Raw genomic sequence first — 62,814 nt, forward strand, 5'->3', positions numbered from 1 at the left:
TCACTTGCCTTACAAATGGAGTGCCATTTCTTTTACTGTGTTTTTCATGAATTTCTTATAGAAGCACTTTTGTTATTACATTGACATTCATTTATGCCATCAAAATATACATATTTTTTGAGCATTACAAAGGTAATAGGGTCTTGTCCTGGATTCCAATAACTCACTACAAAAATTATCAAGAAATTTGTGAAAATATCTTTAAATAAGTGTATTTACCCTTAATTTGAGTAGGTAAATAAAAGAAAAATCTCCCAGTTGAAGGAGCATTTTTATCCTTAAAATCAGATTATTTGATATTATGCACTTCAAATAGGAGACTGCATTTTTTTCTTTATTTTAAATGTAAATTTTCTTATTCCATTTGCAAAGTATGTTACTTAGCTGCTCAGTTCAAGAAAAAAATGCACTTATTTTAAGAAAAACTGACTGTTTTTTTTTTTTTTTTGCAATGTACTCTTTTCTTGAAATTTATATGTTTAAAGTCTTTCACTGAATGCCATATAAAGGGTTAAATATATATATATATATATTTGTTAGTAAAGGCTGTAGGAAACTATAGTTAGTCTTTATTTACAAAATATGAATGTTTTGCCCGTTAATTTCCCTGTTGGAACAGTGTAGATTGACCCCAAGGTGTCTGTCCATTTTTGGCCACCCCTCAGTGGACACTGGTTATTGTCTGGGCACCCTAATTTTTCTGGCTACGCCTCTGCTGTGATGCAGCAGTAATCTAATCAGATAGAACTAATGTTTCATTGATGTTTAAATGAATCCTGCTCTCTGTGGAGCTCCTCTTTATGCTGTACCGTTTAGGTTCGGATGTAGAAGATGAGGATGTGTCCTCCTGGTTCCTGCAGCTCCCTGCCCTCCTCTCCTCTCCTCCTTCCAGCAGAGTATTGAGCTCCCAGCTGACCTACTTTCTGCTCTCAGTCATCCCGCTGCTGTTTACAGCCGTTGCAGAGCCGGGATGAGGAGCTCTGTACCGGGGGAAGCGGCGGAGGAACCCCGCTGCTAGTCTGCGGAGCACCGGGAGAGGAGCGGCGGGAACGTTAGCCAGACTTTCTGGGAACATTTGGGAAGAAGGAGGGAAACTAAAGCTCGTTATGCAATCGGAGGCGTTCGGCTCGCTGAGCTCGGCTCAATGTTTTAGTTCAGAGGAGGAAAAAATGACGGACGGCGGTTAAAGTGTTTCTGCCGCACTTCTTCAGGTAGGAAGGCTTCACTTTCAGCCGCGGCTTTCCAATGTTCACCTTTTCACAAGCGGCTTCCTCCGCTTTCAGAGGTGCGAGCGGAACTTCAGGCTGAGAGCCGTTTAAATGTTACCGAGTCTCCTTTTTCCTGACATTTTCAGCGCTCCTGAACGCCTCTCGGGTTGTTGTCAGCGCTCCAGGTGTCCTGGTTTCAAGGTTGATATAACCATTTTTTCAGGTCGTAACCCGCCTGACATCCACAGCAGAAACTAATGGAGCTCAAGGAAAAATGCGAGAAAACTGATGCGTGAATAAATAGTCAGGAGGCCTCGGTGTGATGTTAGCTAACCTGGCAGCTGAAGAGCTCACTTTATTTCTCATGTTTTTCATTCAGCTTTACCACAGACATTTTATTTGCTGGGTTGTTTTTCTGCTTTATTAGCCTTGATCGGAACTTTTTAACACGTTACAGGATCATAAACGGTATGGGGTGAATTTTGTTCCATTATTCTTTAAAATGTTTTAATCAAAAATGGCTTAATGGTGATAAAACCAATTTTGTTGTTTTCTCAGATTTACTTTTTTCCACATAATTAAATTTTTTAAAGGTTTTATAGTTTCATTTCCACAAACTGGCCTCTTTTTTTATTGTTTAATAGATCATCTCTTTGCTTCTGGAGGCTATTGTAACTGTAATGAGGAGTGAAAATGCATTTCTATTGGTAGTAATATCTGTCAATGTGAACATCAACAGTGAGTTTCTCGATTGGGTTTGAAGTGGATCAGATTTGTCAAAAAGAACACGTTTCATAAGCTCAGAGAGTCTGCAGCTCAGAGAGTGCAGTTCGGAGAGTCTGCAGCTCATAGAGTCTGCAGTTCGGAGAGTCTGCGGCTCTGAGAGTCTGCGTTTCGGAGAGTCTGCAGTTCGTAGAGTCTGCAGCTCGGAGAGTCTGCAGCTCGGAGAGTCTGCAGCTCGGAGAGTCTGCAGTTCGGAGAGTCTGCGTTTCGGAGAGTCTGCAGTTCGTAGAGTCTGCAGCTCGGAGAGTCTGCAGCTCGGAGAGTCTGCGGCTCGGAGGGTCTGCGGCTCGGAGGGTCTGCGGCTCGGAGAGTCTGCGTTTCGGAGAGTCTGCAGTTCGGAGAGTCTGCAGTTCGGAGAGTCTGCAGCTCAGAGGTTCTGCAGCTCGGAGAATCTGCAGCTCAGAGGTTCTGCAGCTCAGAGGGTCTGCAGCTCAGAGGTTCTGCAGCTCAGAGGTTCTGCAGCTCAGAGGGTCTGCAGCTCAGAGGTTCTGCAGCTCAGAGGTTCTGCAGCTCAGAGGGTCTGCAGCTCAGAGAGTCTGCAGCTCAGAGAGTCTGCAGCTCAGAGGTTCTGCAGCTCAGAGGTTCTGCAGTTAGGAGAGTCTGCAGTTAGGAGAGTCTGCAGTTAGGAGAGTCTGCAGTTAGGAGAGTCTGCAGTTCGGAGAGTCTGCAGCTCAGACGGTCTGCAGCTCAGAGAGTCTCGGAGGGTCTGCAGCTCGGAGTCTGCAGCTCAGAGAGTCTGCAGCTCAGAGAGTCTGCAGCTCAGAGAGTCTGCAGATCAGAGAGTCTGCAGCTCAGAGAGTCTGCAGCTAAGAGAGTCTGCAGCTCAGAGAGTCTGCAGCTAAGAGTGTCTGCAGCTAAGAGTGTCTGCAGCTCTAAGCTGTTGACTGATTTCTCCTACCTGAGCCGTACATCTATGTAGCTCCCCCAGAGTTCCCACAGGCTGCTCTGCTTGCTTCTGCTGGATCATCTGCTAACCCGCTGCTCTAGATTTTACTATGATATCAGAGTGGCTAGATGCAGTATTCCAAGTATTTTTGTTGTTACTGTTTAAATTAAACAATCTACTTTACTTCTGTTAAATTGCTATTTCTTTATCTGTTTGGAGTAAAATCCCAATGAAACGTAATAATTTGTAATGCTGCTGCTGTCAGGATATTTTATATAAAACAAATTTTCTTTTCCCAACATTTCCAGCAGTGCTTGTTCAGACCTATTCAGTGTTTCTTTCTGAAATGCTTGGGGGAGAGGGAGGAGTGGAGATCCTCTCTACCGTTCCAATATAAGCTCTATACCGTTTATTTCCAAATCTAGTCTTAAAATGGCAGAACAGTAACAACTTAGACAACTTTTATTGTCATTTTCTTTACACAGAGTTTATAGAAAATGACTAAATGTATACACCTCCTCCTTGGACATCTTATGCAAAACATTACCTATAGTCACTCATGTGCAATATTCTTCTTTCTCACTATGCAATAACACATGCCAACTACTGTGTAGCCTGTGTATCTTTTTAAACTTGCTTATAAGGTCAGTACATCTCTGCAGCACAAGTGCAATAATCCAAGTCAACTAATTTTTTAAATGTTTAACTCTTTGTACTCTATCCAAACTACTGGAACCAGAATGTCCCTAAAGGCCTAATCCCAAGGGATAAATAAAGTTGAGTCCAAGTCTAAAAAACAACATTTTGTTTTACAGCTCTCATGACATTTCCATTTCTCTAAGAGCAGCACTGATCAAAAGTAAACTGTGATAGAAAAAAAAAAAAAAAAAAAGCAATGTCATATAGATCTCTATTTAAACCAAAATGGAACCATTATTAACAAACACGACATTAACAATGTAGGGAGCGGCATTACGTGGCTGCTGAACGCACTAATGAATCAGAGACGCATGCAGATACTGGAAAAAAGTCGCCCAAAAACAGCCGCTCTTATGCTCCACCTGTGCTGGAGGGGTTTTTATCTCCAACACTAGAATATATTTGGCATAAAAAAAAAGAATCAACTTGCTGTTACTGTTTGTAGCTTCATACACATAATATTGATTATTACGGAGCAAATGGTTTTTCCTTTGTTGTTGAAAGCAAAGAAAAGAAAGGAAATTAAAATGAAATATCTGGAAATAAAGCTTTGAAAAACTATTTCTATAAAAAGCACCTTTGCTTTTTTCTCTGATTTTCTTTTAGTTTATTTTTCAAATGTTTTTTTTTTCTGTTCTAGTTTTATAAAATGTATAAGTTTTATTTTATTTGTTCTGACAGCCAATAGAAACGCTCCTTCTGACCAATACAATGTTTTTGCTAATGTCCCGCAGACCAATAGAAATGCATCTCCCTGTAAAAATGTATCTGAAATATACTAATTTGAAAAATACATTTTTAAAAAAGGGAAAAAAGTATGAAAAATGTATTCGTAAAAAAGTTTAAATAAAAAAATCTGAGAAACCAGCTTCTGTCTTCTCTTAAACACTTTTTTGTTGAATAAAAGTTTTCAAAGTTTTATTTCTAGATTGCTTTTTTTTGGTTTCTTTTAACATGATACAATAATGGCTCCAACTTCACCCCGTAGATCATGATCTTTCTCTTTGATCACTGACAGACATTCACAGTGTCGCTGAACTGTTTCCATATATTGCTGGTAGTCGGAGTTTCCACTCTGCAGCTGATCTGATGTGTTTAATACAGTAGCTCCTTTTTCACCCATGCTTGAACTTATTGGTTCTTTTTATTGCTTTATTATAAATAAAGATATTAGCTGGGAGCTTAATTTATGGCCCTCCACTCTGCTACTGTGATGCTTTCAGGAAAGCGTTTATTTTTTTCCGCTTATCTCCGGATTGATAATTTGGACAGTTACAGGACAGCTGTTGGAGTCTGGTAATAATTACTGTTATAAGATGATGAATCAATGAGTCTTACATTCCACTATTAACTATTTTCTCTGTCCAATAAAACAAACCGATGTGTTTGTTAATCCCTAGGAGGCGAAGCTTCAACAAGAACTAATTTAAAGGGATGCAACAAAGTCTTTGTTTTAGTTTGTGAGCCGTGGGTCAGATTATCTCCCCCGTCCTCTGCTAATCTGACACAAAAGAACAAAGTTGTTTTTTTTGTTTGTCTCCCAGATAAAGTGCCAGCTCTGAATTACTGCATAAACACCATCTGTGCTGAAGCTTTTCCAGCCGGCATGAGGTTAGAAAACCTGACATTTCTCCCCCCATGCTGCCATGTTTTCAGGCCTTCTTCATCGTGCCTTGAGCCCAGAGTGAAGATGTTGCAGATAAAATCTCTCAAAACCCTGAAAGCTGAGGTGGACCTGCAGGCCCAAATCTCAACGTCACGCAGTTGTTTTGTCTTTGCAGCTCCAGGAAATATCAGCTCCCTCATCTCTCATCTGGATGAATTAGGCTGCATACAGAGTTTACAAACCATCTCCACCAAATCCATTACAACCTGTTAGTGTTTGAGTGCAGATCCATCATGTTTCGCATTAAAACACCGCAGCCGTTCAGCAGTCGGCTCCTACAAGATGGCAGACAACCGAACGACTCTGGATTCCTGCCCGTTTCAACCTCTGGTATATCGGATCCATCAGGGTCCCTCCTCCTCCCATCCCTTACCCAAACAGAAAGCGTTTAGTTCTTTTGGTCATTAATTAATTCCAGGAAATGTTAAACAGTTTTTGTTTGACTGTTTCCACTGATTCTGGTTCTGATCCCAGTTCAGGTCAGTCCTCTGGTAGAAAACATGACGGATTATGAAAACATATCAAACCCAAATCTCCTGGTGGTTAGTAGAGTTTATCAGAGTCATGTGATCAACACAAGACTTCATTATATCCCAGAAACTACAGAGGCTGTCCTGTCAGGCATGAATTATTAGAGTTTTATTTAAAAACTTGAGAAAGTCGGTTATGAAACAAGCAGAACTTTAAACGTAAGAAAAAAGGCAAACAACAGCAGTCTGTTTTATCCGTCTGCAGTACTTCATGAATAATCTGACCTTTTGGAGCGAACAGGCAGATAGAAATAAAAAAAATAAAAAGTAGGTATTAAATAATCGAGAATTAATGCAAAGATGTTTAGTTGGCAAAAAGCGTTTCACTGACTTTATTTAGAAAACACTGTCAGTACCTCATTTTTTTACATAATTGCAGGTTATACACTTTTAAGTTTAAATTACTTAACTACCTGAATAATAAGTAGATAAAACTCGTTAGTGTGGGGGGTCAGCCTCTAGAGCTTATTTGCTATAGAGAAGAGCTTGTCTGTCCTACACTGCTCCTCAGATTATTTACTGCATCGATGACGTTATCTATTTTTAGTGAAGGTGTTTGGTTTCATTTAAGACTGATACAATTAATCGGATTAATCAATTATTGAAATAATACTCAACTAATTTAATAATCAAATAATCGTTAACTGGGGTATAGAGACTCTAAAACATAACCTTAGCTGACAGAGCGACCCACTCACAGCAGTAATTATGACAAGATTATATAAAAATATGCAAATATTTTGGATTTAAGATAAAAATATACTTTTGCCGGTCACTATGTTCTATTCAGAACCCCTCAATTGGAAAAGTTTTATTTTCACCTGGTTTCATTTTATGAAAAGTTTTTCTTTGAGCAACCTTTGGCTATCTGATTATAATTGAAAAAAATTAAAATAAATTAAACATATAAATTGATTTGCAAACAAATCATCAGTTGCAGCCCTAATTTCTGATATAATTGTAACAATAGATGATGAATATACTTTTAATAGGGGTGATATTCAAGTTAATTAACTGTCTTTAAGGAATCATCAGGCCTAAATATTTCTACTCAGGTCTGAACTTTATTAACATCCATTAGATCCCATTAAGTGTAACTCACGGGGTTTTCTGGCCACACCCATTTTGAAAAACCTTTCAATGAGGTCACTCCGATCTGATCTGAGTCTCCAATGCTTTCAAACTCTTAAAGGATGCATCACTGTCCAAACATGTTGGTCTAAATATGTTACCATTTTCATATTATCTTAAAAACTGTTTGTGATGCATAAATACCTTTAATTACTTCAAAAAAAACCTATCCTTTAATATACTTCCCGCATACAGAGGTCGCCATTTTCCCCAGAGGAATGCATGCTGGGTTTATGACTGGCTAACATTAGTAGAGCCATTTTCTTTTATCTAAATTCAAACAATGCCAAGCTGAGACGCTGCCTTAACGTTTTAATGAACCGTTACACATGAGGTATCTGTTGGGGGGAAAAAAACTAATGTGAACATCTTGTGATCTACAGATTACCATCCTAGCTAGACTACCACCATTAGCAGAAGCTAATGTGAAATCAAATGTGTAGATATTGATGGACTGGGGAAGCATCTTTTAAATCATTGTAACACTCGTACTCTTGTTGCACTCATCTCACCGCTTCATCCAGGACCAGACCTTCAGGGCAGTAGGCTCAGCAGAAACTTCCAGTTTCTAATATATCAGAGAAAATGTTTTGATCCTGATGCTAACCGCTAACAGCAACAGTTAGAAACTGGAGCGCTTTCTTTGCTCTCCATCTGGGTTAGCATCTCCTTTATGAGAGTCTGGCTGCAGACCTGCACTGTGAGTTCTCCTGCACTGGGAGATCTCCTGCACTGTGAGTTCTCCTGCACTGTGAGTTCTCCTGCACTGGGAGTTCTCCTGCACTGGGAGTTCTCCTGCACTGTGAGTTCTCCTGCACTGGGAGTTCTCCTGCACTGGGAGTTCTCCTGCACTGGGAGTTCTCCTGCACTGGGAGTTCTCCTGCAGTGGGAGTTCTCCTGCGCTGTGAGTTCTCCTGCGCTGTGAGTTCTCCTGCGCTGGGAGTTCTCCTGCACTGGGAGTTCTCCTGCACTGGGAGATCTCCTGCCCTGTGAGTTCTCCTGCACTGGGAGTTCTCCTGCACTGGGAGTTCTCCTGCACTGTGAGTTCTCCTGCACTGGGAGTTCTCCTGCACTGGGAGTTCTCCTGCACCGTGAGTTCTCCTGCACTGTGAGTTCTCCTGCGCTGTGAGTTCTCCTGCGCTGGGAGATCTCCTGCACTGGGAGTTCTCCTGCACTGGGAGATCTCCTGCCCTGTGAGTTCTCCTGCAATGGGAGATCTCCTGTCCTGTGAGTTCTCCTGCACTGGAAGATCTCATGCCCTGTGAGTTCTCCTGCACTGGGAGATCTCCTGCCCTGTGAGTTCTCCTGCCCTGGGAGATCTCCTGCCCTGTGAGTTCTCCTGCACTGGGAGATCTCCTGCCCTGTGAGTTCTCCTGCCCTGTGAGTTCTCCTGAAATGGGAGTTCTCCTGCATTGGGAGTTCTCCTGCACTGTGAGTTCTCCTGCACTGTGAGTTCTCCTGCACTGGGAGATCTCCTGCCCTGTGAGTTCTCCTGCCCTGGGAGATCTCCTGCCCTGTGAGTTCTCCTGCCCTGTGAGTTCTCCTGCACTGGGAGATCTCCTGCCCTGTGAGTTCTCCTGCACTGTGAGTTCTCCTGCACTGGGAGATCTCCTGCACTGTGAGTTCTCCTGCCCTGTGAGTTCTCCTGCCCTGTGAGTTCTCCTGCCCTGTGAGTTCTCCTGTCCTGTGAGTTCCCCTGCACTGTGAGTTCTCCTGCCCTGTGAGTTCTCCTGCCCTGTGAGTTCTCCTGCCCTGTGAGTTCTCCTGCCCTGTGAGTTCTCCTGCACTGGGAGATCTCCTGCCCTGTGAGTTCTCCTGCACTGGGAGATCTCCTGCACTGGGAGATCTCCTGCCCTGTGAGTTCTCCTGCCCTGTGAGTTCTCCTGCACTGTGAGTTCTCCTGCACTGGGAGATCTCCTGCCCTGTGAGTTCTCCTGCCCTGTGAGTTCTCCTGCACTGGGAGATCTCCTGCCCTGTGAGTTCTCCTGCACTGGGAGATCTCCTGCACTGGGAGATCTCCTGCCCTGTGAGTTCTGCTGCCCTGTGAGTTCTCCTGCACTGTGAGTTCTCCTGCACTGGGAGATCTCCTGCCCTGTGAGTTCTCCTGCCCTGTGAGTTCTCCTGCCCTGTGAGTTCTCCTGCACTGGGAGATCTCCTGCCCTGTGAGTTCTCCTGCACTGGGAGATCTCCTGCACTGTGAGTTCTCCTGCCCTGTGAGTTCTCCTGCCCTGTGAGTTCTCCTGTCCTGTGAGTTCCCCTGCACTGTGAGTTCTCCTGCCCTGTGAGTTCTCCTGCCCTGTGAGTTCTCCTGCACTGGGAGATCTCCTGCCCTGTGAGTTCTCCTGCACTGTGAGTTCTCCTGCACTGGGAGATCTCCTGCACTGGGAGATCTCCTGCCCTGTGAGTTCTCCTGCCCTGTGAGTTCTCCTGCACTGTGAGTTCTCCTGCACTGGGAGATCTCCTGCCCTGTGAGTTCTCCTGCCCTGTGAGTTCTCCTGCCCTGTGAGTTCTCCTGCACTGTGAGTTCTCCTGCACTGGGAGTTCTCCTGCCCTGTGAGTTCTCCTGCCCTGTGAGTTCTCCTGCACTGGGAGATCTCCTGCCCTGTGAGTTCTCCTGCCCTGTGAGTTCTCCTGCACTGGGAGATCTCCTGCCCTGTGAGTTCTCCTGCACTGTGAGTTCTCCTGCACTGGGAGATCTCCTGCACTGTGAGTTCTCCTGCCCTGTGAGTTCTCCTGCCCTGTGAGTTCTCCTGTCCTGTGAGTTCCCCTGCACTGTGAGTTCTCCTGCCCTGTGAGTTCTCCTGCCCTGTGAGTTCTCCTGCACTGGGAGATCTCCTGCCCTGTGAGTTCTCCTGCACTGTGAGTTCTCCTGCACTGGGAGATCTCCTGCACTGGGAGATCTCCTGCCCTGTGAGTTCTCCTGCACTGTGAGTTCTCCTGCACTGGGAGATCTCCTGCACTGGGAGATCTCCTGCCCTGTGAGTTCTCCTGCCCTGTGAGTTCTCCTGCACTGTGAGTTCTCCTGCACTGGGAGATCTCCTGCCCTGTGAGTTCTCCTGCACTGGGAGTTCTCCTGCACTGGGAGATCTCCTGCACTGTCAGAACCGGAAGTTTATTCGAAGCCTTTAAAAAAAAAAGCTAGTATACAGGAAATATTTTACGTTCTCATGTTTATTTCCTGGGTCTTCATAATAGAAGTATTTTTGTCTATTCATGTGTTTAATGATTTAAATAATAATCTCTTTCCAGTTCAACAGGATAAGGTTGAAAAATGCAAGAAAATATCAAAGTAACAAAATCAACTCAGTTCTTTTATAAATGTGTCTTTAATATGTGTTTGCAAGTATTATATTCTATATTCTAATAATCTTGTTTGTGTTGTTCTTCCCTTTGCTGTTGGACCACAAAGATTGTCCGATGGAGGCTGTGTGATTTCTGATTAACTAAGCTTTGCTTATTCACAGTGAATTACTGAATACCTCGATAATGACCATAATAGACAATAAGTTCTGTGTTTTTCCCCACAACACCGGAGAAAACAGTAGACACTAAACACACTTTCAGATGTCCATTTTATTTTCTTGGAAGTGTTTTTATTTTTTATTGTGTTGTTATTTTTAGACTTAGACTACTTTTATTGTCATTTTGTATACACTGAGAACTGTACTAAATTAAATTTCGTTTTTTGTATACACTCTGACAGTAAATGAGCAGCAGCTTAGCAGTGAAAAAGATTTCCCAGCATGACCCAGCATTTAACTTTAAGTTCCAGCAGGAGTCACATTGAAACATACTTCTGTAAGAGAAACATAATGTTGGAAGAAGTTAAAGAAAATCACCAAAAGATTATCTGAGCACATTTAAGTGAGCATTCACTTTAAAAAAAAAATTATGTCTTCTTCTTCAAATAAAATCTGGTAGCTCATACATGCTATGCACTATTCCTGTAGGCCTCTAGTAAAACATTTGGAATAAACTTCCTGTCCTGACTGTGCAGGAAAGTGCATTGTGCACGTCTGCAGCCAGACCCCACTCATCTCCTAGCAGCACCTGCTTCTGTAGATTCATTATGAGTCCATTGATGGAAATATTTCACTTTTTATAAAAACTTTGCTAAAATATCTTGTCATTTTTTTTTATCTAAAGTTCACATCATTTATTGAAAATTATTATGAACAACAGGCTGATGAGTTTTTAAACCAAAAGTTGTTTACTGTGTATTTTTTTACTGTTTTTTTTTAATGTTTGCACTAAACTTGAGAGAGATTTTAACTAAATCTCAGTTTAATGTTAAAATGTTCAGCTCACATTCGAGCCGTCAGTCTTTGGAGTTTGAATAAATGCTGTACAGAGTTTAAAAAAAAATCAAATCAAAAGTCAATATCCCTTTAAATCCCACATTTAGCATCAGTCATTGTTTCCTCTGTGGCTGCAAACCTCTCAGTCCTCCACTCTGGCTTTTCTTTATTCTGCCCTAATTTTCCCCATAAAAGCTGTTTTGAAGCCTTTATGATTCTGCTGTTGTTGATTTTCAGTTTAGTTCAGAGGGGCAGGGCGCCGCCATGTTTAGAATCAATACTGAAAATGTTTACCAGACGTTGCTCCCTGCAGGAATAGTGATAAATCCCCGGACCTGAGCTTCCATTCCATTACAACAGTCAGGGCTCATTAATGTAAAAAAGCTTTAAACTAGAAAATACATTAAAACTTTACATTCCCTTGAGTTTTGAAATGAAATAATAAATTTTTTTTATTTTTATTTAATTTTTAAAATATCTGATTTAACCACCTTCTGGTTCGTAATGTGGAAAAATATGGCGCCTCTGGTTTGCTTTGGTCGTTCTGGCTAAAGGCTGATTCAATATCAGAAACCAGGTCATCTGCGTGTGTGTCGCAGTTAACGCAGATACGCCATCGCCCCTTTAACAAACAATCTGCTGCACCTCTCCAAAATTGTAGGTGACAGCAGACAGGAGGCCTCTGATTGGCCAAATCTACATCCGCTCTACACTATGCGTATTTCCTGTTTGTTACCCTACCGGCTTGTTTTGTTTGTATGAACGCCATTGTGGAAAACGACTCATGAAGATAAACCAGCTAGAAGAGCGAGGTGTGCGAGAACGCTGGGACCCTTTTTCCACCTGGATTATTTTTCGCCCTCATGTCCCCTCATTGTCGGACAAACTTTCCTCTTGTGTTTTTCCACTTCTTCATCGCATCGCTCTAGATCCACAGCTAGTTCATGATTGTCCTTCTTGGTTGTGGCGTGGAATAACATAGCGCAGAACATGCTACAAAATTGTGCATAAATTAAAAAAATATTTGCTTCATACCTGCGACAAGCTCACTGTGACAAACTGCTGCGGGAGTATAACCAGCCCTTAACCCAACAAGGACTCTGGTTTTACTTTCTTTCTACTTCAAAATAAAAGTCCCAAACATATATTGAGGGTCCATCAGGAGCCCAGATAGCTGGAAGGTCCAGTAAGAGCAGCTGGACGGTGGGTCTCTGATGAGAAGCTTTGATACCTCAGTAAACACGGATGGACGACCCAAATCCAGCACAGTAAAGGCGGGTCGCATCCAGTCAGCTTTATTTGCTGAGCAGACGTCAGAACCAAGGGGGGCAGTTAACGGGCTGACTGGACAGCCAGACTGTAGTCAATCTCAGAAGGATCACCAGCATTCTGGACAGAAGAAGCTGGAGTGAAACAGAGAAAGAAGCGTGACTGATGGCAGACAGGTGTAGAACTGACCCGACGGCGAGCGGCAGAACCAGACAGATGTTAGAAGATAAGCTGTAAAAGAATTGATTGAAACCGGGAAACTAAAACAAAGGTTTAAATAATTGCCTTTAAGATGAGGAAAAGCTGGAAGCAGACATGATTCTGTTTTTCTGGAATTTGTGACATTTTCTGCTGTTTACGTTCTGTCCTCTAATAATGTTGCAGCAATAAAGTTGAGATTTTGATGTGTTGAGAAACACAATGTTTGCCTACAAACACAGAGGCCTGAACCCACCGTTTCAGATCTGTGTCAGAGGGGAACTGGATCACATTCCAGAACCATCCTCAGGGAACGCCGCTAGGCTCGGCTCTAAATGCCCGGACCTTTTTCCCAGCAGGACTTCTAGTTTTCTAGGAAAGCAGACTTTGAGTAATGGTGCTGTTCACATGGGGAGTTGATCTTCAGCTCAAACTTCAGCAGCTGCTCAGACTGTAAATGGAAATATGGTTTCACTTAACATGCAGGCTGAAACTCCTGCCGCCAACAGAACCAAATACATCAAGAAAAATGATTCAGTTAAATCTACCAACAGACTGTTTATATGGAAAGTTAGAGAATGAATCTCTAACAATAGTTTTTTTTTTACAGTAAAATGTTTTGGCAGTGAGAGCTCTGCATTGGATCAGTAACAGAACTTCTACGTAACTTAAACTTAGACAACTTTTATTGTCATTTTTTATAAACAGAGTGCATACTAAACGAAATTTAATTTTTTGCCGGTCATTTCATGACATTTCCATTTCTAAAAGTGTAGCAGTGATCAAATGTAAACAGTGTGGGAGAAAAAACATGGTGAAACCTCAACATACCTTTAATTTTGAGTTTATGCATTTATCCACGTTTTAATTGCAACAAATGCAGTTTGTTCAGTTGTCTGTAATTAGAGCAGACTGGCTGGTCTGAACTAAACCTCTTAATGTCACTAAGAGATATCAGATAGTCTGAATGGGGGCAGAAATGTAGCAAATTGGTAGTACATAAAAGGGCTTTAATTCAAACATTTCAAATAAAAATAGATAATGAACCGTTTAATAAACTCATCAAGTTGAATAGCATATAATGGAATAGAATAGAATAGGAACTCCCATTATTGTCCCACAATAGGTAAATTCTTGTGTTTATAGCAGCAAAACGATTATAGAAAAAAATGGTCACACAAATGTGGACCTTAGAAAAAATGAATAAGAATAACATAATAGTGAAGAGATAAAAGATAAACAATAAATTACTGTACTGTAAAGTGTTTTAACAATATAAAAACTGCACCTGAAGAATACATAAACATTATACAGCTAAGGACATTTTTCCAGTGATGGATATTTGAAAATAGCAGCAACATCAGAGATGTGCAAAATGACAGCAGCATGTTATTCAACTGACTAAGGTAGAAACTATGAAAAATCAGCATGAATGTAAAAACTTATTGCAGCTGCTGGGAGGAAAATCTGTGATAACGCTCGCTGGTGCATTTAAGGTGCAGCAGTCTGTCACTGAAGGAGCTCTCCAGTTCTGAAACAGCTTCATGCATGGGGTGGGAAACATTATCCAACAGAGATGTTAATTGGTTCTATTAGAATTATTAGTTATTGAATTGGTTCCAGGGGGAGGGAGAGGGACATTCAAATACATAAATAGCATAAATGACTCATCATAAGGCCGGACATCCACATTATGTTTTCCATCGTTGTACTCAGTTGCAGCTCAAACGGCAGGGTTTAAAAGTTCACAGCTCACGATGTTCTTCCACTGTACAGCCCAATGCTCTGATGCGATTTACCTGCTCAAACTGTACGTCCAGAAACCATGCGAGAGATGGCGCTGGTCAGACTCCTCAATCTGCTAGAAGAAGAAAAAGAACTCCCTGGTTTCACATGCTCAGTGCGTGAGGTTCTGGTAAATCGGCCTGTAGCCCTGCTTCAGCAACGCCTCAGGAGGGCTGACTGAATTTCCAACATGTTTGATTTTCCCCAGAACTTACGATTCCTGATTGGGAGGTGGTCATTAGAGGCTGATCGCCCCTCGTTACCACCTGTATAGTACACGACGCAGGACGCACCATGAGGATGAAACTCGGCCCGATCGAAAAATTCTCGCATGACTGCAGAATCTGCTCGAAAAGGGCAAAAACCCGTACAGCGTATGCCTGTGTATGTATAAACAAGCAGGCTGCTCGGTGGTGTGGTGGGTAGCACCACTGCCTCACAGCAAGAAGGTTCTTGGTTTGAGTCCCCGTGGAACCAGGACCTTTCTGTTTAGTGTCTGAGTGGGTTTTCTCTGGCTTCCTCCCACAGTCCCTAAACCTGCATGTTGGGCTGATTGAACATTCCAAATGATGCTTAGGATACTGTGATAGGCCTCAGTCCCCCCCGCAACGTTTTTAGGGAATTATGTGGTTACGCTACTGGATGGATGGATTTTATAAACAGAAGATGAAAAGCAAAAAAAACATGAGGTCATCAGAAAAACTGGAGATTAACAGGAATGAAGGTCTAAGTCTGTTGATGAACAGATTGGCTCCAACTAGAAACTCAGTTCTTCAAAAGCTTGTTTGGAGCCGTTTTTCATCTATTTACAATTTTTTTTCCCTTTTGTGGTGAAACGTCTAAAAAATAAGAAATTTTCTTCCATTCTATAAATATTATTTCCCACTCCTTTTTCTCCTTACATAAGCACAAAAGCGTCACTTCAGAACATAACAGAAGCTGATCAAAACCTACAGAGAAAAATAATTTTTTTCTTTTCTGGAAGAGTAGTTTGTCAGATTTAAGCTAACTATGGACGAACATCAATCAGTCTTCAGCTTTCCTGAAGATCGAAACCAAATCATACAAACAACAGCTTCAGGAATACCTTCAAATTTGATTTGAAATACGTTTTCATCTTTGTGTCATGAATGCATCATTTCAGGAAAACCTTCTGCTTCGACTGCTAACATGCTAATTAGAATAGAAAATCTCTTTATTGTCCCACAGTTGGGAAACTAGAGAGAAATTATAACTAAAGGATCACACTACTAAAGACATTAGAAAGTGTAAAGTGTTAAAAAGGGTTAGAAATAAATAAATAATGAATCACCAAAATATTTAGCTGTGGACGTTTTTTACAGGAGGTGGATGTAAGAAACAGCCGATGTGCAAACCTGCTTTGCTTGGTGTGGTATTGATTAACATGATGATGATTATGATGGCGGTGAATGGATCCATATAAAGGACATTCTTAGCAGTAATGCAGGTCAGTTTCCCTGCAGCCGATGGATCAGAGCTACGTGGTGGCTCAGTGAAGCCGGTCCGATCGGTTCAGTTTGGCTCCGTCTGTCCTCCGTTACATCAAAGCTCATCTACGTTAGGCTGTGGGAGTGTTGAAGGTTTAAGATAACAGAAAGTATCCAGTTAGAAAGAAAAGACTCCTGTTTCCTAGATATCCTTATTTCCTTGTCAGAATGTATTGCTTCTTTTATTGCAAAAAATAAATAAAACTTTATTATCATTTGCTAATTAGAGCCCAGTCCTTTTAATGGTCCTATTGTCCCTACCTTGTGTTTCTGGTAAACTGTTGGTTCTGTGATAGCGCCTTATTGTTTTATAGAGATTAAAGCAGATATTTATGCTCCTCTCTGGCCTGAAGCGACTCCTAGTTTGAGTGTTTTAATCCAGCTGGAAGCAGCTTTATGCATTTAGACTCTTAGCGCTGTCTACTGGAAGGAACAGAATGTTCTGATGGTTTGGGCCACCGTCCGAACCCAGAACCACCTTCTGTAGATTTGTTCCTGTTTTTGTAACAGAGGCTCCTGCTGTTGTTCTGACCCACCATAAACAAAAAGTGTGCTGAAGGTCTCTGCTGAGTTATTAAAAGATGCTCCAGCTTCTGGCACATTTCTAGGCCAGGAGGGTCCTGCTGTTTACAAACACTCATTTGGATTAGAAGGATGTTTCCTTGCTAGATGTGTTGGATCTGCGATGCTGTTCCCTGAGAACCAGAGCTCCAATTGACTTCAGCTGTGATGCGCAGCGTTCAAGTACCGCTGATATGAATAACGACCCTAACTTCTATTTAAATGACCACAAAGTCAGCAGGAGTGAGAGACGGTGCAAAAAAGCAACATGTATGGAGCTAATTTTGTTCCATTGTTGTTGAAAACTAAGAGCATGTTTTGTATATGGAAAATTAAGAGAAATGCAATCCACAAAAGGAAAGTTATTATTCAATTATTATTAGATTTATTTTTCATATTTTATTGAAAAAACAATACAGATTTTTTTTTTCCAATTAATTTTTTTCAAAAAAATGTTTAAAAGATTTAATATTTCCTAAGATATTGGTATTAACACTGTTCTTGTTTTAGAAAAAGAAAAAAGTGAATTTTGCAAATAAAAAAAAAACAAGAAAAACCAGAAAATGTTTCCAGATTACATCCTCCTATTGGTCCGCTGGACATTAGCAACATTTTCATTGGTCAAGCAGCTGAAGACACTGTGAAACACAATTTGAAAAAAAGTAAATAAATGAATAAATATTCCATAAAATAAACTTTTGAAAAAAAGAAATTCTAATTTGAAAAAAGAAGACTTGAAACTTTTTGAAATTTTACTCTCAAATCCTTTTTTTCAATTAAAACCTTTTTCAGGGTTAGATTTCTGCGTTGTTGTTTTTTTTTTCATTTCCATTTCTTTGCTTAGAATAATAATGGAACAAAATTCTCTCCTTATTTTCTAACTTTATTTCATTTCTATTACTTTAGTTTTTCCTCTGTACAAAGCACAATACTCATAGTTTTATCTGTTGCCATGGCGATGAATGCTCTCTTTTCCAGAGGTTGTTGATTAGCTGTATTATTACATAAAAGGCCTGAAAAAGCTATCTACCTTTTGAGCATCTAGTCTTTTAATGACTTCCTGCCTGAACAAGCTGCTCCACTCCAGATGGACGTGGCATCGGTGCGGCGAGCGGTAAAGGTAGAAGCGGCGTGCGCCACCAGCGGAAACTATAGAGGAAAACCAGAGTATATTTGCAATGAAATAAAGTTAGGAAACCAGACCAAAAAGTTTTGGAAGTTAAATTTTAAGCTTTAAGGATCATGAGATCTCATAAACTTTTGTGTTTAAAAAAAAAAAAAACGGCTCTGATGGTTGATTTTCTAAAAGCCACCACAGTGAGTTTTAGAAATAAAGCCCAAAGTCTGGTAGAAGTAAGGTAAAGCGAGTTAAAAAATGACTTTTTATTTTGGTGCAAATGTTTAGATAATCCTCCGCTTATCGGCTCTTGGCTCTGTGTGGTCTGTCTGCCCTCATTTCCGGGACTGAGTATGAGGAGTTTTCCTTCTTTCTGATGACCACTCGACCTGATCTACTGCCTTTCATTGACCAGGAAAACCTTCTAACCTGTAAAATTAACAAACTCATCCTGACCCACATTGTTTGATAACTGCAATCAAACTGGAAAGAATACCTTTGGGTTTGAGGCCATTAGTAACTGAATCATGTATTTCTATTGATTAAATGATCGCAGTGATTAAAGTGCAACCTTTTATTCAGAAACACAAATGGTCTGTAGACCTCGCAGGCTGTGGCTCTGTGAGGTCGGCCTGCTGGGTGGATTAGGCTGCAAAGTCAATAGCAGGTGAGAGTCTGTGAATTTTATGAATGGTAGCTTGCTTTAGGTGATAGTGGGTTTTTTATAGCCAAGCAAACTGTAGAGTTTGGGAACAAACGGCTGTTTCTCAGGGTGGTAGGGAGAGTTGTGGCGAGGACGCCTTCCAGATGGCGCTGGAAGGGGGAACAGCGTTGCTTTCCCGACCACACGGTGGCCGTCCGGTTCTGCAGGATGATTTACGGAGGGATCAGTTGAACAAAGAAAGGGAGATGAAGTCCATTAACGAAGCTCTTGGTGCACAGTGACGCCAATCAGCATGAACATGCTAATGCCTGTGATGTAATCATTTCCTCTCTTTTCACAGGATTTTTTTCCTTCGGGGGGAACCGAGGAGGAGGTGGGCAGCTGCTCCTTCCTAGGTTTTTTCAATAAAGCGCTGAGGCCAGGTGAGGGCGGATGGGACTTCCCAGACTTCAGAAAAGGCCCGGTTGGCAGAGGGAGTGAGTATGGACAACCTTTCAGACTTCAGCGGGCCGTGTCCATCCACCCTTAGGGAATGGGAGTGAGTATAAACCAAACATCTCTGTGATCCACCTGTAGAACCATATGATCATGACTGAAGGGGTTTAGGTGCAAAGTTTATTTTGGGATTTAATATTTAAGGAAACAAGTTTCCAGAAGTTTTCGTTTGTTTTGGATCAGAACGAAGAACCAGTGAGAATTAAAGTCCCTTTAACTCAGAGCGACTCACTGCTGATTAATTCCCCTTTTGCATGTTTCTATTAGTGACTGTTACCTGGAGCTGATACTGTTTTTTTTTACAGCTGAATCAATTAATCGATTATTGAAATAATCAACTAATTCAGTAATTATTGGATTAATCATTAACTAGAGTATAGAGACTGTAAAACATGCCTTTAGGTTACAGAGCATTTTGCATTTAACATGAAAAAAAATTCATCTGTCAATCTGCTCTATCCAGAACTCCTCAGTGGAAAAGTTTTAGTTTCACCTGATTTAATTTTACAAAAAGAGTTATTTAAGGAACCTTTGGCTATCTGATTATTAATCGATTAATCAAAAAAATAATCGAAAGATTGATAAGAAAAATAATTGTTAGTTGCAGCTCTAATATTTTTAGATCTTTTCTGTTTGTGGTTCAAAGTCGCACCAAAAACATCAGAGACCCACCGATCAGTTAGGGGGCGAAGTCACTATCCACAGCTTATTTTAATTACTGATACCTTCACACATTTAATTGTTTTATGCTGGGCTTATTTTGCATAGAAGCACCATTATAGTGAGCTAGCAGCAGTTTTAGCTTATCTTCATCTCTGTTTTAGCTTCTATTAATTAAACTGAATTGGACTGAACTGATAGATAAATCCCCAATGGAAAGGAGGCATTAAGGTTTGAAAGAGTCCAGGATTCTGCTTAATTCAGAGGGCCCCGCAGCATGACCGATCCTCCATCGTACTAAGCATTGTAACCAAAAGTCCTTACTGTAATGCACTCCTTCCCACGCTGACATCACAGGACGGGCTGAGTTTCAGAGCGTGTGGCGAGGATGGAGGCACGGAAAGCCCTTTAACTGAAGCACAACACTTATCCAAACAAAGAAAACATTTCAGAAATGGAAAATCTGATAAACTGAAATCCAGAAATTAAACCAAAATTACAACATTAATCCAAAAAAAGGTTTTAAGAATTGGGCTGCCATTGTGCAGCAGTGTGGAGTTTGCTCAGTCCATGGGAGTGGGGCGCAAACTCAGAACCTCAGGATTCCAAGTGTAATACCCTGACTACTAGGCCGCCACGCTACATTTCAAATTGTTCTTTTTCCGATTGATTTTTATAAATATAATTATTTTCGAAGAGCGTTTGCCAGATCACACTTCAGGGGGTGGGTTTTATTCTGAGGGTGGAGCAGAGATGCTTTCTATTGGTCGGCTGGATGTTAGCAACATTATTATTGGTCTATAAGGAATGTTTGAATCGGGCTGTAAGTGAAGAAAATGTCATCCATTCAGTTTGCAGTTTAAAAAGAATGGAATTTTTAAAACTAAAAAATAATTTAAAAAAATGTAATATGAAAAGATATCGAATAAAAAAAATATTTGGAAAAATAAAATCTAAGTAAACAGCAAAGCTCTTCTCAAAACCTGCTTTTGATCACAAAGTTTTTCAACGTTTCTTTTTTTTAATTACATTTTTTTCCTCAAATTTCCATTTTTCTTTTGCTATAGTTCGGGTTGAGCTTTTGGTTCGGACGTTTTTTTGGATGGCTGCGCTCTCATCTGACCCCCGTTAGACTTTAGAAAGCTCCACATGTCTGTTGGATTAGGACGCAGCTGTTCTGTCAATGCAGGAGAAATATCTGAATGGCTGCTTTAAAGCTCCTGCTGTGGATGCTATTCAGTCCTAGCGCCACTGATTTTATTCTAGATTATTATTTTCCATCTTGGCACCGATTCATAAAATCCATTGGCTTGTTTTTTTATGCTTTCTGGTGACTTTATGTTGCTGTGATAAATGAAAGATTCATCTCAAACCTTGTTGCTCGTCTTCACCAGGGATTGAAAAAATGTGGAGGGTTACTGAGCAGTTTTTATTCCAGATTACAGTTTGAGATTACAAACAAATTAGCTCTGTTACCAGATCAAGCTAACAGAGAAACTGGAGATTTTACCCTTCTCTCTGACCCTCATTTCACATTTTCTGCATCTTTCATCACTTTTTAAAGAATGATGTTTAATTATATTTATCTGGGTAACATTTTATTCTACTGCTAAATGTTGCTTGTTAAAAGGTCAGATATTCTGTGATACCCATCAGCTTGACACCTTCTTCCTTGTGCTTTCAGTACCAACAGCTGTGTGGAGGACTTAATGGATGAAGATGAGAAGGACAAAGCAAAAAGGTAATCATCCTGCCTTACATTTGCTGTTAAACCTGTTACTCTGGTTCCACTGATCATCCCAGTTTTATGGGAAAATCAACTTCTCAACCTCTGTATTGATCCAACGGCTCTAATATGAGACAATCATCTGCTTAGAGGGACCAGAGGTGGTAACTAAGTCACATTAGGGTTCATTTACTCTTCAGGAAAATAAGAAACGACATTCAGAAAAAAGCAGGATTGTTCTGAGAAGGAAAAGTTACAAATTCCTTCAGATTCCTGAATAAAGCCAAACTGTTGGAGCGTGACGACCGGATAATCTGAAGCAAATTATCTACACAGCTGTTCAAACACATGAAGAAGAAGTTAAACATTAGCACTGAAAGAAAACAAACCTGAAGCTGCCAGAAGCTTTTCACACTCAAAAAAAAAGTACACAGTACCAAGAAAAATATGCAAATTATTTTATTCAAAAAGCCACATTATTAGAAAATATCATAAGAGGAACAATATATTTAAGAAATATTATAATGACTGTGTTTTTTTTATTGATATGTAGAATTGAATAACCTAAAATGAAATGTCTAAGGATTGTTTTTTTTTTTTCATTAGAATTTCCTTGGATATCAGATTATTCTGTGAAACGTTGTTAGAATTAATAGAGCTGAGGAAAGTCAGTTACATCGCTCTTATGCTGCCATTTCTTTCTTGCATCCTCTTTATTCTGCAGAGCATCTCGCAACAAATCTGAAAAGAAAAGAAGAGACCAGTTCAATGTGCTCATCAAGGAGCTGTGCACGATGCTGCAGGGCCAGGGCCATCCGCGCAAGATGGACAAGTCCACCATCCTGCAGAGGACCATTGACTTCCTGCAGAAGCAGAAAGGTCTGCACATTCAGACACCTGTGGATCATTTCAGCCACTTTCTTAAGCTTCATCTCTGACTCTGAGTCGTCCTCCAATCTTTTGCAGACATCACTGCGCAGAACGAAGTCTGTGACGTGAAGCAGGACTGGAAGCCCTCGTTACTCAGTAACGAAGAGTTTACTCAGCTCATGTTGGAGGTAAAGCTTATCAGGATGTTTGAATCTTTACCAATCCGAAATATTATGTTAAATTAACAGGAATGTAACATCGATTTGTTTGCTTCTCACAGGCCCTGGATGGTTTCCTGATTGCATTAACGACGGATGGAAACATCATCTATGTGTCTGACAGCGTGTCCTCTCTAATTGGACATTTACCGGTGAGTCGAAGTAGCCAGTTAGGTTTTAATCACCACTTAATATTATAAATATTGTGTCTGATTCTGTGTCTTGAATAATAAAAAAAAAGATATTTTATTGTTTTCTTGTTCATCCGAAATAGAAAAATGTTTTCCTGCCGAGTATTTTTGGTAATAATGGAGACAAACATATGGTAGACGGAGATAAATTAGTAAGTAATTAGTAATAAACAGAGGAAAACATGTAGGAATGTCATGAGGATAGAGAAGGATTGTGAAACTGGTGGCTTATTATACATTATTACCAGTCATCTGATGCTTTCGCTGAACGCAGAGAGGGGCGTTCAGGACTGAGGCCATATCAGGACTACAAGAGAAAACTCAGCTTTAAAAGAAAAATGACTCTTTTCAGGTAATTGTTAGTCGATGAATAAGATCATCGGCTTTAGATGAATTCATGAAGCCATAACTGGCATCCCAGGCATCATCCACTCAGGGACACAATGTGACTTATCCTGAAGGAGCACAGTGGAAACGAAGCTTTAAAAAAAAGAATGAAGTGACTAAGGAACTCAGAAGTTTGTAGGTGGCTTTTAAAGAAGCCATTTTAATTTAGCCCTTAGAAGGACATCCGTCCTCCTGAAGCCGGCCCTGTCCATCCGCTGCCCTCTGCCCCGCTCCGATGCTCCCGCCTCCTCCTTCTCCTTCTCTCTGTGATCCAGCTTTAGCACCTAGCCTCCCTGAACTGCCAGCGTCTCTGGCGCCATTTCTCAGCCTTTCACATTAAATGCAGCATCGTTACTCGTTCTGTAAAATCCAGGTCCGCCATGTTGAATTGAAACCGGCGTGCAGGAGGTCTAAAAGACCGGCACACCTACCAGGGATTTAAAAGGTGCGTTGTTCGGTCCACCTGATGGAGACGTCATCTCTCAATGTTTACTTGTTAGGTTTAAAGCTGTAAAAACCGTGTGATAAAGTTGGCGTGTCTGAGAGGTTGGAGAAAAGCTAAACCCGTCTTCACTTAAAGCCCCAATGTTTTATGACCCTGAGATCCTGTGGATGAAAGTGTTCAGGCGGCAGTGAAGAGTCCTCACCACTTTATGAGCATCAGCTCATCTTTAACACGCGTTTCCAGAACAATCAGTTCACAGCCGCCAGCAGTGCTCTGCACGGCATGTTTTTCACTCCGCATAGATGATCGATTACAGTCGGACTCCAGGGACAGAGCTGTGTACAAAGCAGAGCTTTCAAATAATTTGAATTCAAAGGAAACAAGCAGAGCGGAACAACCTGACCCCAAGGGAAACGCTAATATTATGCTAACGGCTTGTTTGCTACCCTTGCAGCTGCAGCTCTCATTCAGATAGCTTTAGCTTCATAGCTGTGAGGAGCAGTTTAGCTTCTGTCACATGAGAGGGTTCCTGCTGCAGGAGGGGTTAACATCTTGGTCCAGAACCTTCATCTTCACCGATCAGGAGGTGGAAAACAAATGGACTACATCCACCAAATCAAGGGTACACCGTATGTCCAAAGTATGTGGTCATCACAGCATCACATGCGCACAATGGAGCATTTCAAGGCCAATGTTTGTTAATCGGATCCAAGTGGTTTAAACCTTCTTTCTACAACCTAATGTAATAATTAGCTAAGTTAGACAGAGTCTCATGGCAGCAGAACCTCAGACCAAAACAGGAAGTCACCCAAAAGTCATTTATCTATCCCTCCTGAAATCATCATTTCTATATTCCCTCCCATTATCGAAGATACAGGTTTTTCTTTCCCACAGCACTCTGAGGGGGGGGATCAGTCTGGGTTACATATCAAAGAGTTTTTCAAAACATAGAAGATGGAAGTCTACGCCGTTAATGTGGAGATGATCTGTTATTACAAGCTTTGGTTCCCTATTTATGGAAGGATAAACATATGGAGATAAATGTCCCCATACAGGTTAGAAATATTAAGATATTATTTTTGTCCATCTAGGAGTAGAAGTTATGATTTCTTGAGGTTTGCATCAGCTTTTCTGCAAATGTTTGTTTTTTCTCTGCATTTCCTCCAGAGATTCTTATGAAAAAAATATAAAATCTTCATCATTATTTAGTGTTTTGAATCCTTACTGACTGAAACTCATCGGCCTGTTTTCCTACCAGTCAGATATGGTGGACCAGAGCATCCTGAATTTCCTCCCGGAGCGGGAACACGGGGAGGTTTACAAGCTGCTATCATCCCACATGCTGATGTCTGACCCGGTTGCTGCTGATTTCCTTGACAGTGAGTGTCCTGCTTAGACAGGCCTGGCTGCTCAGTACAAACACAGAACAACAACCGAGACGACTGCTTGGTTCAAGGCTCCTCTGATTAGTCTGCTCTATGATTAGACTTTTAGCTAATAATAGGAGGCAGCTTAGTATCATAGTTAAGACTTTAAATCACTGTTATGTTAACACAGTAATCCCTGGGAGGCCGAAGACGCTGACCTTAATCCTGGGTTTCTGACAGGAAGAGAGAAGAGGAAGTGTCTGCAGCCTTAAAACATTTCTAACAGCCTCCATCCACTCAGTTTTTGGAAAGTCATCCGGGGATGGAAGAGAGTTTTTTTTGTTTTAAAGGATTATGTAGACACCTCAAATTTGGGTTGTCATTTTAGATTCCTGGATTATTTCCACATGGAAGATTAAAAGCTCAGAAAATATTCCCAGATTGTCTCTTATTTTGGTTAATTATTGAGTATTCATTTATACACTCGTTTAATTAGCATCTGTGGTTCTATTGTGAAAACCATTTACCTGTTTTTACTGCTAATAAAAATATTTTTTATGCCTTTTATTTTGATCAGAGGCAGGCCGCACCTAAAAACTTTACTGAAGTAAAAGTACCAATACTTTAACACATACAACATTGGGGGAGTTGTGGCCTGTAGTTACAACATAGAGCTTGGAATCCAGAGGTTCTGAGTTTGAGCCCCACTCCCACAAACTGCCACTCTGGGTTCATGAGCAAGACCTTTAACCCACACTGCTCCCCGGGTGCCGCACAATGGCAGCCCTCTGCTCCCCAAAGGATGGGTTAAATGCAGAGGTAAATTTATCCAATGTGAGATCAATAAAGTTTAATTATTATATAGAAAGTACCTAAAAAAGTAGTTTTTAAAATGGCAGTTCCAGTATGAGTAGCTGTCGGTTCCTGACATCAGATTTAATGTTTAAAATGATTTAATCAGACAGTAAAAAGTGAAATAATAAAATTCTAATTGGGGCAGAAGAAAAGTCTTTTCTAGGTTATGTAAAAAATGAAAAAGCTGGTATGTTAGAAAAGGACATCTGATATTTTCACCTGATCTCTAATCAGCTTACATTACTTGCAGCATTCAGAGGATCCAGAAATTTCAACAAGATTAGCAATATTTTTTATTGAAGTGAAATAAAAAAAAGTAATGTAAAGTACTGCTACTGCTACTGCAAAAAAGTTTTTGTTTTTTTTCTAAAATGTACTCAAGTAAATGTAAGTGGTCTCTAACAACCTGCGTCATATTTTATCCCTGTGGTGTCAAAAATGGTGTCGAGTAAGAAATATTTGCATAATATCAAACTAATATCAAGTTTGGAATTTCAGTAATGTGAAAACCGTAGTTAAATAATAAACTAAAGGCTTGAATAATTTGACCCATTATAGCAAAGATGACACTCTATCTACATTATGGAGCCAGAAAGGCTTGCCTTAACAAGGACTCACTCACTTTGAGCTTTTTCACATTTTGCACTGTTAGAAACACAAACCTGATTATTTATGAAAGGGATTTTATGTGAAAAGTGTTGCTGCATTAGTTTTCATCCTCCCTGAGTCAATAATCTGTAGAAACTTTTTCTGATCCCAAAGGAGCTGAATCTCCAGATCTGAACGAATCCTCAGGTCCTTCAGGCCTTTAATCAGGAAAATGTCTGTTTTTTCAGGTGAGGCACATATTGAATTCTGCTGTCATCTTGCCAGAGGTAACATGGACCCCAAGGAGCCTCCTGTGTACGAATATGTCAAGTTTGTTGGAGATTTCAAGTTTCATAACAATGGTATGAATATTTCCTTAAAAAAAGATTTAACAAAATGCCAAATTTTAACACATTTAGAGAGAAAAGGGGTGACATAAAAAAATATCTGTGCTGCCTGCCACACAGTGCCTACATCTTCTTGTAACGGGCATGAAGTGACGTTACCAAGAAGCCTGCAGTCGTCACTGGAGGAGCAGGTCTGCTTCATAGCCACCGTACGCTTAGTCACTCCACAGTTCCTGAAGGTGAGAACAGTTTGAGGCTCAGAATATACCATTGGTTTCATCTGTCTGTTGTTAAGATAAATAATGAGCCAAGGCCAAGCTTTGATCCTCGCTGATGCCATCAGGTCTGCTCGTTCCTGCTGCTACTTGGTTTGAGGACATTGATCTAATTAATTTATTCTAGGAGGCCCCTGGTGCCAAACTCAAACACAAAATCTGAAATTTAGATCCAAAAAGGATTGCACTAAGTAAAATATGAAGCCTTACGGTTTCCTCGTCCTTACTTAAACTCTGATAGAGTTTAGTCTCCTTTAAGAGACAGGAATAAGATTCAGTCATTCGGTCCTGCAGGTTTAATTACAACCACTTTTTAAAACAATTAGATCTATAGAACTATTAGGTGGGTGATGTGGTAAATGGTGAAAAATTAGAACATCCTAAAATTCTGCTAAGGTTCTCCTTGAATTGTTAATGCCCTGCTAACATCCTCTCGTTCTGCTAGCATTCTGGTAATGCTCTGCTAATGTTCTGCTAACATCCTTCTAGCATTCTGCTTACATTCTGTCATTCTTTGCTAAAGTTCAACTAACATCCTTCTAGCATTCTGCCAACATTCTGCTAATGCTCTGCTAAATTTCTGCCAACATTCTGCTAAAGTTCTGCTAACATTCTGTTAACGTTCTGCTAACATTCTTTTAACGTTTAGTTAAGTTCTACTAACATTCCTCTAGCGTTCTGCTAATATTCTGCTAACGCTCTGCTAAAGTTCTGCTAAAATTCTGTTAACGTTCTGCTAAAGTTCTGCTAATATTCTGTTAATGTTTTGCTAAAGTTCTACTAACATCCCTCTAGCATTCTGCTAATATTCTGCTAACGCTCTGCTAAAGTTCTGCTGACATCGTTCTAGCGTTCTCCTAACATTCTATTAACGTCCTACTAAAGTTCTGCTAACATCCTTCTAGCGTTCTGCTGACATTCTATTAATGTCCTGTTAAAGTTCTGCTAACATCCTTCTAGAGTTCTGCTAACATTCTATTAACGTCCTACTAAAGTTCTGCTAACATCCTTCTAGCGTTCTGGTGACATTCTATTAATGTCCTGTTAAAGTTCTGCTAACATCCTTCTAGAGTTCTGCTAACATTCTATTAACGTCTTGCTAAAGTTAAGTTCTTCTAACATCCTTCTAGCGTTCTGCTGACATTCTATTAATGTCCTGTTAAAGTTCTGCTAACATCCTTCTAGAGTTCTGCTAACATTCTATTAGCGTCCTGCTAAGGTTCTGCTAACATCCTTCTAGCGTTCTGCTAACATTCTGTTAATGTTTTGCTAAAGTTAAGTTCTTCTAACATCCTTCTAGCGTTCTGCTAATATTCTGCTAACGCTCTGCTAAAGTTCTGCCGACATCCCTCTAGCGTTCTGCTAACATTCTATTAAAGTCCTGCTAAAGTTCCGCTAACATCCTTCTAGGGTTCTTCTAACATTCTGTTAATGTTTTGCTAAAGTTCTACTAACATCCCTCTAGCGTTCTGCTAATATTCTGCTAACGCTCTGCTAAAGTTCTGCCGACATCCCTCTAGCGTTCTGCTAACATTCTATTAATGTCCTGCTAAAGTTCTCCTAACATCCTTTTAACGTTCTGCTAACATTCTATTAACGTCCTGCTAAAGTTCTGCTAACATCTTTCTAGCGTTCCGCTGACATTCTATTAATGTCCTGTTAAAGTGCTAACATCCTTCTAGAGTTCTGCTAACATTCTATTAAAGTCCTGCTAAAGTTCTGCTAACATCCTTCTAGCATTCTGCTGACATTCTGTTCATGTTTTGCTAAAGTTCTACTAACATTCCTCTAGCGTTCTGCTAATATTCTGCTAAGGCTCTGCTAAAGTTCTGCCGACATCCCTCTAGCGTTCTGCTAACATTCTATTAACGTCTTGCTAAAGTTAAGTTCTTCTAACATCCTTCTAGCGTTCTGCTGACATTCTATTAATGTCCTGTTAAAGTTCTGCTAACATCCTTCTAGAGTTCTGCTAACATTCTATTAGCGTCCTGCTAAAGTTCTGCTAACATCCTTCTAGCGTTCTGCTAACATTCTGTTAATGTTTTGCTAAAGTTAAGTTCTTCTAACATCCTTCTAGCGTTCTGCTAATATTCTGCTAACGCTCTGCTAAAGTTCTGCCGACATCCCTCTAGCGTTCTGCTAACATTCTATTAAAGTCCTGCTAAAGTTCCGCTAACATACTTCTAGGGTTCTTCTAACATTCTGTTAATGTTTTGCTAAAGTTCTACTAACATCCCTCTAGCGTTCTGCTAATATTCTAACGCTCTGCTAAAGTTCTGCCGACATCCCTCTAGCGTTCTGCTAACATTCTATTAATGTCCTGCTAAAGTTCTCCTAACATCCTTTTAACGTTCTGCTAACATTCTATTAACGTCCTGCTAAAGTTCTGCTAACATCTTTCTAGCGTTCTGCTAACATTCTATTAAAGTCCTGCTAAAGTTCCGCTAACATACTTCTAGGGTTCTTCTAACATTCTGTTAATGTTTTGCTAAAGTTCTACTAACATCCCTCTAGCGTTCTGCTAATATTCTAACGCTCTGCTAAAGTTCTGCCGACATCCCTCTAGCGTTCTGCTAACATTCTATTAATGTCCTGCTAAAGTTCTCCTAACATCCTTTTAACGTTCTGCTAACATTCTATTAACGTCCTGCTAAAGTTCTGCTAACATCTTTCTAGCGTTCCGCTGACATTCTATTAATGTCCTGTTAAAGTGCTAACATCCTTCTAGAGTTCTGCTAACATTCTATTAAAGTCCTGCTAAAGTTCTGCTAACATCCTTCTAGCATTCTGCTGACATTCTGTTCATGTTTTGCTAAAGTTCTACTAACATTCCTCTAGCGTTCTGCTAATATTCTGCTAAAGTTCTGCCGACATCCCTCTAGCGTTCTGCTAACATTCTATTAATGTCCTGCTAAAGTTCTGCTAACATGCTTCTAGCGTTCTGCTAACATTCTATTAACGTCCTGCTAAAGTTCTCTCTGCTAACATTCTTTATTTATATAAAATGAAGCCTAAAAATTTTTTGTTTTTTTATTATATGCCTAACAAACAGTATAGTGTTTGTAAAGGAAGAGTCACTGATTTGTGCGATATTTGGACGCTCATACACGGATGATGTTGTTTTATTTAGACAGTCACTGCCACAAAATAATGTTAATGAAGGAGAAAACGATCATTTAACTCTAAGACTGTTTTGATTCATCCAAATTGAAAGGTTTGCTTTATTTGTTGCATCTGACTCTGTTCTCATGCTCCCAGACCGCACAGCTTAAAGTCTTTCCTTTCAAACTCTTAAACCTTTTGCAGATCCCTCCTTTAACATTCCAGTTCCAAACTGGCCTCAGTTCTTCAGGCAGACTAAATATTCCAGTTCGAGGCCACAGCTGCTTTTAATCCACCAGTGGTGACGCACAGATATGGTCATGCAGTGCTTTAGTGCTGCCAAATGTATGATGCTGGACCAGCTCAGGCTGCCCTTTTTGGTAATAACCTTCATGCAGTGTCAGGAAACCTGCAAAACAAGAAGGTTTTGTGGGGGAAAAAAGTGGAACATCCAGGATGTTTTTGAGTCAGGAAAACGGCAGAGTTAAGGCTTTGCTGAGAAATCTGCAGAAACTGACGCCTCACCCCGTTCCTGTGCTCTCTGCTTCAGGATTTGTGTAACGTGGACGATCCTTGTGACGAATTCACGTCCAGACACAGCCTTGAATGGAAGTTCCTGTTCTTAGATCACAGGTGAGACATTGACATCCTCAGAAATACCAGAGCTCATTTTTATCCAGAACAAATGTCATCAGACTGGTTTCTCTTCCCCTTCTCTATTCCAGAGCGTCGCCGATCATCGGCTATTTACCCTTTGAGGTTCTGGGAACGTCGGGCTACGACTATTATCACGTGGATGACCTGGAGCTGATAGCCCAGTGTCACAAACAATGTAAGCAACCCAGCGCTGCCTCTTTATCACACATCCTCACCTCTTCAGCTCCTACAGGCTGGCTGATAAAACACGGGTCATCTGAACCTTTTGTGTTCCCTCTACTCCCCAGTGATGCAGTTTGGAAAAGGTAAATCCTGCTACTACCGTTTCCTGACCAAAGGCCAGCAGTGGATCTGGCTGCAGACTCATTACTTCATCACGTACCACCAGTGGAACTCCAAACCCGAGTTCATCGTCTGCACTCACACCGTCGTCAGGTGACCCTCATGCTCCTGTGGTCTGCTTCCTTGGTCATCGGAGAGAAAACCTGAATGTTTGTGTTTGTGTTGTTCAGTTACGCCGAGGTGCGAGCCGAGCGGAGGAGAGCGTTTGGTCTGGAGGATCTTTCTCCGCCGGAGATCGCCCCATCCTCCGTGAAGGTGAGAGTTAGGAACTCCTCTGCACAGGCAGCACCTTACACCTGTGTTTATTGCTCTGAGCATTTTGCACATCTTACACCACAAATTGGAGGGAGGTAAACCTGTGGAAGGAGTCTGGTCCTGCAGAACAAAACGAAACGGGCCAGGAGCGAGTTCCGGGCTCCAGTCATCATTCACACCGTCTTTAAGGAACTCTGTGTGACGCCTGCCAAACAGGAAGAGCACGTCAAGTTTAACTGGTGCATACAACCTGCTGTAGTGATCAGCTGGTGGGAGGGGTTAAGGCCATCAGTCGAATCATCCCCAAATTCTGCAGCTATTTTATTTTTGTGAACCGATTTTTGAAGCCAGTTTAGTTTTTTTCTGTCTCCATTCACACGATTAAATGGCTCAGCAATGAAAAATGTTACACAATTCTTAATTTAAACTAAAAAAGGAGCAGCGATGCTGGAGCATTTCATGATCTCAAGGCATAGCTGCTGAACGCACTAATAAATCAGAGAAAGAAGGAGGAGAAGAAGAAAAAAGGCTGATACGTCTAACCTGCTCCTTGAGGGTCAGCCTCCTCTGAAGATGGACAGATAATCAGCCGGACGATATCTATTAGCACGTTCATCCCTCCACCTGATATCTATTGTTAATTGTGTAACATTTGTTATCATTGTGTTATTTTAACATGTAAAGATCAGAGGTGTCAAAAGTATTGATGTTTATTACTCCAGTAGAAGTATAAATCCTACTGTTTAAAAAACTATTTTGTAGAAGTTAGAGGATCAACTTCAGCTTTTTATTCCAGTAAAAGTGTAAAAGTACCATTTTTTAAAACTTCCCCAAGTATAAAAGTAGAAGTAATGCAGGAAAAAATGTTAAGCACAGAATCTTTACTGCATTACCCTATTCAAGGAAAAACTTTTTTTACAATTCTGGATGATAACTTCCTTAGACTTAATTTTCTTAGTTTTATAACTAATGGTAACAGTTTCACATTCAACTTTGCATCATCTTAAAAAACTATTTATTTTGGTATGTGGTGAACAACAAGTTGGGGCAGCACCAACCACAATGAAATTAGTTGTCAGGAAGAAACAAATTATTTTGATGGTTTTTATTTCACCAAACGCTGCGTTGACTATATGCTGATGACAAACAAAAACACAATTTATTACCTTGAAAAGAAAGAACAGAGCGACATGATTGTGGTTGTAAAGATGTGACAAAGATGGAGGAGTATAAACCACTTTAACAGAAAATCAGTTCAGCCTCTGATTGGAGCGTGTTGTTCCCGCCCCTCCCAGGCTCAGGAGCTGTACTTGGACATCTGCTCCACTCTGGACGCCAAGAGGGACAGAAACGGCGGCGCTCGTTCGGTGTCGTCCCACAGCTCCAGGAAATCGTCCCACACCGCCCTCTCGGACTCTCTGTGTGAGTCATCCTCTTCTCTCTGACCCGTCAAGTCACTCGGACACAGATTCTCTTATTCTGATGTTAGTGCTGCTGAAAATTAGCCTAAAAACCATTTCTGATCAGGTGAGGCTGCTTTTAGGTTTTGGTTGCACTGGATCTCAGGAGCGAAGCAGAGGCGTCGCTGCTGCATCTTCATGAAGACGGCTCAGCAGCTGTCTCAGTTTCATAGCAGCATCCATTTCTAAAAGCAAACACAGTGTTGGCTTCCACAGCTTCTCCACTTCCTGGTTTAGGATCCTGGGCCTCAGCTGGTTTCCATAATTAGCTCTGGTTGGTCTGTTTGGATCCTGAATCAGGAGCTGTGATCTGAACAGAGGAGATGTGGTTTTCTAATGTTTTCACTTATGGTTTTTTCCCCACACTGCCCCCTAGAGGCGTCCAGAATATTGGGCAAAGAAGAGAAAAACCCAAAGGAGGATAAAACGTTCTACACGTCTCATTTCTGTGCAGAACGTAAATGAATCAGGGTTAAGGCTCTAGTTACGTATTAGATTATTTTACGGGTAAGGGTGGGCGTGCAGATGCCCGGCCATCTACACTGCAAGCTGCTGGCTTTAGAATAAAGGGAAACGCTCAGCAGTGGTTTGTCCAGTATATTTATAAAAAATAGTAATCCATCCATTGACCTCCTTAGAACGTCAGTAGACATGTTTCCATCATCCATGTTTTATGTCGTTTTAGAGGATCGCATTAGAAGAGCTTGATGGAAACATCAAAATTTAATCAACTTACTTATTTTCATAGCAAGCAGCTTTTTATGCCTGAATGGAGTAATTTGGATAAAATAAAAGGTCATTATGACTTTTATTTAGATATGATAATTCTCTAAGATGAAAGATTTATTTAACAAACAATGAATAGTATAAATCGACTGAGCTGGCATTTGGGGAAGACATTGATTCCTTCCCATTCTTAGCTTTGGTAGTGTTAAGATCAGAGACTGATTATACTTTATTACGATGTTTTTTTGTGTTTGTTCCTTTAGTTTGCAGGTCTAAATCTATGCTTCTCTTTGCAGCAGCAAACTCCTACACAGAGGCCTGCAAGCCATCATGGCCACCGGCCGCCGTCGGAACAGAGAAAACGCCGGGCAGACTCCAGCCTAGCGGCTCGAAGGTCAGCTGAGAACAAACATCTTCATCACATAGTCTGCTTCATTTACCCATGGAGATGAAGACAGTCAGCAGCAGCCTCCTTGGCCTGCTTCATCCTGAGCGTGTTTCTTTTGTCCCCCTGTAGATTTTGGCCCAGAGACAAAATTCCTTTGAAGTCGTTCCTCAAGAGAGCAGCAAGCACTCCGCCACGGTCAGTGTCTGGGCTTCCTCTCGGCTGCTTGTTTACAGGATCTGCCTGTTATGACTGTTGCTACCAGGCTGGTTTATTCCTCAGGCTGCTGATCTTCACTGCCTGCTGTGATTAAGGAGAAGATCTTTGTTTTGATTCTTTATTCCTCTATGGAGAAAACTGTCCCATTATTGTTCCAAGAACACTTTTTCTCAAAGGAAATACTGAGAAATAAAATTGTAAAACTTCTCAATCAAAAAAAAAAAAAAAGTTTAGCTTAACTTTATGGATTTGTTTCCCCAGTTTTTATTCATATTTATTTTTTGTTCAAATAGATATTTTTTTAATTAATACATTTTTTCCTGAATTTATAGTTTGAAATTTTCCTTTTTTAAATAAGACTGTTTCAGTTTTATGAACTTCCTTCTTTTAAAATCATTTCTTGGATCACATTCTCTCCACCTGCTCGCTCTCAACCATTGAACTGCTGTTGCTAAGTTCCAGCAGACCAATAGAAATTCATCTTTTCTCCTCAGTCCAGAAGAAAGCAAGAATGCAATACGCAAAAATCCTAAAAGGAGAAATAAAAGAAAAGTAGTTCCCACTGTGGGAACCTCTGGTCATCCTGATATTCTGATAATGCTACAGATTTTTTTTTTAGGCAGATTTTATCACTAGTATTAACAATAAAAACTGAGACAATAACAAATGTTACAGAAAACCAAAATAAACCTTTATTAACAAATTACCTGCTCCACATTAACAATGCGGAGCAGGTAGAGGGAGCGACATGATGCTAAGTCAGGGCTGCTGGATGAGCTGATTGGTGAGGCGAGGCACGTATCGACCAATGCTGATATAAGAAACAAAATATATCAGCCCCAAAATATCAGTCGTTCCACGTTACATCAGTCTAATTTCATTACATAAAGATGTTCAACTTTGCTGAAATCAAATCACCAGAAGAAGCAGCAGGAATTACTCAAAGTCTTATAGGAACCTAATATGGAGAAGAAAAAAATGCTAACATGACCCTGAAATATCATTGGGCTGATGTGGCGGTCTATCTCTACCCACCGGTACAGTAACTACTGGTTACCGTATTTTCTTCTGACCTCCAGATAACATAGCGATGCTTCATTGAAGTCAAAGGTCACTTTGTGCTCTGCTCTGTCTTGTCTCTGCTGGATGTTTGCATCTTGGGTTCATTAGGTATGCAGGTGAAGATCCAGGTCATAGTCATTCCAAAAAAGTGAAAAACAATCCACTGGACTTTGTCTTTCAAGTTTGAAGACGTTTTGCTTCCCATCCAGGAAGCTCTCTAAATTCAAAATCTCTGCATTAGTATTGAGTTCCACCTTTATAGAGTAGCCCAGCAAAGCCTTGTTATGGCTTAGAAAACATGCAAATCGAACTGGACGAACAGATTGTTTTAACCACCTGCATGGCGATGAAGATTGAGATGATAGCAGGAAGGAATCAACTTCATCAGGTTCATTAGAGATTCTAAGCTGACTGTCTGCCATAAAGTGCACCCTGCCTCTTGCCCCACTGCTTTTCTCACAGTATAACGGTTTTCTCCCCCTTCAGCAGCAGCAGCAGCAGTCTGTGTATCAGCTTCAGCAGCCTCAGCTCGGCGTGATGACCCAGCTGAAGGAGCAGCTGGAGGAGAGGACGCGCATCCTGCAGGCCGACATTAAGACGCAGCAGCAGGAGCTGTATGACATCAAGGAGAAGCTCCATCTCGCTAATCTGCAGGTAGGAAAAGAAATCTTAAACCCAGCCTGTTTGTTTCTGGAGAACCCAAACTGGAAAAAGATTTGACAGAGGACACCAACAGTGATAGATCTATGTTTGATAGATTCTGATTGGAGTAAAATCAGCCTGTTTCTAAATCCTCAGCAGTAATGAGCTTGTCTCCCTCTAGAGGCCAGTTTTGCTACTGCAGCCCAGACCACCATGCTGTTGTTTTAACTTTTAAGCATTTCAATTGACATATACCGGTAGTCTTAATCTAAATCCCGTGTGTCAAACTGAGGGCCTGCAGGCCAAACCCAGCCCCTTACAGCAACGTATGCATCCCTCAAGAGCCAACAAAGGCAACTAGGCAACAAGGACATACCCTGCCATAAAGTAGACAGATGTGTTCTTTTCAAAGTGGCAAGAACTGCTCAATATATGGAGGTATAAAAACACTATTTAGATAAATACATCCATATTTAATCACTTTTCATGTTGGAACCTGATATGGAGAAAAGAACCTGCTAATATGACTCAAACTTATCAGCCTTCCGATGCGTCGGGGTTCCTCTACCATCATCATCAGTAATCATTCGGGATATAGGGCTCATTTAAAAAGCCCTCCTCAGTTTCACTCACATTATGACCGTTTTTGTGTCAGAAAAATATGAAATATAATGTCAATAATGAAAATAATCACTTCTGCTGTTAACGCAAAATAATCCCTATTTTTTATTTTTGTTTTAACATTAAGCTATTTAATGATTTGTCTCTCTTTATTCTGCTTATGAACTGAAAGTGTATTTAGAATAATTACAGAAATGGGCCTGAATGGTTTAGTTTGTATAAAATTTGTAAATTTAACTTTAATTTTTTTTTTTTTTTTTTTTTTAGAAGGACTTATTTTTGATAAATGAGGACATGGAGAAACCAGCTGTTCCTGATGTTTGTGTTTTAGATGCTGTTACAGCAGCCGATTCACAGTGACTTAGGCCAGGCCCAGCAGCAGCAGCAGCAGAGCCCGGGAAGGCCGGCGCAGCAGAACCAGAACCAGTCTGGTGTCATCAGGCAGCCATCAGGCCAACAGAAAGCGTCAACCTGCGGGGCTCACAGCTCACCTACGCTCCCTCTGAGAGAAAACGCCTCTTCGTCCTCACAGGTTTAGTAAAACCCGCCGGAAAGATGATGATGATGATGTCGTTTTACTATAATAGAGAATATTTCCATTCTTCATTAGCAGCTAATTACGTCTCATTACAAACTCACCAATCATGCTGCGTTCACACCGGACGCAGCAGGCGCAACAGAAGCAGCGAGTTTACATGCAAAGTCAATGGTTGACGCGCGTCAAGGCGCAGCAAAAGGTCCCGCGGCGCGTTTTGAGCAGCAGGCGCAGCACGTCTGAGCAGCTGAAACAGCGCGTCGGGCGCGTTAAAGCATCTGACGTGCGTGACGCGCCGCAAACGCGCTGCTGCTCCAGATGGAAAAATTTAATTTTTGCTGCTCAACGCGCCGCGTCAACCAATCAGAGAAGCTGATCTGGGAGCTGGCAGGGAGAGAGACACAGTGCTGATGATACAGATCGCTATGATCACTCCTCTGAAACAGTTTATTGATGCCTAAATTAACTTAAAATGGAGAAATCTGCCGGCAGAATATGTTCCCTTTTATTATTCTGGTGCCTGCAGTTCGGATTATTTAGATGAAAAACACCTACCAGCTGCCGCGGTGAACCGCGAGGAGGCGACCCGGCCAGAGGCTGCTGTTGAAGGGATTCCTACTGTCGGCGCACCGCTGGTATGTGGGGGTCTGAGCGGCTCCGACAGAAATAATACTGGGAGGCAGGATTGTAATCTGGATGAACTGACTGCATTGATTAAGTTTTCAGGTGGATTTTCTCACTTTAAAACATATTAAAACTACTTTATTCCCACTGATCACAGCAAATATAGCTGCAAGGCAGAGAAAGGATAGTGAAGCTCCGCCAAACGCGCGTCAGACACACTTTTGGACCGTGCAGCCAGAGCAGCAAAGCTGCTTCAGCCGCGCGTCAGAACTAACTGGTACAAGCAGCAAAAATGAAGCAGCAGACGCGATTTTGCTCTTGCTGCGTCCGGTGTGAACGTAGCATCAGACACGCCCTGCCCCATTAAGGCTCTAATTAGCATTCCTATTTATATAAAGAAAGTTACACAAGAACGTTTGTTCTCAACTTTCTGGATATTTTCTAACAATAAGTTTTATCCAGTCCAAGTTATTTTTGTCTCTGATGTGATGAGGATTTCAGATATTGAAGGGGAACACCATTTTTTTTTTTTATTGGACCCTTGATTTTATGTTCTTACGTCATGTTCCACTCACCCATGTTAGTTTTTTGTTATTTGGAGCCGTTCTGAAGATATTCCATTAGGTTATATCCAAGTAACGTCTTCCTATGGGCAACGACTTGAAGGCACAAACTAAACTGTTCATAATTTATTCTTTATGGTACGCCAGCATTCATAACATGTAGGTGAATCACTGTCCCCCAGACATCCGCGGTTATATTTTTTATATTTATATATATTTTTTAAAACAAAGCGGAGTGTGTGTGACGTCATCTACGCGGGGCGGCTATTATTCCTTCATCCTGTCCGCTGAACTGCTGCTAGTTTTACTCACATGCCTGGAAGATGTCTAGTGCTACTACCACAGATGATCTCGCTCTGCAAATTGAATTGAACGAATAGAAGGGGTAGAGCGTAGCCGCCTGTGGCCCGGGCTGCCTGTCACAACTTCAGTCCGGCGCACGGATGACGTCATACACACTTCAGTGAATCGGTGCTTTAGAAACAGTGTATTGGCCAGTAGATTTGCACTGCTGATCTGTGGTGCTTACACTGATGGGAAGAAGGACCATTTAAATGATGATGTTGGTTCTTTTACACCAAACGACTGATTAGGAGACGCTTTTCGCCGTTTGTCCAGCTTACCTCTACCTGGTCTGTGCCTCAGGTTCAGCAGTGGATTGCCCGCAGCAGACCAACCCAGACGGTGAGTCTACCGATGCAGACCAACACCAGCCTGACGACGCCCTTCTACAGCAACCCCATGATGTTCTCCCAGACAAACACCAGGCCTCAGCAGGACCCGAACCAAAGACAGACGGATCAGCTCAGCCATGACGGACAGTTACGGTCAGACGCCTGAAAGATGGTCTCTTTTACCTTGCCGGGTTCTGGTGTCGGTTCTAAAGCGGTTTCTCTCCTGCAGGATGCTCCTCAAGCAGCCCATGCAGACTGTGGTTCCTACAAGCAGCAGCGCCTCCCAGCCTTCCCAGTGCAACATGGGAATCTCCCAAACTCTGTGAGCAGCCAGACCGCAGCTACTGCTTGGTGTCTGTTGGTTCTGCAGCTGAGCTCCTCTCTGCTCTCCTTACAGGTACAGCTTGGACCAGCCCATCACCTCCTTCACCATGCAGCAGGTCAACTGTAACGCCGTGCTCGTCCCCTCCCCCGTCTTCACCTCACCCATCATGATCCCACACAACAGCTTCATCTCGCATCAGGCCCAGTCGGCCTACCACAGCCAGCCGCAGGCCTCCCAGCACTCTGTGCAGCAGCTGCAGGCCCAGCAGTTCTTTCAGGTGAGAACCCCCACAGCTCCTACATGTGATCGATGGCGGCGGCGCCGCAGCAACATAAGAGCCTCCACGTCTGCATGCTAAAATGATATGAAGCATCGGATGTAGCAGCGGATGTGTGCACTTATTCTAATTAGCTGCAGAGTTTATTTTGAAAAACCAACCCACCACCTTCTGTCTTACCATGGAGCTGGTTAGCATATGAAGCTAACTGGTAGCTACAGGTCGCTGCTCTGCTGTGAAGGAAAACTGGAGGGGACAGTCCAGTGATGAAAACTTTGTGACTTTATCGTTTTATATGGAGACTTTTTAGACCCTGTAGTGACTTAAAAAAGGAACCAGAGACAAATCCAGCGACTTTTCACTTTTGTTTTTTGTAAGTTTAGCAGTTCCAGATGAAAGCAGACATCTTTCTACCGCTAAGCTTGGTTTATACTCACCACGTCAGACAGGGCGCGAAGGTGCGCGCCCCAAAAAGTGACGCAAGTCCCCGCCCACAAGCGCAGACCGCGCCAGCCTCGTTCCAAATTGGAGGTTATAAAGTAGTTTGCCTTTACTGACATCAAATGGTGCAGAAGGTCAATGTGGAACAGTTTGGAAAATATAGAGTTCCTGTTTATTCAGTGACTAAAATCAGCGAAAACAGGGGAGAGTTTATCGTCCAGGATGGTGGTAAAAACAAGGATTTAGTTTCTGTTTCCATCACATAGGATATAAAGTCTGAAACAACTATCCATAGTATACAGTGCATTCAGCTTTAATTAGTGAAACAACGCAGTTTTTTAAATATCTGTTATTTTAAAATAACAAAGAGGTACATATGGGCTTCACTGGGATGTTTCCTGGTTTCCCTATCATCACGTCTCTCTGTGTGCAGCAGGTAAACCTACCATTTTATTTCACAGTGTATTTCTGTGTAGCACACCTATCATTCTTCAATCATCATCAGTTCTTAAATGAAGAAAACTGTGTTCGGACATTTTCACTCTGTGTTTTTGGCGAGTACTGCACCTACATCCATGTCAACTATAAAAGGGTACAGCATTTCTATGGTCTCGCGCACAGACCGGCGAGATTACCCAAATGCGCAAGTAGATTTCGGCCATTACTGTCTGACAGGGAGCTCAGAGCTCCTCCTGCGGTCAGAGCAGAGAGCAGACCTGCCCCATTTCCCCTCAGCATATAAAAAACATGAGCAAAGCTACTCAATCTGCCCTGGATTACAAAGCAGGATATAAATATCATGGAAGCAGTTTTTAATCTGGTCTCCTTTTTTCTTTAAAACTATTGGACTAAAAGAGTGACCTGATTCCCACACGACGTGGATCACTCGTCTTGTCAGACTCAATGTCTGTTTGGAAAATCAAAATTACAATACTGATACTCAAACAGAGACATTTAAAGTGTGATGTCAGGATGCAGGACAGATTCAGGCTTCGTCAGCTGGAGCAGATCTGCTCTGTTTCAGGCCCCGTCCACACGAAGTCAAAACGAACACGAAACGCTGATATTTTCCAAAACGTTTGCCGTAAAGACGGAGACGTAAAATAAATGTGAGCGTCCACACGAATGCATGAAAACGCTGTAAAATGTATGCCAGGCCTGTAAGTGGCGCTGTGGTGCCAAAGCAAAAATAAGCGACGAAATGTTGGGCATGCGCACTAATATTTATACATGGTTGCCCTGCGGGTCCATTTTCGTGATTAAGTCAAATTCAGGTGTTGAACTATGTGGTCGATATTGCTCTGTTCTTCCTGGAGATATTCCAGAAGAAGAAGATTCTGTTGTAAGCCCGACAGCAGGGTGAGTAGCATTAGCAGCAACGGCGCCATTGTTGTTGTGATACTGTGTCGCACATGCGTGTTTAGAGGCGACGCTATGACGCATGCGTGTAAAAAAAAAAAATGCGGTTAGAGCGTAAAGATTCAAACGCGAAAACGGCGTTTCGAAATCTTCCCACTCTGAAGCCTGAATAAAAAAAAGATCGTTTACAGACCCCCGAAACGCCGGCTTCGTGTGGATGAGAGGCTGGTTTGGTTAAAAATTTGTGCGTTTAGGCCAGGGTTCGGCTTCGTGTGGACGGGGCCTTAGAGACAGGAGCTGAGAGCTGTGGACGGACCGGTCCGTCCACATTCCAGCCCCTACCTGTGGTCATGAGACACGAGAGCAAAGATCACAGATACAAACCAGTAGGGTGGCTGAGCTCCAGCTGGGAGGGTGGAGGAGGAGCCTAGACGTTCTCTGCTGCTCCTCATGGAGGCAAGACTGCAGGAGCAGGCCCCGCCATTTTTAGTTTTCCTGCAAAACTTCCACTGTTTTACTAGACTTCATTGGAGCTACAGACTATCAAGCAAACAAAGAACAGCGTCAGGGGTCATTTATGTTAACATTTTTGAAATTAAAGTAATCAAAACTTTACCTTAAGTTTTAAAATTTGATAATCAAGTGAAAAGGTTCTGATGCAGATGGACAGCAGGTCTGTTTTAGTTGGACTACGCAGCAATTCAGCAACAATTTCATGGGTCTAACAGGAAGAGAGATGTTTTTACAAAGTAAAACACATCTGCTGCAGCATGCCATCTTTACTGATGGCTTTATGAGATTTTAAAATTCCTTTAGAATCATATTTCATTAAGCGTAGTCTTAAAATGCACATATCATCACCATAATAGTTAAAACTCATAACATTTCCTGTTATAACGTTTTAAATGTTTGAATTTATGCAGAAAATAAACATTGAAAAATACACTCGTGCAAAACAATAACACAGCTTCAGCCTCTTCAGAGGGGCTGTCAACACCGTGGATCTGTGTTTAACTTAATGTTGAACAAATGCTCAACAAATTAAAAGCACTCAAACCGGAAGTTATTTACAACATGAAAGAAAAATGAGCACAAAATCAATGACATAAAATACATTATATTTCGTTGTAATAAAATACAAATATACATCCAATTTGAGGGAAAATGCTAAATAAAATCTGTTAATCGTATTGGAGTCATACAGGAGGCAGGGAAATGAGCAATACATAAAACGCTTTAAAAAACAGAACCTTACCAATGCTAGGAGTTCAGGGGGACAGAAAACGGATATAATAGTGATCCTGTTATAAAAATCATATAAACTGTCCCACCGCCTGTATTGCTGCGTACATCCCATCATTTTTTTTTTTTTTTTTATATCTGCATTGGTTTAACAGCAGGCTGGTCATGAAGTCGGGCTTTGCCTTGTAGCTTTTCCAGCTGATTGGTTTCTTTACTTTTTCTATCCATCCCATCCAGTCAAATGTGGGACATTAGCTGCACCGTTTAAATGCGTAAAATATCCATGATCGGATCTAAATCTCGGTTGATTGGAAGTTCAAAATCTCTGTTTCCATGGAAACTAAATATAATTATCCGATCTCGTGTGTGTATCCATGTTCCAAACGTTTGATCAGATGGAATAATTTGATGCACTGATCTATCTAGTTTTCTTGAAACACCTCAGTAGTAGAAGAGGCCCCTGTGTTGTAAACAAGGACATGCGGGTCCTTTCCTCCTCAGCTTTAGCTCCTCTCTGTGTCTGACCCTCACATTTTACTTTCTTCGGTTCTTCACTCGTCTTCATGTAGATTTTGCCATGATGGACATTGGACACATCTTTGTATCCATCCTTTTGTTTTTGATGGTCATTTTGGCAAAGGGCTCAGCGGCAACTTATGCTAACACTCCTTAGCTATAGTGGTAACTTATGCTAACAGTCCTTAGCTGCAGTGACAACTTATGCTAATGGACATTGGACACATCTATGTATCCATCCTTTTGTTTTTGATGGTCATTTTGGCAAAGGGCTCAGCGGCAACTTATGCTAACACTCCTTAGCTATAGTGGTAACTTATGCTAAAGCTTCTTAGCTGCAGGGGCAACTTATGCTAATGGACATTGGACACATCTTTGTATCCATCCTTTTATTTTTGATGGTCATTTTGGCAAAGGGCTCAGCGGCAAATTATGCTAACACTCTTTGGCTATAGTGGTAACTTATGCTAACGCTTCTTAGCTGCAGCGGTAACTTATGCTAACAGTCCTTAGCTGCAGCGGCAACTTATACTAATGCTCCTTAGCTGCAGCAGTAACTTATGCTAACACTCTTTAGCTATAATGGTAACTTATGCTAACACTCGTTAGCTATAGTGGTAACTTATGCTAACACTTCTTAGCTGCAGCGGTAACTTATGCTAACGCTCCCTATCTACAGCGGTAACTTATGCTAACGCTCCTTAGCTGCAGCGGTAACTTATGCTAACACTCCCTATCTACAGCGGTAACTTATGCTAACGCTTCCTATCTACAGCGGTAACTTATGCTAACGCTCCTTAGCTACAGTGGTAACTTATGCTAATGCTCCCTATCTACAGTGGTAACTTATGCTAATGCTCCCTATCTACAGTGGTAACTTATGCTAACGCTCCCTATCTACAGCAGTAACTTATGCTAACGCTCCCTATCTACAGCGGTAACTTATGCTAACGCTCCTTAGCTATAGTGGTAACTTATGCTAATGCTCCCTATCTACAGCGGTAACTTATGCTAACGCTCCCTATCTACAGCGGTAACTTATGCTAACGCTCCCTATCTACAATGGTAACTTATGCTAACGCTCCCTATCTACAGCGGTAACTTATGCTAACGCTCCCTATCTACAGCAGTAACTTATGCTAACGCTCCCTAGCTAGAGCGGAAACTTATGCTAACGCTCCCTATCTACAGCGGTAACTTATGCTAACGCTCCCTATCTACAGCGGTAACTTATGCTAACACTCCCTATCTACAGCGGTAACTTATGCTAACGCTCCCTATCTACAGCAGTAACTTATACTTAAAGGTACACTATGCAACCGGTGTTGATTTTCCAGCGAGGCCCCCCCCCCAGAGGGCGAAAGTAAAAGTGCACTGTCGTAAATATGCACAGCTGTTCTCCTTGTTTCTCCGTCAAGCCAGGTGCGGTTGTTTTGAGCTTAGCAGACAGGCGAACGCAACGAATGACTAATGCTGCGTTCACACCGGACGCAGCTGGCGCGACAGAAGCAGCGAGTTTGCATGCAAAGTCAATGGTTGATGCGCGTCAAGGCGCAGCAAAAGGTCCCGCGGCGCGTTTTGAGCAGCAGGCGCAGCGTGTCTGAGCAGCTGAAGCAGCGCGTCGGGCGTTTAATCATCTGACGCAGGTAGAGAGACACAGCGCTGATGATCAGAGGCTATGATCACTCCTCTTAAACAGTTTATTGACGCCTAAATTAACTTAAAATGCAGAAATCTGCCAGCAGAATATGTTCGCTTTTATTATCCTGCTGCCTGCAGTTTGGATTATTTAGATGAAAAACACCTACCAGCTGCCGCGGTGAACCACGAGGAGGCGACCCGGCCAGAGGCTGCTGATGAAGGGATTCCTACTGTCGGCGCACCGCTGGTATGTGGGGGTCTGAGCGGCTCCGACAGAAAAAATATTGAAGGCAGGGGGATAATCTGAATGGACTGACGGCACTGATTACGTTTTCAGGTGTATTTTCTCACTTAAACACATATTAAAACTACTTTATTCCCACTGATCACAGCAAATATAGCTGCAAGGCAGAGAAAGGATAGTGAAGCTCCGCCCAACGCGCGTCAGACACACTTTTGCACCGCGCAGCCAGAGCAGCAAAGCTGCTTCAGCCGCGCGTCAGAACTAACTGGTACAAGCAGCAAAAATGAAGCAGCAGACGCGATTTTGCTGTGTCCGGTGTGAACGTAGCATAACTGCACAAAGATCGCCACTGTGCTAGCAACGAACATGCTTTTAACTGGGGCATGTAGCAGTTCTCGCCGTAAAGCAAGACTGACTCTCGCGAGACTTCTGAGCCTGTGGGTGCGGGTCGGTGCTCCTGCAATTGCAAGTGCGGTATTTCCCCCACAGACCACCAGGGCGGCCGAGAATACCTTTGTTCAACCTGAAATGACTCATTTAATCATCCAAAACGTTATGGAACACATTAATTAACTGAAAAATGTTGCATAGTGTGCCTTTTAACGCTCCCTATCTACAGCGGTAACTTATGCTAACGCTCCCTATCTACAGCGGTAAGTTATGCTAACGCTGCAGTAGTACCAGGCAGGATGGCAAGTTCATCCACACATTACATTTAGAGCCACCTCTTCCACCGAGGAGGACCAGGAGCATCAAAGTAAATTGGGGGTCGTTAAACTTTTTAAATGTTTTTCCGTATTAAGGATGAAATCCACCTTTTCTCAATCTATCTGGTAAAATCCCAGTAAATCATGTTTGAATGGTTTCAAAGGTCACTCATCTCCATATATGGTCAAACATCCTCTTTGTTTTCACAGATAAATCAGGGTCTGGTTCACGGCGGTTCTGCTCCAACTTTCCTCCACGCCACCAACATCCCACAGCAAAGCACCATGGGATACATTCAGCAGCCACCACAGCAGCAACGGCAGTACCAACATTCCCAGAACCAGAACCAGCCAGGCAGTGTTTCAGACTTCAGGGACATGCTGACCCGATAGCACTGAGGACTGGATCGCAGCGCCAAGGATCTGCCTCTCTGGCGCCGCTCTGTTGGCGGCGGCCAAAACCTCCTAAATCAGGGGGCGGCATGCCCGACGCCGACCCGGAACCACCCGCAGGATCCGAAGACAATCTGAGGGGTCGGGTCTCTGTTGGGGCCAAAAGGGCTGCAGCGGGTGCACAATCAGAACCGTGACCCGGACCTGTGGAGGTTTCCTTCTAGAAAGTTCTCATTCAGCTGTTTGCACTTTGACCCCAGAAGTAGAATATTTATTTATTTTGGACCTAAGATGATCCGTTTTGCTCTCAAGCTGCTCCCACCTAGAATCTCTCTGTTTAGGGCGGGTCCAGCTCTGCAGAACAGAACTGTTCTGGAACCAGAGGAGCAGCGGAGCTGGACTGGACCTCAGAAACCCGGAGTCCGGACCCGGTGTCAGCCTGCAGAGAGGCGGAGGAATCGTGCCTTCAACCATAAAGACGGCTTTAAAATCCAGCTCAGGTCCGTTTGGATCATCAGAGGTTTATTTTCATAACAGAGAAGATTGTTCTGAAAACAGGAAACGTGTAGATTTTCTCCTGCAGACGTTCTTCCTGGTTGCAGTTCCCGGCTAATCGCTGCAAGAGCATCGTTCCGACAGAAATGTGGAAAAAAACCTTAAAATGAAATCAAGCTGCAAATAATGATTATTCTGATCATCGGTTAATGATCAAAAAGGAAAAAGAACATTTATGTTAGAATTTAAACCAGCTGAAACTAAATATTCCCACTTGAGGATTTCTGAACAAAAACCTTTTTATCTTAAATGCAAAATGTTTTTCATTCTGGTGTAAGTGCTGCTCTGAGTGGGTCCCTCTGTCAGCTGCAGTTAATGATTAATCGATTAAATCAATTGATAGGTTAGTTGACTATTATATTAAAAATCGGTTAATTTGGTTCATTGTTTGATCCTTAAAATAACCTTAAATTCAGAAGCACTTTAATGAGAAACGAACCCAAACCTTTAATTTAATCAGATACCTGAAAACCAGGAGAAACGGAGCGACAGAAAAATACAGAATCTTTAAAGTGGAAGAAGCTCAGCATGAGGAGTTCAACCGGTCGAAACCAGTTCTCATAAAAACAAACTAACAATGATTTTATTTTAAGGCTTTTTTCCCGAAGCTTTGAACAGATTTTGGACAGCTGTCCGTCTGACCCACAAACAACCAGATCAGATTTTATTCACTGAAAACACAGAAGTGTATTTGAAGGTTTCCATGGAAACGGCTGGCTCTCCTCCTTCCTGAGCAACACGACTTTACCTCAGAAAGTTGGAGGAGCAGAATCTGATGGGTTAGGCTGGATTACAGTGGAACCTGAGATAATCCAGAGGACGGTTAACAGATTGGGGCGAGGCGTTTTAGTCTGTCTATATGGAGACAATGTTGTTCCAGTATTATTGAGGGCAAAGAACAAAAAAGAAATTTAAATAAAATGTTTTAAAATATTTTTTTAATTAAAGATAAACTTTAAAGAGTAACTCATATGTTATATGTTACAGTTTTCTAATTTTATCTTAAATATAAATTTTTCAGATAAAAAAAAAAAAAAGCTGAATTATTAGTTTTCTACAGATTTCACCCTCTGCATCTCTGTGTGGTCTGAGAACACAGCAATAGAAATTAGCCACGAGAAATAAAATTTGGAAAAACGTTTGAGAAAAATAACATTGTGAAAACATAATCCAAAAAAATTAAAATCAGAAAAGAACTTCGAAATACTAACATTTGGAAAGTAAACTCATAAAAATAAAATAACATGGGGGAAAAACAAAACAAAATTAGGATCATAAATCTGGAAGAAATATATATAATCTGAAAAAAATGACCAACCCTATAAAAACTCTGGCAGATCTTTTACACCTTACTAATTAATCTTTTGTCTTTTACTATTGAGAAGTGTTTTAAATTTCCTTTCTTAAACATTTGCATGATGTTAACTATCACTAATAGTGGAGCAACTTTCTCCCCATAGCCTCACAATGACAATCAGCAGAAACGCAGCGACTTCAGCCCCCAGAAAGCGCCAGCGTCTCTGAGCTCACGCTGGGTTGAGACGCAGCTTGCTCTGCGTGGACATTCAGGCCGTTTTTACACTTTTGTATGTGCAATGTGGATGGAAGGAGCCGGGTCGTTCTCGGGTCCGAACAGCTGTAGATAGAGGCGTACCGCCAGCTGGTCTTATTTATATGGAGTTATTTTTGTAACATTCCCAGGACTCGTCCTCTAAATGGGAGGATAGCAAGGAAGGCACGGTGCACAGGGTTTGGACCGAACCGAGCCGTGAAAAGAGATTAAAGCAGGAAGCTGGATCTCAGCTGCAGTTATTCAGTCATTTAACACTTAGAGATTCTAGAAGAAAAAGTGCAATTGTGTAAAATCACAAAGTTTGTTTTATTTATGTGGCTGGAGCCCCCCACCCCCATGAAGATCCAGCTGAAGCGGTGCCATAGATGTCTGTGTTTCTGTTCTGACAGATCAGTGTTCAATAGAATTTCATTTAAAAGGTTATATAGAGTTCAGTTGTTTAATTCTGGCCAAAAACGAAAACTAAAAGAAGGAAGCAGCACAGAAATGTTTCGGTTGAAAGAAAACCATGACGCTGCTGACCTGAGGAAGCCAAGGCATATTGTTGGAAAGTTAAGTGGAAGGAAAAAAATTTGATGGAAACAAGCAGCCTTTGGGATGACAGACTGAGTGTAAAGCCTCCACACACACATTAAAAACAACTTTATTAATACAAAATCTCGTTATTATGAAGCCAAATAGTTGTTCTTTTTAATCTGCTGTAAGCCATAATCCAACAATTTTCAACCTTTGATGCGCTGATGATGGTAGGAACCTCCTAGCTAAAAATCGTAGCTCAAAATTTAGAACATCTGCTTCTGGGGAAAACGGTTCATCCACAGATCAGAGTTTGGTTTTGTTTGCCTTTCAGAATCGTTGGGTTCGTCATGATCCTGATGAAGGGTGTAAACATGAGTTTTTTAGTTGATGATGATGATGGCTGCTCCTCCTGTTCTCGACCGTTTGGGTTTATTTTTCCACGTTTGTGAGTTAGGTCACTTCTAGGTGAACTTTTCTGTTTTCCATCATCCTGAGCTTCACCTCAGCCGTCGGATCACATCCTGAGAAACGAACAAACAGCCTGGTGTTTAGTCACCTCTGCCGTTTCAGTGCAGAAACAAACATCTAGAGAAACTGTATATTGTATCGAAGAATGTGGAAAAAGGACTTTAGGATGCATAGTTGTTTATTTTATATGTGTAATAGATGATATATATGTATGTTATTACTTTTAAATTAAAGTAATTTTATAAAAGATTGACTTTCTCTGGTTTTCCTCTTTTGTACATTTAGATTGTGATATTTTCACTGAAAAAGCTTTTAAATTTTTTAAATACTTTATTTCATTTAGTAATGTCTTGAAATTGAAAGAAAATCTGAAACATTCCTTTAGTTTTAATCATTTTTCAGCTTCTTACCCTTTTTTGTCTTTTCATATTTTTAAGTTATTAAAGGTTGAAGGTGAAACGACAAAAATATTTTCTGCACAAACGATTGTCACCACTGGTTTGAACCGGTTAAAGGCGGGTATGTTCTGTTACCTTCAGAGGTCAGACACTGCTGTGCTTATGCTACGTTAGCTTCTCTGGCTACCAGGAAGGCGTCCCGACATTAAACCACCAACAGAAACCCAGGGGTCTTATTTCTATAGATCTGATTACATCCAGATCCAAAGAATCCTCTGATCAGTTAAACAGAACCCATCTGACATCATGAAGTAGGACCAAACACCCTTTATACCAGTAGCAGCTGGTGGATTTTTCACTACGACTAACAAAACAGCTTTACTCATCATTAAAGATTAAATATTTATCTTGGAAAGCTAAAAAAATATATTTAGATATTTTAAAATATTTTTTTTATGCCTAGCGCCCTGTATTGGCCAGCGGCCACTGGTTTATACCCTGTTGTCAGAGTTTATAAGTCTGAAAGGTTTCAGATGGGATGGAAAGACCGCTGCAGAGTCCGGTTACTACTTATGTAGCTTCTTGACATCTGGACTTTCTCTCCTCATAAATACTTTCTACTGTGCCCCTATCCTGGGCCCCCTGGTTAATTAGGCCTAGAACCACCCCTGACTTTATCATTATGTCTATTTTCTTTTAGAACCAAATCAGATTTTTTTTTATCGCTTAGTTTTATCTATTTTATCTGCATTTTTTATTTTCTCTCCACAGACTTTGAGAAACATCCAGCTATTTTAATTTAGAAGTTTCAGGGGAATTAAGTTTTTTATTTATTTTTTTGAGTTGAAATTTTGTCTGTACTTTTATTTATTTATTTTTTGTTTCCTACATTGAAGGATTTGATCTCTGCCAACATTGAAAGAAAAGATTCTGTAGGTTGAAACTGATGGAATATGGTGGTGGAATTATAATGCCCTGGGTTGTTTAGTTGTTGAGGTGGGCACTCTGCTGGTGGCAGTTTGTCACCGTGCAGTGGGACCGCGATCCAAAGCAGACCCAGACTGATGTCGCCGCAGACTCCGCCCACCGAAGCGATGCAGTTCGCCTGACTTTCATGGGAAGTACAGGTGCTGGTCATAAAATTAGAATATCATGAAAAAGTAGATTGATTTCAGTAATTCCATTTAAAAAGTGAAACTTGTATATTATATTCATACATTACATACAAACTCATATATTTCAGATGTTTATTTTGTTTAATTTTGATGATTACAAATGACAACAAATAAAAATCTCAAATTCATCATACCAGAAAATTAGAATATTACTGAAGACCAATAAAAACAAAGGATTTATAGAAATGTTGGCCAACTGAAAAGTATGAACATGAAAAGTATGAGCATGTACAGCACTCAGTATTTAGTTGGGCCTCCTTTGGCCTGTATTACTGCAGCAATGCGGCGTGGCATGGAGTCGATCAGTCTGTGGCACTGCTCAGGTGTTATGATAGCCCAGGTTGCTCTAATAGTGGCTTTTAGCTCTTCTGAATTGTTGGGTCTGGTGTATTGCATCTTCTTCTTCACAATACCCCATAGATTTTCTATGGGGTTAAGGTCAGGAGAGTTTGCTGGCCAATTAAGAACAGGGATACCATGGTCCTTCAACCAGGTACTGGTAGCTTTGGCACTGTGTGCAGGTGCCAAGTCCTGTTGGAAAATGAAATCTGCATCTCCAAAAAGTTGGTCAGCTGCAGGAAGCATGAAGTGCTCTAAAACTTCCTGGTATGTGGCTGCGTTGACCCTGGACCTCAGAAAACACAATGGACCAACACCAGCAGATGACATGGCACCCCAAACCATCACTGACTGTGGAAACTTTACACTGGACTTCAAGCAACGTGGATGAAGTGCCTCTCTTCTTTTCCTCCAGACTCTGGGACCTTGATTTCCAAAGGAAATGCAAAATTTACTTTCATCAGAGAACATGACTTTGGACCACTCACCAGCAGTCCAGTCCTGTTTCTCTTTAGCCCAGGCAAGACGCTTCTGACGCTGTCTGTGGTTCAAGAGTGGCTTGACACAAGGAATGCGACAGCAGAAACCCATGTCTTTCATACGTCTGTGTGTGGTGGTTCTTGAAGCACTCACTCCAGCTGCAGTCCACTCTTTGTGAATCTCCCCCACATTTTTGAATGGGTTTTGTTTCACAATCCTCTCCAGGGTGCGGTTATCTCTCTTGCTTGTACACTTTTTTCGACCACATCTTTTCCTTCCCTTCGCCTCTCTATTAATGTGCTTGGACACTGAGCTCTGTGAACAGCCAGCCTCTTTAGCGATGACCTTTTGTGTCTTGCCCTCCTTGTGCAAGGTGTCGATGGTCGTCTTTTGGACAACTGTCAAGTCAGCAGTCTTCCCCATGATTGTGTAGCCTATAGAACTAGACTGAAAGACCATTTAAAGGCTTTTGCAGGTGGTTTGAGTTAATTAGCTGATTAGAGTGTGGCACCAGGGGCCATCAATTTTGAACCTTTTCACAATATTCTAATTTTCTGATATGATGAATTTGAGATTTTCATTTGTTGTCATTTGTAATCATCAAAATTAAACAAAATAAACATCTGAAATATATGAGTTTGTATGTAATGTATGAATATAATATACAAGTTTCACTTTTTAAATGGAATTACTGAAATCAATCTACTTTTTCATGATATTCTAATTTTATGACCAGCACCTGTATAAAACAGAAGCAGCCTCCCTGCAGTCAGAGAGGGTTTCTGTCTCTTTATTGTCACCTGGTTCCTCCGCCTGACAATAAACCGGAACCTTCTGAATATCCCAGAGCTTCAATCATTAAATTAAATGTCAGGAATCTGTGGATGATTAATGTTTATCAGAAGGAGCGTCCACCTAGTCCGCTGTGGCGTCCGTCACCCTGTACACCTTGTTGACCAGGACCTCCACTTCATCGGCGTCCAGCCGGCACAGGTCCAGAACGCACACCACGTGTTTGTCCTCCAGCTCCAGGGCCGTGGCCAGAATCTCCTCTGCAGGAAGGAAACCAGACTGTAACACTAAAGGCCTGAGATGCCGGGTCGGTCCGGTTCTGATGTAGCTACCTGACTCACGGAGTGTTAATCCTCGGCCCCTGGTTGCACCGCCGAGGGGGCAGAGGAGACCCGTCGACAGGAAGGACAGCAGGGAGTTGTCATGGGGATCCTGGCATAGGCCGACGGCCCGCGGATCGTCTGAGCAGACCACAGGGAGGAACGCTGCGTCTATGGCGATCTGCTGGTTGATCCCTGACAGAAAGTCCAGAGCAGCTCGATCAGAAGCGGGATTACAGGCAAAAAAGCATGAGACTGGTTCCTGGTTCAGGTTATCCAACAGAACCTGACCCGGTTTGATGGTTCCAACACAGCAGGAACCAGAGCTTTACCCAGTATGGTGAGCTGGAGGTGACCCGGGCAGGGCTGGGGGGGCAGGGGGGCGGCGGCCTCTGGACTCCAGCGGCTCGGCTGCAGGTTGCACCACTGCAGGAGGCCGTCCTTCTGGTCGGAGGAGAACCTGCGGGAGGCGCTGCTCTTGTGGGCGCCGCCTTCACTCAGATGCTCAGAAAGTCGCCTTCGCTGCTCTGACCACCTGCTGCTCTCCCAGGAGAGGGGGGCTGGTTCTAGCGGGGGGGACATGTGTTACAGCAGCAAACACGCAGCAGCGAAGCTAAGGACAGGAGAGACCACTCACCCCGAGCCTCCTCCTCCTCCTCCTCCTCCCTCTCTCCTGGTGGGGTTTGGTGCTCCGGCCTGGCGAGCAGAGACAGACGAGCAGAACCGGGTCAAACATTCATCCTACGGATCAAAACCTCACAGTTGGAGTTTAATCACCTTTCAGTCAAACTGCTGCGTCGTTTAAGGGAAGAAAAGATGTTTAGGATTGTTGGTCAGAACTTGGCTCACAAACATTAAACAGGAATAAAAACCAAAGCTGAACTGAATCCTCCTTTTCTTCGGGTCGGCCCGCCGCCGGTCGGTGGAGGGGGACGCTGGCGGGTCATCAGGAACCTGGACAAACCAGAAGCTTTCATGTCTCCGTTTGTCAGTGGAGATAAAACAGGCGGTGGGACTAAAGTCTGGTACCGGTGGGGCCCGGCAGGTCGTCTCTAGGTGGTGGACTGCTGCGATCTGGCCCTGAAGGGCCACCGTCTTATGCTCCCTGTACTGCAGGCTCTCTAGCTCCCTCTTCAGGTCAGACGCAGCAATCAAAGGAATTTGTCCTGGAAGTTAAAGCAAAGATAGAACCCAGAGTCTGCAGACAGAACCTGTTAAACGTTAAACCAGAACAAGAACCTGGAGAGTCCGCTGCTGATTGGACGAATCTCTGAGGGGGGGGTGGGTAGCAGTAGTGGCCCCCGACGGCGCTTTTCTGGAGGATCATGTTGTCCTTCAGGGTTTTGGTCCACTGAATGAAGCTCTTCACTCTGGGGTCGCTCAGGTATGGCCGTCCTTTGTGGTACCCTGGTACAGACGCACAGAACCCCCGCCCCCCCCCCCCCCCGGTCAGTCCAGTTCTGTTGGGGGTTAATGGACCGCTGCTGCAGCTGCACCCACCTGTGATGAAGATCTCTGTCTCACAGCTGCTGGTGAGGTACGGCGGGGAGTCCTCCACCTGACAGAGCCTCACCTGGGTGCACACCAGGTAGGTCACTATGGAAACGGTGGAGGGCGGGTCATTTAGTCATTGACCCAACTAAACATACATCTTCATTTCATTACGGACTCAGTTTTTAGGTCTGGACTTTGACTAGGACACTGTGGTTGTTTATGGTCAGAAGGTGAACCTCGGAACCTTGGAAACGAACGACAGGACGACTCACTTGGACAGATCTGGTTGAAGATTTCAGGTTGGGATGAGGAAAAGAGCTCCAGGATGAAAGGCTGATTGGATGTTCCGTCCACAGCGTGGACCCAGCGGTACGTCCAGAACCGTTCTGGACCTAAAATGTGGACATCAGAACCATGAAGACCCGAAACTTTAGCTGTGACGACGAAAAGAGATGATCTCTCACCTTTGTTTCCTTTACTTCTGACTCTTTCAACGCGACCAACGAACGTGACCAAACCGATGACATCACAAGCAGCACCAGCAGGGAGCCTGTCCAGTTCTGACCTGTAAAGACCATGAGAAACCAGGAACCGTTGAGAACGACTATCACTCCAAACCGGGGGATTGAGGTGTCGGTAAAAAGCGACCTGCTGGTGAACCTGTAGGCCGCCTCCGGCAGCCCCCACTGCGGTGGGACGGCCTTCTGGGAGACCACGGTGATGACGGCCGCGGGGTTACGAAGGTTCAGACAGATTTCTGGGAGGTAAAAAAACGTTTAAAGGAGAGAAAAAGATTCTGATCCAATACCTGAAGAAAAGACAGACTGATTCTGTGACGCTGCAGAGCCCGTACCCACGGAGGAGAAGTTTCTCAGCCTGTGGTGGTCCATCTGGGGGCGGGACCTGTTGGAATAGCTCTGCTTCAGGCTGTAGTTCTGCAGGTAGAGCACGGAGCCCACCGTCATCCTCTGGTAGAACTCCAGACAGAGCTCGTTCCACAGCACCAGAGACATGCAGCCGCTCTGATCGGCCACTTCGAAGTAAGCCTGAGGAGCAGAATGAGCAGAGAACATCAGGACCAGCAGGAGGAGCAGAGTTTGGTTATCAATGAGCTGCTGAGTCTAAAAGAAGCAGACTTTGGATAAAAACCAAAAGGACTCAATGAACTCAGTCCCAATCTGAAAACTATGAAGTTTATGTCAAATATTAAAGCTGTTCCGATTCCCTTTTATTTATACTTATTGATTTATTTAAGACTCGCTGACATAACTCTTTCTGGATGTATGAATCTTTGTTTGATTTCTTGATCAGTTTTTTTTTTTTCCGTTTCTTTTGGGTTTGATTTTTAAATCAATGACTTATGGCTGAATTAGAGCTCCTTTTCACAATTGATGAGGAAATAAAAGCCTTATTTAAACAATAGAGCTCACCTGGTAGGGGTAATCAATCCTCTGCCCAAACTTCCCATAATACCTCAGCCTGGATTTGTGGATTATCTTCACCAGGATAGGAAGAGGTTTCCAAGAGCCTCTGAAGGACGACTCCAGAGTGCTAAGAAGAGCCACCTTGGACACTGAAAGACGGATATTAGAACCATCAGGATTTTCTTTAATCAAAACATCCTAAGGAAGGACAGAGCTCAGATAAAAATTCACTTTTAAACATGTAATCAGGCAAACAATGACACCATGGCCTCTATGCAGCGGATCGCCAGGGTTCAGCAACGGGTGGGGGAGGGAGTTTTTGTAAAAATTATTTATAGCGGTTCATAACTGGAATCAGCAGGTCCAATTTTTATATATAAAAGCAGAAATCATTTTGCATTATTTATGTTTTTTAACCAAATTTACAGAGCTGCAAATATTTTACAAATCAAATAATCTGAGGATTCATTTGAACTAAATGTATTCATCTAAAAAGAGATGCTTTAATTAAATCAACAAACCTCAATAAACAAGTGCTTGAACTACAACAATTACTATTTACTCTAGAGCTAACAGTTTTCCCCAAAAATCTATATTGTGATGAATTTGAACCAATATTGCGATTTAATTTTTATTTATTTCAAGCTTGTAGAAGTTTCAGCCGAGGCTTTCTGTTTTTGAAAGCTTGCTTGCATGGAATCAATTGCAGATTTTACTGTAGCTTTTACATGAAAACGTTTTTAAAACTGCTGCATGCATGGATCTAGCCTTCTGTGTGAGGAAAAACCTGCTTTAAGCATTTTACTGCGTCCCAAAGGGCTGGAGTGAGACATTTAGTGTCATACTCTTGTAAAGTATATAATGCAAGTAAAATTGATTGCATCTGCCATTTGGAAATTATGTTTTGTTAAATTAGGATTTTATTGCAAAAAAGAATAAATAACCCAGCCCTAATTTACTCTACATTTAAAATAGTAGATTATGAAACCAAAACACTGAGAAATTTTCTTTAATACAAAATGTTTATATTTTTTATTTAGTTTTGGTTTGATTTCTGCTCTGGGTCAGTTGTTTAGAAAGCAAACGTCATGTTTTAGAGGTATAAACTTAATATTAATTCTTTTTTTCACTCGGTGACCAAGTTTATAATCGATTAATTTGATTAAATGTTTCAGCCCCGATAATGTGTTTTAAACTTCTCTAATTTCTCACGCTCAGATGTTTTTATTTTGTTCCAATACAACAGAAACAATAAAATGATGTGATCTGGTAAAGTTGATTGATTGATTGACTTGATCTTACAGTGGAGAAATTTACTCCTTACATCAGCTCAAATAGTCAAAGGAGAAGAAGGTGCATAGGCTATATATAGTTTATCATTGCTAGTTTAGATGATTTTTTGGGTTTAAATTAATTAAAATAATTTAAAATAAACATATTTAGATATAGTTAAAATGATCTAAATGTAAATTATATAAATGTGAGAAATCTAAAATAGTTTTGATTACTTTAAAGTTCCAGAACGTTTAAAGGGAATAAAAACAACTTTCTTTTCATAAATTCTTCTTAGTTTTTTTTTTTTAAGGAGGTCCAGTTCTGGGTCAGAACTCACCGTCCAGCACCGGTTCTGCCGCAGCCTGAGCCGGGCTCCACATGTCCCCCTCCGGATCGTCGTTGTTCCAGAGGGGCAGGTAGTGTTTCCGGCTCACCTGGAGGGGCGTGTCCCCCTGCAGGTCCGCGCTCCGCTCCATACCCTGTTTGACCAGCAGGGGGAGCGAGCTGACGTCTGAGATGCGGGGCAGAACCGCGGACGGTTCTGCGATGCATTCCACCTTCTCCACACAAATAAATCCATGACCCAATCTCCTCTCATTGTAAACAAAGGAGCACTGCCTGATGCTGATGTCACTCCCAGTCCTCAGGGCGTTTCTGTTCACCAACTGGTTCAAACTGGGATGGAGGAAGCATTTGGCTCTCCAGACTCGGTCAGTGATCGTCACATCGTAGCTGTCCAACTGCTGCTCCTGGTTCTGACCGTCGGTGGGTTCGGACAGATACCGCCGAAGGGCCACGATAGCAACGGGATCCGCTTCCTCAGCGGAGAGTTTCAGGCTCTGAGTGGAAGATAATCGCCCCAACGTCCTCTGAAGGAAAGAGTCCTGAGCTACCAACGAAGAAGAGGCGCTCTCCATCCCTGACAGTTAGCTTAATAACCGTTAGCTCATGTTAGCTCGTTTACCTCGATGTGTTTCACTAAAAAGAAAGGCTACTCATCCCAACTGACGAAGTATCACAAATTTGTTTATAATTAGTACTTTGCACTGCTAAAATACAGAACACTTATTTTGGAGCAAACAGTTCAGAGTCAGGGACGCTCCGTTAACTGAGGTAACCGAAAGCTAACCTCACAAACAGTTTGGAGCTCTTTGATGACGTCATTATCTTCATAACAGAAACCCTACCGCAGTTAAAAAACAACCATTTCCCCGCATCAAAGTACTTCACCCACATCGACATAAAAACGGTGTAAACAGGAGGCTGCTGTTTTAAAATCCGCGCTAAACTAGTGCGCAAGAGCTCGTTTTGGTGACGTAATCAATGCGACGTATGGGGTACGGCATGCAATTGTAACATTTAATGAAACCTCGCTTTAAATAAATAACAAAATAAATACTTTTGTGTAAATGTAAAGATAACTTACAAAACAATATAAGCAGAAGCAAATTTCCTTGTGTCCAGTGTTCTAGGAAAATGTTTTAAAAAAATATTTTGTTGATTTTATTTGTTGGTATCTTTTAAGTCCATTGATAAGGCTCTATTGATAATTACAGAAGAAGAGTGAGGTTCTATGCATTTTTCTAAAAAAATATTTAAATGAGGGTTATAGATTTTGTTATTATTATTGCCATTGATGAATGGCATTCCATGAACAACATTGAGAGAAAAGAAAACAGACAACCATCCAGATGAGGAAAAGCAAACAGTGCTTTGCTGTTAAGTAGGTTTCTATGGTATACTGGGAGCTTACCAGGTTGAAAACAATTTGGTACGATGCGATACTGCGGTAGGCAGCACAAGGAAGGGAGTCTGCTATGAAGCCATCATTCAGAGCTGGTCACTGCTGCACTTTGGGTCAGAATAGATCCGATAGCAATTGCTACAAAACACCATTAATCTATTTAATAAGTAGATTATTGTTACTAAGTAGCTCAGACCAAGGGTGTAATTTTGTAATAAGATTTGGTGGGGACACTCGAGTGGTGGCTGATGGACCTATAGTTACTCGAACCAAACACTCATCAGGTTTTAGTATTTTACAAAAATGAGCTCAAACATATATTTATTGAACACTTTCCTATTGTTGAGAACACAATAGAATCATCATACAATGATATTTATAGATAGTTAGATTTTTTTATCTATCTATCTATATATATATATCTATATATATATAGATATATATATATATCTATATATATATAGATATATATATATATATACACTGACCGGCCACTTTATTAGGTACCCCATGCTAGTAACGGGTTGGACCCCCTTTTGCCTTCAGAACTGCCTCAATTCTTGGTGGCATAGATTCAACAAGGTGCTGGAAGCATTCCTCAGGGAGTTTGGTCCATATTGACATGATGGCATCACACAGTTGCCGCAGATTTGTCGGCTGCACATCCATGATGCGAATCTCCCGTTCCACCACATCCCAAAGATGCTCTATTGGATTGAGATCTGGTGACTGTGGAGGCCATTTGAGTACAGTGAACTCATTGTCATGTTCAAGAAACCAGTCTGAGATGATTCCAGCTTTATGACATGGCGCATTATCCTGCTGAAAGTAGCCATCAGAAGTTGGGTACATTGTGGTCATAAAGGGATGGACATGGTCAGCAACAATACTCAGGTAGGCTGTGGCGTTGCAACGATGCTCAATTGGTACCAAGGGGCCCAAAGAGTGCCAAGAAAATATTCCCCACACCATGACACCACCACCACCAGCCTGAACCGTTGATACAAGGCAGGATGGATCCATGCTTTCATGTTGTAGATGCCAAATTCTGACCCTACCATCCGAATGTCGCAGCAGAAATCGAGACTCATCAGACCAGGCAACGTTTTTCCAAACTTCTATTGTCCAATTTCGATGAGCTTGTGCAAATTGTAGCCTCAGTTTCCTGTTCTTAGCTGAAAGGAGTGGCACCCGGTGTGGTCTTCTGCTGCTGTAGCCCATCTGTCTCAAAGTTCGACGTACTGTGCGTTCAGAGATGCTCTTCTGCCCACCTTGGTTGTAACGGGTGGTTATTTGAGTCATTGTTGCCCTTCTATCAGCTCGAACCAGTCTGGCCATTCTCCTCTGACCTCTGGCATCAACAAGGCATTTCCGCCCACAGAACTGCCGCTCACTGGATGTTTTTTCTTTTTCGGACCATTCTCTGTAAACCCTAGAGATGGTTGTGCGTGAAAATCCCAGTAGATCAGCAGTTTCTGAAATACTCAGACCAGTCCTTCTGGCACCAACAATCATGCCACGTTCAAAGTTACTCAAATCACCTTTCTTCCCCATGCTGATGCTCATTTTAACTGCAGGAGATTGCCATGTGATTGGCTGCTTAGAAATTAAGTGTTAACGAGCAGTTGGACAGGTGTACCTAATAAAGTGGCCGGTGAGTGTATATCTATCTATCTATCTATCTATCTATCTATCTATCTATCTATCTATCTATCTATCTATCTATATATATATATATATATATATATATATACACTATATTGCCAAAAGTATTTGCTCACCTGCCTTGACTCACATATGAGCTTAAGTGACATCCCGTTCCTAATCCATAGGGTTCAATATGACGTCGGTCCACCCTTTGCAGCTAGAACAGCTTCAACTCTTCTGGGAAGGCTGTCCACAAGGTTTAGGAGTGTGTTTATGGGAATTTTTGACCATTCTTCCAGAAGCGCATTTGTGAGGTCGCACACTGATGTTGGACGAGAAGGCCTGGCTCTCAGTCTCCGCTCTAATTCATCCCAAAGGTGTTCTATCGGGTTGAGGTCAGGACTCTGTGCAGGCCAGTCAAGTTCATCCACACCAGACTCTGTCATCCATGTCTTTATGGACCTTGCTTTGTGCACTGGTGCACAGTCATGTTGGAAGAGGAAGGGGCCAGCTCCAAACTGTTCCCACAAAGTTGGGAGCATGGAATTGTCCAAAATGTCTTGGTATGCTGAAGCATTCAGAGTTCCTTTCACTGGAACTAAGGGGCCAAGCCCAGCTCCTGAAAAACAACCCCACACCATAATCCCCCCTCCACCAAACTTTACACTTGGCACAATGCAGTCAGACAAGTACCGTTCTCCTGGCAACCGCCAAACCCAGACCCGTCCATCAGATTGCCAGATGGAGAAGCGCGATTCGTCACTCCAGAGAACGCGTCTCCACTGCTCTAGAGTCCAGTGGCGGCGTGCTTTACACCACCGCATCCGACGCTTTGCATTGCACTTGGTGATGTATGGCTTGGATGCAGCTGCTCGACCATGGAAACCCATTCCATGAAGCTCTCTGCGCACTGTTCTTGAGCTAATCTGAAGGCCACATGAAGTTTGGAGGTCTGTAGTGATTGACTCTGCAGAAAGTTGGCGACCTCTTCGCACTATGCGCGTCAGCATCCGCTGACCCCGCTCCGTCAGTTTACGTGGCCTACCACTTCGTGGCTGAGTTGCTGTCGTTCCCAAACACTTCCATTTTCTTATAATACAGCTGACAGTTGACTGTGGAATATTTAGGAGCGAGGAAATTTCACGACTGGATTTGTTGCACAGGTGGCATCCTATCACAGTTCCACGCTGGAATTCACTGAGCTCCTGAGAGCGACCCATTCTTTCACAAATGTTTGTAAAAACAGTCTGCATGCCTAGGTGCTTGAATTTATACACCTGTGGCCATGGAAGTGATTGGAACACCTGATTCCAATAATTTGGATGGGTGAGCAAATACTTTTGGCAATATAGTGTATATACACATACAGGGCCCAAAAATATTAAATTATAAAAATTATAAAAAAAATAACAAAAATAACTAACAGCCGATTCTGATGCCAAAATCGATATATCATGCATCCCTAATATGGACAATTTCAATTCCATCCATCCAGAAAAAGATGGATATGCTGCATTTTAAATATAGCATATATTTATTTTCTTGTAAAATTTTCTGGTACTTTCTGATAAACTTGGTGATATTTTTATTGCATGTTGCATATCCCAGTAAATCTGTTTCACCTTAAATCTGCAGCTCTTCCTATTTCTCTCTGTGCTCTGTTTAAAAAGATTTATGAACCTCTTTATAAATATGATGGCAGAAGCAAAGTTTCAAGATAGAAGCTCTGCAGTCTGATTCTGTCAGTACTATAAGACAACGTGTTAATCTCAACCCGTAACTGTGACTCATGGTCCTCTGAGAAGCCAAGCTTTTTTAACAAATAAAGAACATATACACTATGTTTTCTCAAGCTTCTTGCATTATAATACTAACTTGTATAAACTTACAACCTGTTTCCATTTTTAGCTGAAAAACGTCTGCATGTCTAACAGATTTTTCAGTGGCATCTCTAATTTTTTTAACCAACCAGTCTCCTAACTTTTACCTAAACCTTCATCAAAGTAACTCCTGTTTAATGCTGCTGTGTCTCTCCTCGAACCATGTAACTACTTTGTACATCAGTGAAATGCGACCGCAAATCGGATTTCTCAAAGCGACAGATTTGATGATATTTTACTGAGAGGCGGGACATGGGAGCAGCCCGAGAGATGAAAATACAAACACTCAAAACGCTCTGAACAGAGTTAGCTGAACCCAACCTCGGTTACCATTGGCTAAAGTAAATGAACGGAAAGGGGGGAAAAGAGGAGATTACACCAGAGACGTAGGCACATGGGCGGTTCTAGACAGGGGCCAACAGGGGCCTGTGCCCCTGTAGCTCATGTCTTGGCCCCTGTACCGAAGACATAATACTGGATCTGCGCTGGAACAGACAGGGTCTTTTGGATCTATTTATTTTTTCTAAAATGTATTTTTATTTTACAAATTCTGTTTTACTAATTATTTAAAAACAAAAAGGCGATAGCTTCAGCGGCATTGAAATAGAATCCAAGTTTTCATCTGCTAAATGATTTTTTTTTTTTTCAAAACAAATTAAAAAAAAATTTTTTTTGCAGCTACATTTATCAGTTTTTCTTGAGTTCTAATTCATATTTTACAGAAAACGTAATTTTTACTTATATTATGTCAAAAATATGTAAAATTCCTAAATTATGAATATATATTGACCTAATAAGACACAGAATTTTAATTAAACCTAATTGAATAAAAAAAAATGTCTCTTCATTTCATGCTTTTCTGGGCCCCCATGAAAAAATGCTGGCCCCCTCCTGGCCCCCTGGTACATTTGGTCTAGAACCGCCACTGCGTAGGCAGACATTTTTTCTAAGGTTGGCCGGGCAATAACTGAAAATGGATAAGCACCAGAACC

At 41.9% G+C, this 62,814-nt stretch overlaps 2 protein-coding genes across 3 annotated transcripts; one reads left to right on the forward strand and one right to left on the reverse strand.

Annotated features, from left to right (window-relative positions):
* Positions 1-865: 865 nt before the first annotated feature.
* Positions 866-48,504, forward strand: npas2 (neuronal PAS domain protein 2). 2 transcript variants are annotated; one of them, XM_038297143.1, is made up of 22 exons: positions 866-1,211; positions 18,644-18,841; positions 21,143-21,199; positions 21,909-22,063; positions 22,151-22,242; positions 22,335-22,424; positions 24,554-24,674; positions 26,354-26,467; positions 26,573-26,691; positions 30,380-30,462; positions 30,555-30,661; positions 30,774-30,921; positions 30,999-31,083; positions 32,379-32,505; positions 33,566-33,663; positions 33,787-33,852; positions 35,425-35,589; positions 36,530-36,730; positions 38,566-38,747; positions 38,824-38,916; positions 38,992-39,196; positions 45,557-48,504. In XM_038297143.1, the coding sequence occupies exons 2-22, from the start codon at positions 18,786-18,788 to the stop codon at positions 45,737-45,739; spliced, it is 2,547 nt and encodes an 848-aa protein (XP_038153071.1). In that variant the 5' UTR covers positions 866-1,211; positions 18,644-18,785; the 3' UTR covers positions 45,740-48,504. The 2 variants fall into 2 exon arrangements, with proteins under 2 accessions (XP_038153071.1, XP_038153062.1); XM_038297134.1 differs by having other exon boundaries at positions 867-1,211; positions 35,422-35,589.
* Positions 48,505-51,993: 3,489 nt separating this feature from the next.
* On the reverse strand, positions 51,994-57,890 carry radx (RPA1 related single stranded DNA binding protein). The gene is made up of 13 exons (XM_038297252.1): positions 56,889-57,890; positions 55,283-55,425; positions 54,706-54,898; positions 54,501-54,609; positions 54,317-54,417; positions 54,125-54,244; positions 53,859-53,954; positions 53,598-53,765; positions 53,171-53,524; positions 52,996-53,085; positions 52,691-52,924; positions 52,371-52,553; positions 51,994-52,298 (listed from the first exon to the last, which is right to left on the reverse strand). The coding sequence occupies exons 1-13, from the start codon at positions 57,466-57,468 to the stop codon at positions 52,162-52,164; spliced, it is 2,508 nt and encodes an 835-aa protein (XP_038153180.1). The 5' UTR covers positions 57,469-57,890; the 3' UTR covers positions 51,994-52,161.
* Between the last annotated feature and the right edge of the window lie 4,924 nt (positions 57,891-62,814).

The sequence above is a fragment of the Cyprinodon tularosa genome, unplaced genomic scaffold, assembly GCF_016077235.1.
Source record: "Cyprinodon tularosa strain WSP-4 unplaced genomic scaffold, ASM1607723v1 ctg110, whole genome shotgun sequence".
Taxonomy (NCBI): Eukaryota; Metazoa; Chordata; class Actinopteri; order Cyprinodontiformes; family Cyprinodontidae; genus Cyprinodon; species Cyprinodon tularosa.

Coding starts and splice junctions, on each gene's coding strand:
- npas2 (XM_038297134.1), top strand. CDS start 18,786: ATGGACAACCTTTCAGACTTCAGCGGGCCGTGTCCATCCACCCTTAGG. Junction 33,664..33,786: donor TCCAGCCTAGCGGCTCGAAG/GTCAGCTGAGAA, acceptor GTCCCCCTGTAG/ATTTTGGCCCAGAGACAAAA. Junction 36,731..38,565: donor ACGCCTCTTCGTCCTCACAG/GTTTAGTAAAAC, acceptor TCTGTGCCTCAG/GTTCAGCAGTGGATTGCCCG.
- radx (XM_038297252.1), bottom strand. CDS start 57,468: ATGGAGAGCGCCTCTTCTTCGTTGGTAGCTCAGGACTCTTTCCTTCAG. Junction 54,418..54,500: donor GCCTACAGGTTCACCAGCAG/GTCGCTTTTTAC, acceptor TGGTCTTTACAG/GTCAGAACTGGACAGGCTCC. Junction 53,525..53,597: donor ATCAGCAGCGGACTCTCCAG/GTTCTTGTTCTG, acceptor TTTAACTTCCAG/GACAAATTCCTTTGATTGCT.